Source organism: Archocentrus centrarchus, chromosome 12 (assembly GCF_007364275.1).
Source record: "Archocentrus centrarchus isolate MPI-CPG fArcCen1 chromosome 12, fArcCen1, whole genome shotgun sequence".
NCBI classification, from domain to species: domain Eukaryota; kingdom Metazoa; phylum Chordata; class Actinopteri; order Cichliformes; family Cichlidae; genus Archocentrus; species Archocentrus centrarchus.
In genome coordinates this window covers 13,651,407-13,722,122 of record NC_044357.1, presented here as the reverse complement: position 1 = coordinate 13,722,122, position 70,716 = coordinate 13,651,407, and the positions used below count along the sequence as shown (strand labels likewise).

Below are 70,716 nucleotides of genomic sequence, written 5' to 3'. Positions count from 1 at the left end.
AGGATGGGATACAAAGGTGCGATCCTCTAGAGGAACTTGCTCTACTCCTTCATGCATGAGATCCATGCGTTAAACTAGCCGTCCACTCTGAACTGTTGTGTTTTTGTTTTATGTACACCAACAGTATCCTGCTGCAGTGAGCTTAGCATCAAAAATGATCTGTGAAAATGCCACTGTTTTTGTAAAATCTCATACCATTCTTATGAGAGCTAGAATCCTTCTTTTTCAAGTGATCTTGATGAATGCACCGGGGGGAAAAAAGAATATGGACAGTATTCATAATAATACACTTACCAAAGTTCATGTTTGGCACTGTGTTGTGTGTATTTATTAAATGTCAGTGGAGACATTTTTACGCGCTGACGGGATAATAATTCATAACATTCTGTGTCAGTAATGCTGTGTCGTACTTACATGTGCAGCTAACTTTGTCCATATGTAAACCGAATGGCTAATTTCTCTGACAATGGAAATGTGAGGTCATCTGCAGGCTTACTGTCTTGCACCTTTTCTCTCATGGTTTGTCATGGGCACATAGTGTACTGCAGAAATGCTGGAGGGTTATCCTTACTTTTTATTTTAGTTTTTTCTGCATATACTTGGAATGATCAAGGCAGCCTTCTTTAAGTTAACTCGGTCAACGAAACCACTGGCACCATAATAAGGCCGCTGCTACTACTGTGCTACTACGCCCAGCTTTTTCCCCCTTTGCTCATTTTTATCATATATTTAAATGTTTGTTGACGTTCGTCTGCGCCTTTTGTTCTTTTGTATTTGTTACATTGACTCAACCCTAATGTAAATATTTCCTGTCATTCGTCCTTTGTGAAACTGGCTTTTCACAGAAACAATTTTTGTACAATGATTTGTAGATGATATTAGAAACGAATGAGCCCGAGCAGGTCTTAAAAAGCCATGAATATGAGCAGCAGTTAAAAAAGTATTTATGATGTAAGTTGTAAACCTGTAGTAGTCACTGGAATTTCTGTTTATTTTCATATGTGGATTATCAGGTTATGTTATTCAGCAGCGGCCGGACCTTTTTTCTGTCTCATGCCAGCCACAGTGAAAGCTTCAAGTTATAAATAATATTTTTTTTTTTTTAAATGTCCAGTGTGGCAACACATGAACAGCCTGCATGCAGGTTTTTAATCCATGACTGACTGTTTCTAATGTTCAACAGAAGTAAAACATGCCCTGAACTCACAACTAATGCATTATTGATTGGAATTATTTTGTGTGTGCCTCTTATTTGCATCTATCAATAAACTGCATATATTTTCTCACTGCAGGATGTGGTGTGCTGAAGTAATGTTTTTTTTTTTTTTTGTACTTGCCCATTTTAATGATTAGGCTATTAGTAGGTGCTGCTAATGAATATCTGCAAGGTGTTTAGGGTGTTTTCATGACTGGCCACTTTATTAGGTATATTTGTTCAACTACTCTACATGCATTGAGGCATGTAGATGTGTGGTCACCTGCTGAAGTTCAAACCAAGCATCAGAATGGGGAAATAAAGGTGATTTTAGTGACTTTGAATGTGGTGGTTGTGCCAGACGGCCTCGTCTGAGTATTTCAGAAACTGCTGATCTACTGGGATTTTCCCACACAACCATCTCTAGGGTGTAGCAGCAGTTCTCTGGGAGAAAATCCCTTTTTGATGCCAGAGGTCAGAATAGGATAGCCAGACTGCTTCAAGCTCATAGGACGGCAACAGTATCTCTGAACACACACTGTGTCGACTCTTGAAGCAGTTGGGCTACAGTGTCAAGGTTCCACACCGGGTGCACCACACTGGATGCCACTGCTGTCAGCTAAGAACAGGAAACTTGCTGCAATTCACATAAGCTCACCAAAGTTGGACAGTGGAAGATTGGTAAAAATCCTGCCTGATCTGATGAGTCCATATCTGCTGTGACGTTTGGATGGTTGGGTCAGAATTTGGTGTAAACCGCATGAAAACATGGATCAGGCTGCTGCACAACTTGCTTTGTTTTTATGTGCTTTGTTTTTTTTTTTTTTGTTTTTTTTTTAATGGACCTGACAGGATGTCTTGTCACACAGGAAGTAGGGGGTATTTTTGATGAAAAACCAGGAGCAAACAACTGTTTTTTTTTATGTTGCTCTGTGTATTTTGTGGATTAGAATTCCTATTACTCCAAAGTATGTTATGCAAGACTGTGGAATAAGTGCAAAATTAACACTGTTATGAGCAAAATCCCCAGGGGGAAAGGATGTCACTGATAAATGCTCCTATTGTTCCTAGCCTTTCTGTCGCTGGGTGTAAATATTGTGCATAACCATAATACAGATGACAAATTCATTTTTGATGTTGATTTATTTATGAAAATACTTTTTATGGTACATAAACTTAATCTTTTTTTTTGCAGTGACTAAAGGATCATAAGTAAATTAAAACTAAAATTTTAAAAAAAGATAAAGTAAAACAATTATGGGATAAAAGGAGCCAAAAACTCCAGTCAGACAAAAGAGAAAACATTTGCTGCTCTGGAAGACAGAGTGCGCTGCACCAATCAACACAACAGGTTGGTCGTGTGGTGGAATCTCAATTTCAGTTTGAAGCCTCAGGCCAAAACAGACCCCAGACTTTCCCCCCCTTCAACCCAATACCTCCCACCTGCTCTCCCTGACACCCCCCCAACCCAACCATGTAGCTTTCTGCTTCACATCACTCCTTCAAAACCACTGGCTGCTGCCTTGTCATAGGTGGAACTATGTTGCTATGGTGTTTTGACCAATGGAATGGCATTTCCAGGAACGCAGTCAGTCTCTGTCTTCCTCTGCCTTTCACTAGCTCACTAGTGCACACACACACACACACACACACACACCCGCACGCACACTGTGAAGCAGCCTGTTGAGCAAGAATCTAAATAACCCCTTGGTAACAACAGCAAGGCCCCCTTCTTTGTTTGTCCTGTGAACACCGGTCAAGAGGTTGAATTCTTTAAGAAAAAAAGGCATGCTGCCTTTAGCAGAAGACATTAGAAAGCAAACATAAATAAAGTGACCCTGCTCAGCTAAAATATGACTTAGGTAAAAAGTAACTGTTGTTATCTTGTGGTGATCTGGACTAGATGTTTAAACTGGAATCTGGTTATGCTGACTTTGAAAATTATTACACGACTGTCTTTCTGGTCTTTATCTTCTGTCTAGCATTTATCCACCTAGACGATACTTTGAATGGTGGGGAAAAAAGTACTCTCGAATACTCTCAAAACACCTAATATGAAAGCAAGAAATATATTTGAGTACAGCATGCTTTATGTGTATCATAGCATAACAACATGTAGGTATGTGCACTGATGTGGTTGTGCAAGGTGCAGAACACTGGTTTAACATATGGAGCAGATATTGACCATCATCCTACTGAATGGATGACTATTTAATGCGCATTGGTGGCAGCTTACCTGGCCTTTAGAAAGAAATGTTTCCAGGCAAAAATCCATTCATAATGTTATATCCCAGAGCGCTTACAGTATTAGAATATGTTCTCTTAACACTGAGGAGGATTTCCAAATACAGGTCAGTGGAAATGTGGGGCAGCTAACATTGCCTGCTAGTTAATTCCATTTCTCTATAGCCAAGAACCAGCCTCAAGTCTGTAGGCCCATAGGGCTTTTTCACAGGACACATCTGACATACCATAGTAGGAAAAATATAAAAGGTATAAATAATATCAACATGTATGGTTTACAGGGACTTTAAATGAACAGAAACATTATCATTTGTGAAACACCTATTCTCTTCCCATTAAGTATCTAACAGTAACGTTACTGATGGCATTGGTCTCTAATTAGCTACAAAGATATCAGGAACACTTCATGTCACCCAGCGTCTCCTTTGGGCCATCTATCCCAGATAAGTCATGTACACAGCTGCAGCTTCCTTCAGGTGTTTCCTGCTGAGCAGTTGAAGGACTTGCAGCCTGCCGTTTCCAGCACAACACTGATTTAAGCTGGAGCTAAATAGGAAGCTGGAGTAACGTTTGTCCTTGCCCACTTTAAGTTCTCACACTGACTAACTCTTCATCCACCCTCAGTCCTTCCCCTTCTACAAGTCCTTGAATGCAATTTGTCCCACTTGCACTTCCCCTTCCATGATGCCTTTGCTGTTCTGCAACAAAAAGTCCATGAATCATTAATATATAAAAAAAAAAAGCATAAGGCAGCCTTTACGGCTTCAAAAAAATTCCCTTAAATTAACAACCAATAATGGAAAACGGGTTATTACAAAGAAATGCAAATCACAATTTCACCAGGACTACTCTTTATAAACTAGACAGATGTGTCTCAATTAACTTCTATCCATCCATTTTATTCCACTAATCCTTTTTAGGGTTGTCCGTTCATTCTTTACACATTTGAACTGTTTCTAGTGTGTCTTCCTTTTAGACTCGTAGGTCCAAATATCAGTTCCCAGTCGAGATAGATTTATTGAAGTATTCTGACATCTAGTGGCTGTATATTGGTATTACATTCACATTCTATGATATATTGTTTCTTTTTCAACATAATCCTTTTAGATGATAATAAAGGGAAGGAAGCTAATGAGTTTTTAAAATTCAAACACTACTTCTAGAACATACATCAGCTCCTGGAGCATGGAGTTCCTCATGGCAGACATGTTACGACAAAAAAAATACGGCACGTTAATGGAAAGCTTTGACAGAATTCCCCAAGATACCAAACTTTTAAAGCATTTTGAAAAATTAGATTTAACTGGTGATTCTTTACGTGACGTTTTCATGTCTTTGTACCACTGAAATTACAGCACGCTTCTACATAACTTCCCCTGGCATTTCAAAGGTAGTTGCCAATATTTACTTCTAGAAAGACTTTGCTACCAGATTAAGCATTAGCATGGTTTTTAAAAGGGAAACACAAAGTCACTGGTTACTTTATAACCAGTACAGTAGCTTTAAATGCACATCAAGAAAAAGTCATGAACTGCCAAACTTTATTTATTGATCAAAACAAAGCACAGCATTAAAACATTTCAACACTGTAATGACATCCACCTACTGTCTGAAAAGATGCAATCAAGCACTTTTGGTTTAACATCATGCTCAGAATTAACGTTACTCAAACTAGTCTGAAGATGAAGAATTCATCTTTCAAAAAATCTGACTTTTATCATGTCAAAGCCTAAGCAGACGTAGGTGAAAAGAATTTCACTTTTTTTTTTTTTGTGATGCTTTAAAACGCATTCAATCATTCATTTATTTGTGTGTTGGAGAGAGTGTTTCAGATGACTTATTATGCAGCCTGCATTGCAGTGGAACACCAGGTCCTGAGAAAGGACACAGGTGGGATCAGCCCAGAGGGAGGATGGGATGGGCAGGGAATAAAAAGGGAGAGTTTTTCAGGGTTCTCACAGGTGGGAATGGGGTTCAGGTTTCAGTTACAGATGGCAGAAGGGGTCGGGGAGGGCTGATTTCGAGGCTTTGTGTTCATTTCGTTTTGGATTTTGGCTCTAGGGGTTGGCCAATATCTTTCCCACGCAGCTTCAGACCTGTTCACGGTAGAAGATAAACATGTGGTTCACAGAGTCGAGATAATAATAATAATAATAATAATAATTTTTGTTTTGGAAAAAATAACACTCTTACCAATTGCTCTCTCTATTTTCCCCATGACCTGGTTGTTGGGGATTGCTCTCCCGCACTCATAGTCAGCAATGACTTGAGGCTTCTCATTAATTTTCTGAGGAAAAAGTGTGCAATACATAATTTATAACTTCTGTAAATCACAAGGCCAAAAAAGCCAGAAAAAGTACTCCTGTAGCTGAAAAAGAGATTTACTGAAAAGCTATATTGTTCATTGTTGGTTGCACACTTCAAGTCACTCCAAGGCTACACTAAACACTGACAGTAAGGTTTGTAATGGAAACTGTTTTGGTAGCAAATGCTAAAAAAATAAACCAACAGCCAAAGTACCGTCATGGCCAAAAGTTATAACAGTCTAACAAATTTGTACACTTTGCTGTTTCATTTTTTATTTTTACAAGTTTCTATGATACAGTGAGGAACAATCACCATAGATTCTCTACTGGATTAAGACCTAGGGAGTTTCCTGGCCATAGATTCAAAATGTTAATATCTCTGAGCCACTTAGCTATCATTTTTGTCTTGCGACACAGTAGATCACCAAATTGTTCTGGGATTGCTGGAAGAAGTTGATGATATTCTCAGTATGGTCATTCCATAAAACGCAGGCAGATGAGCAGAAGCCTGGAAACTGTGCTCGACTATAAGGCAGGAATGGATCGCCATCAGTCAGGATTTGGCCTTGAAGCCGATATCCCAGCATGCCACGGAGAATTGCAGCAGTTATGAAGAAGAAGGGTCAACACTGTAAATACTGACTCTTTGCATAAATTTGATTTATTTGCCAATAAAACTCTTTGAAACTTGTGAAATGCTCATGACTGTCCTTCACTATATCCTAAAAGCATGCAATAACTAATCTAAATAAAATCTGACGTGGCCAAGTGTATTAAACACAAAATCCGTGCCACTAAGTAAAACTTTTGCTCATCACTGTAATCATGTTAAAACTTTGGATCACTTCAATTTCACACTATGTGTCACTTACTTGGTTTGCTTTCTCCAATCAATTTTCCACTTTTACATTTATTTTTAATATGTCCAAGTCACTCTCTCACAGGGCACATTTTCCAGCAGTCTCTGAGCCTGTATGCTGGAAAGCATAATATGTTTGTTTACTCACAGTGGCCAGATCTTTCTGGGTCAGGCCTTTTTCCTGTCTGCCTTGTTGAATGACCTTGCCCACCTCCAGGGGAACCCTATCATGGTGTAGCTCCTCTGTCTCCCTGTCCAGTTTGGCTGTATTTTTTGTCACAAGGTGCTGTTTGTTCTGCCCTGCAGCCCCTGCATGAAATGGCGTGGATAAAAGTAAACCATCACTGGGCAATGAGCAGGGTGGCGAGCAAATACTGGAGTAAACACAACACAGGTAAGTATGCTGACTTCGTTCTTATAGTATCAAACTAACAATCAAGAATTTACATTTCTTGGTTGTTTGAACTTCCTCCCCGCGTCTCTGAGCAGCCGTGATCGCCTGGAAAAAAAAAGATGAGACACATACAGGTCACAATATTTCAGAACATATTCCAGCTCACTGACTCATTGGCACCCGGTTGCACTGTGGCCAGACTCTCTACACTCTGGTTACAACATGTCATTTGGTTAATAAGTAACAAATCTGTTTATCCAAGAAAACTGACTGTGTAAAAAAAACCTAAGCACACAAACTGAGCCTGAGCACAAACAATCTTTCAGCTTTCACATACACAGAGACCTAACATTAAAGTCCAGTCTTTTACGACACCCCACACCACAACCAACCCACACAAGTCTATAATCTGAAATCTTGAACCGTCCTTTCAATATACTTTAAAAACGTTAGTCACAATGGCCTCACGGAGGAGACGTGTTATGGTCAATGGTTCAACTTAAGAAATTAAAGATTTTTGCACTCATTTACACAAATTTTCCGGTCATTTTAATGATTCCTAACATCTACCTGGACGACATTAAAAATAAAAGTACTGCTTTATATAAGTTACAGTTTAAACTAACCTTGTTTGTAGCATTTAAAGATGTTAGCCAAACGTCTACACACAAGCATGCCTATCAATTGGCATAAATGAGCACAAAATTGTTTGTTTAGAAAAGCCTTTGTTTTAACCATCAAACACTGATATTAGAGAAGCTACCCCGGACTCAGTGGAACCGTTCTCTGTCCCAGGTTTGGTTTGTTGAGGAGTCCATGTGTTACAAGAACCAGTGGCAAATCGAAAACATGCTTTAAGTTTGTACCGGAAGGCTGGTTAGTTAGCTAGCGTTGCAGTAGTTTGTTTGGGTAAAAACACTCACAGAGACGGCTCAAGTCTCTCTAAAACGGCCCTTTGGCAGTTCGTTTTGCTAGCTAACGTTATGGGAAACGTTACGTACATATCTCTCATTATTGAACTAAACCAGAACGATGGGCGACGGCTCCTAGCAGTTCAACAAGCAACCGCGTACAGAAATAGCTTTTACTTATAGACTTCACATGATTGTTTCACTCGGTAAAGCAGATATCCGAAAAGGAAAAATGTGTGCCAGTACAAGCACGAAAACACAAACGAAGTGAGCCATTCGCACTAACCTGCTTGGATTTGGCCTGAGCAGCAGTCGGCCCCTTCTTCCTCAAGACAGTTACCGTGTCCCAGTCGCTTTCTGCCATGTTTCTCCGGGGTTTACACAATACCCGTAACGTTGAATAAAGATATAAAAATAAGTTTAGCTGAGTATATTGACAGTTTTTCTTCGGGGAAAGGTGTTTCTACTTTATCAAACCAAGCGCTCCTTCCAGAATTATCAACCACGCGTTCTGCCAAAGCTTTATTTACAACAGTTCGGTTAACAATGACCTAATGCAGGCCAGACAGCAGCGCCCTCTGCCGGCCAATGCGCAACGGTGATTTCACGCCTAACAACCAAACTGTAGTTGTTACTAAATACCAGTTTATATGAGGTTTGTGTGAAGTCATCACACAAGCCAGTGTGCTCCTAGTGCAGGTCCTAAGCCCGGATGAATGAGGAGGGCTGCGTCAGGAAGGGTATCCAGCATAAAATCTGCCAAATCAAACATGCAAATAATCAAGAATGAGATTTTCATAAGGAATTGAAGTCAGTAGAAGCAAGTGTGTGTGAATGAGAAAACAGGTGTCGCAGTGATGCTGCAAGAAGCAGAGGAAGTGAATGTGGATAAGCTTAAATACTTGAGGTCAACTATCCAAAGCAATGGGTGGTGCACAAGAAAGGTGAAGAAGAGAGTGCATGCAGGGTCGAGTGAGTGGAGAGCAGTGTCAGGGGTGATTTGTGCCAGAAGGATTGCACCAAGAGTGAAAGGAAAGGTTTATAAGATGGTAGTGAGACCTGGTGTGAGCTGAAGTTGCTCAGATTTTCATTGGGAGTGACCAGAATAGACAGGATTAGAAATTAGCACATCAGAGAAGCAACTCAGGTTTAGCATTTTGGAGACAAAGATGGAGAAACAAGACTAAGATGGTTTTGACTTGTGCAGAGGAGGCTATAGTGGATATATTGGACAATGGAGGTTCACGGATGTAGTGAAGGAGGACATGCAGAGGGTTGGTGTGACAGAGGAGGATAGTGTGAGATGGAGGCAGACAATCTGCTGCAATGACCCTTAAAGGGATCAGCTGAAAGAAGAAGAGTGAAGTAATCACACCATTTGCAGTTTTTGAAGCAAAACATATAAACTTAAAGTAACAAATCTCCTACTTAGCAATTTCTCAAAAAATGTTCAGACATTACTGTTTTACCGATTGCACCAATAATATTTTTATGTGTGAAGTTGCTAAAAAGAGCTGAGGCTAGAGAATTTTACACAAAGGCAAACAAAATTATAAAGCCATAGTTTTATTAAAAATACAGGATGTTCAGCAATGTGGTACACTGCAGAGAAAAATGTAGTAAAAACATTAAATATGTGAAAAATGTAGCTCTAAAAAAAAAAAAAGTCAAACGTATTCATGTGTTATTTTGAAACCTTAGCTGTCATACAGAACTGTTTACATGGTCACCAATTACAGGACATTTCAGAGGCAGCATCGCTGCCGCGTCGCATGCGAATGGGGGACCATCCAAACTCAGAGAGAGCATCATCTGCTTGGTGGAGACGACCCCCGCGGTACCCACATTTGGAACTCTGTTTTCCTGACCATGCGCGAGGTTTTGGATTCATCTGGAAAGCATACAAAGAAATGAAGACCCTTTCATAAACAAAGCCTGTATCAACATTTTAATACTTTCCAATTCAGATTTTAGTTTCACACACACACACACACACCCACCCCCACTGATTAGTCTTGCAACTGTTTGTCACCACAGTAGTGGGTGTTAACAATCAAGTCTTCCTGTCACCCTACTGACATAAAAATAAAGTAGAAGGCTGTCCCACTTTCATCAGTGAAGTCACAGTCTTCATTGATAATGCTGGGAAATAACTGCCATGCCCATTTCAGAAATTCCATCCCTTTCCCACCTGAACAAAAACAGTTGTGTTCATGTGAAGAGTCTCAACTCGCTCAGACAAGTGATTCAGCCACTCCAAATGGTCACTGATTGACTGGCTTAGGTCACTGTTGCTCTGAATTAAAATAAAACGACATAAAAATAGAAGAAAGCTCGATTAAAATACAGTTTTATTAAACAGTTGTTTATGTTACAGATAGGCATTTTAACTAAAGTACCCCAGACAAGTTATCCTTCAGTTCAACAGCAGCAAGACGAACGTGCTCTAGTTTGTCAATCTGCTCTTTCAGGCGGTCGTCAAGCTCCTGCATCATCATCAGACCTTCATCAGGCCTGACAGCAGCCTTGGTGGTCATCCCGGATCAGAGAAGCAAACCTGTTACACAAAGAAAACAGATATCAGACAAATTTCAAATATTACAAAATAGTCCTTTTGTCGACACTTTAATTCTTGCAGCTGGATGAAAACTGCAGCACTGTAGGATTTTTGATGTGAGTCCAAATCTCAGATTTATGGTTTAAAGTGATACTCAGAAAAACAAAAGTGCATCTGGCTCATCAAATTAACAGTCTAAAAGTCGACTAACATTTCCTAATAAAGTGAGAATGACAATAGGCAAATAATATTAATAATGCGAAAAAAAAAATACTGAATGGTGACGCCAGCCAGCCGATTTCCGTGCATCAGTTAATTTTATGCTGCAAAGATGGCTGCTGTATGTTATGTTATGGGTCTTTTGTTTAGTTTTAGTTTTGTTTTTTGCTTCGTTTTTTTGGTTTTTTGTTTTTTTGTTGCTGGGCTGCTGCGTTTAAAAACCAGCAAGGATAGTTTTCAGAGTTTCAGACGTGAGCGGTAGTTTCCCAGTGTTTATCAGTAGTTGCGCGAGTGCAGCACAGCAGCGAAAACATCGAAGATGGCGCACCTTTCTGTCCTCAGACTGTGACAAAAACTTTTAGAAGAAAGAAAAGTTACCTTATTTACGTAGAAATACTCTAAATGCTTCGAGGGAAGTGTGAGAAGTCCCGGCTCCGCAGTCACTCAGGAAGCAGAAACTTTCTTCGTCCAGACTCGCCTCATCTGCGCCGCAAAAATCTCCGGAATCTGACCCGAGTGACGTCACCGTGTCTGAGCCACACAGGTGCGTTGTTGCTATGTTACTACGGACGTTGATTTAAAGTTAAAATAATGTAACGCACAAAATAAATAAAACAACTAAGTCCACGTGTTTTATATATATATATATATATATATATATATATATATATATATATATATATATATATATATATATATATATATATATAAAAATATAAAAAATTAAATCACCTTTTTTTTCCCCCGTTTGGAGAATAGAAAAAACAAATAAATCAAAAAACAGCAAAACAAACAACACCCAAACATTAGCTGTCTTATTTCATTCCTGGGATTTCATTAAAATCAGCATTTTAAACAAATACCACTTACAAATGAGCACCTAAAGAGAAGGGATACTTTGGCATAAGCATGCATGGCAAAAAGGTCCACACAAACTTCTTTTCATTGGCCAGGCCAGTATATCAGCATAAGCATTTATAAAATGAAAATTAAAAAGTAGAGATGAGACAAACACTCTTCAACCATGTTATGAGTGTTGATGTTGCACAGTTTGTCTGCCAGAGGGCACTCTGCAACTTCTTTGCTGGCAACAGGTGTTTGGGACACCAGGAAAACAGCCAGCTGATCCAAGCAGAGTCAGGCAAAGTAATCCACTTTTTCTAACAATAAAATAACATCTTTTATAAACAGCGCTGTCAGATTATCTTAGTAAGGACTAAAATAACTATACATAAGAAATATTAGGGAACTCTGTTCATGTTTTGTATCTATTTCACAGTGCAAAATTTATTTGGGGCTGGTTGAGGCATTGTAGCATTTGTAAAAACAAAAAAAGATACTCTTTGCAACATTTCTGCAAATTTTCAATGCACCGACTGTGACTTCCCATCTGCCATAGCCTCAAACTTTTACATTCTTTTGAAGCTCACTTAGATACAGTGGTGTGAAAAAGTGTTTGCCCCCTGCCTCATTTCCTGTTTTTTTGCATGTTTGTCACACTTAAGTGTTTCGGAACATCAAACCAATTTAAACAATAGTCAAGGACAACATAAGTAAACACAAAATGCAAGTTGTAAATGAAGGTGTTTATTAGTAAAGGTGAAAAAAAATCCAAACCATCATGGCCCTGTGTGAAAAAGTGATTGCCCCCCTTGTTAAAACATACTATAACTGTGGTTTTTCACACCTGAGTTCAATTTCCCTAGCCACACCTAGGCCTGATTATTGCCACACCTGTTCCCAATCAAGACATCACTTAAATAGGAGCTGCCTGACACAGTAAGGTCCACCAGAAGATCCTTGAAAGCTACACATCATGCCGAGATCCAAAGAAATTCAGGAGCAATTGAGAAAGAAAGTAATTGAGATCTATCAGTCTGGAAAGGGTTATAAAGCCATTTCCAAAGCTTTGGGAATCCAGCGAACCACAGTGAGAGCCATTATCCACAAATGGCGAAGACATGGAACAGTGGTGAACCTTCCCAGGAGTGGCCGGCCGCCCAAAATTACCTCAAGGGCGCAGCGACGACTCATCCAAGAGGTCACAAAAGACCCCACAACAACGTCCAAAGAACTGCAGGCCTCACTTGCCTCAGTTAAGGTCAGCGTTCATGCCTCCACCATCAGAAAAAGACTGAGCAAAAATGGCCTGCATGGCAGAGTTCCAAGAAGAAAACCACTGCTGAGCAAAAAGAACATTAAAGCTCGTCTCAATTTTTCCAAAACGCATCTTGATGATCCCCAAGACTTTTGGGACAACATTCTGTGGACCGATGAGACAAAAGTGGAACTCTTTGGAAGGTGTGTGTCCCATTACATCTGGCGTAAAAGGAACACTGCATTTCAGAAAAAGAACATTATACCAACAGTAAAATATGGTGGTGGTAGTGTGATGGTCTGGGGCTGTTTTGCTGCATCAGGACCTGGAAGACTTGCTGTGATAAATGGAACTATGAATTCTGCTGTCTACCAAGAGATACTGAGGGAGAATGTCAGACCATCTGTTCGTGTACTCAAGCTTAAACGTACTTGGGTTCTGCAGCAGGACAATGATCCTAAACACACCAGCAAGTCCACCACTGAATGGCTGAAGAAAAACAAAATGAAGACTTTGGAGTGGCCTAGCCAAAGTCCTGACCTGAATCCTATTGAGATGTTGTGGTATGACCTTAAAAAGGCCGTTCATGCTCTCAAACCCTCTAATGTAACTGAATTAGGACAATTCTGCAAAGATGAGTGGGCCAAAATTCCTCCAGAACGCTGTAAAAGCCTCATTGCAAGTTATCGCAGACGCTTGGTTGCAGTTGTAGCTGCTAAGGGTGGCCCAACCAGTTATTAGGTTTAGGGGGCAATTACTTTTTCACACAGGGCCATGATGGTTTGGATTTTTTTTCACCTTTACTAATAAACACCTTCATTTACAACTTGCATTTTGTGTTTACTTGTGTTGTCCTTGACTATTGTTTAAATTGGTTTGATGTTCCGAAACACTTAAGTGTGACAAACATGCAAAAAAACAGGAAACGAGGCAGGGGGCAAACACTTTTTCACACCACTGTATACTGAATACATAGCTTATCTTACAGCCATCAAGGACGCTGCATATTCCTACAAACTGCAGCTATTCATCCCAATAATTGCTGCCTTTGTAAGAATGTGAGGTGGACGAGTGAGAATACAGAAACAACAGTGCATTTAAGAAATCACAACTGCTTTATTTATTTTCTTTCAATAAGCTCTTTTTCTTTAACAAGGGAGAGTAATGACCAAATACCTGAAAGGATAAAGGTCAGATAGGATAAATAGAATGCTGGATCAGCTGTAGAAAGCACTGGTCCTCTGACAAAAACTGAAATATGCATCTTAAAAGTACAAAAAAAAAAGTCAAAAAAGGGCAACGTTGTGGTGCAGGTACAATGAAGAAGCATCAAGACCTTTTGCAGAAAGGGGTAAGAGGCAAAAACACTCCAAGCCCGACAAACCTATCAACAGGTGAAAGCAGTCCATTCTGAGAACACAGTGACCTTTTTAACATTAAATCCTTTATAGTGCCACGATATCTAAAATGAAATGTAGGTTTAAGCCTCCCCTTGCTCCCAAGGCTCGACTGTACAGTTAAGTATGCGTATACACATATACCAGTGAAACACTGTCATAAAGATAAACATTTGTAGTGTCATGGAGCATTATAGTAAGCAGTAACAGTTATGGCATGGGCATTGTGAGTTTCAAAATGAGTGCCCATTACAAAAAACAGAAACAAAAAATAAATGATTCCATCAGCTTCACATTTTCAAACAGAACAAACACTTTTTAAAATTCCTTCGTAGTCCGCTGGAACCACTGTGCTCAGGCAGAAAAAAAAACAAACCAAAAAAAAAAAAAAAAAAAGCAAAAAGGTTGGATTCAACAAGCAAACACCCCTCATTTGTGATAATTAGCTTCTAACAGAGGGGGGGAAGAAAAAAAAAAAAACTGATTTGGACCCTGATTGTGATTATAGTTAGGCTGCATTTATTGCTAGTGCCACCTCAGATAACAGATTTTGAATTATCAAATCATGATGAGACTGTTTTTCCACAACTCCCCTCAGTGCTTTTGAAGTGGGATCTGAACTAAAATAGTCTTTCAGGAGCCGTAAAGGGAAAAAAAGAAAAGAAAAAAGACCACCACCCACATTGCATTAAAAAAAAAAAAAAAAAGTAACTTACATCACATGATCACATGTTCATTAACAGAGTGTTTGATTCATTACAACCCAAGCAAAGCCATAAGAAAGCAAACATTTCAATCAGCTGTTTGAGTGTCCTTTACAGCAACTGTGAATGCCCACCTTCCCCTCCCCTCCAAACTACACGATGAGCCCAAAAATTGTTTCCAGCGTGGTTGATCAAAATCCACACACACACACACACACACACACACACACACACACAGTACATGTCGGCATAATAAATGCTGAGTTCAGGTACAGTCTTTTATGAAATGTTGCTTGCTTTTAGGTAGGTGTCCTGCAAGTTTACACACATTCAACACATCACATGCACACGCCGTCAATGCCAGTGAAGTTCCCATGGAAGCAACATGATTTTGGGAAAACGTCCATCTTTTGTTTTTTTGGGTTTTTTTTGTTTTTTTTCCTTTCAATTTACATACAGAATAGCAACAGAATCTAAAAGCAAAGAGCAGTTTAAAGAAAAGAAAGTAAAGGGTTTCTACCAATCTAAGCAGTTTTGCCACAGTTCATGTGTTGGGTTACGTAGCCCAGAAAAGATGCATTTCTGAGGTGATCCACTTGACTTCTGCTATGCTGACATGCAGTGATGTCCAACAATTTTATTTTATTTTTTTCCTGGGTTAATGAAATAAGTCTTTTACCATTAGTATGGATGTGTGGGTCATGACGTATTTACCGGCAAAATACCAAAAATAACAAAAGTGCCCCACTGCATTTCAAATTTGCTTTAAAAAAAAAAAGTTTTAACAGACTTTGCTTCTCAGTTGTATCAAGTTTCTTTCTGGTCTTTAAGGGATACAGTTCATAAACAGGGAGTAAATACAGTTTGGCAAAACGGTATGGAAAACTAACCATCTGTGTTGGCCATTTTCCTTTTCCCCACTTCAGAGAAAACACGCACCAAAGAAAAAAAAAAAAAACCTGTCTTTTCTCTTTACCAACATCCCCTTAAAAGTGACTAATAATAAATTAAAGAGGACCTTGAAGAGATCTGTTTAAAAGACTGTGTTTATGCATATATTTATATATATTTATATATCTCTATAAGTGATGTGAAATAATAGTGTCCAGTTCTGAAAGTTCAAGAGGGGGCAATTCATTATGCTGTCTGCCTGCATGCCCCTTGCCTTGGTGCCTTCGGATAAGGTGGGTTTTAAAAAGGCTCAGACACTGGTCAAAGAGCTTTGTGTTGGCAGGCTCGGTGGTGACGAGGATTTTAAGGTCCATTATTATGCCTTGCCCTCTTCTACTTTAACAGCCTGGGGTTTGATGGCTCCAGTGCGTGCTGGTTTGGCTTGGCCTGTGGAAGGTAGGGGCTCCTGGAGTTTGCTGGTCATGCCCCCGGACGGTGTTTTGCCCTCTCCCACCGCCTTGCGTACTTCTCTTATAGTTTTATTCTGCACACACACAAAAAAAGAGCACTTATTAAAGCTACAGCAGTGCCTAGCAAGCCATACATACATATATATGCACCAACAAGTGTTTAGATTTTGACACTACTGTATAAAACTCTCATATCACTAAAAAAAAGATTCAACATTAATCCAAAACGTTGCATTTTTAAGTTAAATCACACAGCAGCAAATGCAAAGAGCAATTCAAATAGAGAAAAAGAAAATTGATTAAATTAAATTACCTATATTTACAGTGGGTGGCTCACCTTCATGCCATCCTCTGGGCCTTTTACTGGGGGCTCAGGAGCAGAAGGAGGGGTGGAGTGGGAAGGGTCACGACCAGGATTGGGGTAAGGGGGGGAGCGGATGATGACAGACTTGTTGACCTGCATAACAGGTCTCTGAATGGGGTTAGGGAAAGGGCCTGTGGTGGGGGGCCGCATGTGCATCACCATGCTGCCTTGAGCAGGAGTGACCTGTTGGTCACAGGGGAAACAACAAGAGGAAAAGCAGGTGAAGGGAAATGAATGAAATACAAAGAATTAGCAAGTACTGAATTCACATTTTCACACTTGACTTTTAGACTCCAAACAGACCTGATATTGGCAGTAGCATGCAGCAAAGACACTGAGACCAGTCAGTGACATAAATATGTTGTCATTTATTTGAATAATAAATACCAATTCAGTGACTGTATATTCTATACTGTATTGACATTTTATTTTATTTTAAGTTAGAAAAGTAATGTTCAAGTCCAGCTTCTTCAGAATGAAGATTAGAGCTTACTAACACTGTATCGAATCAGGTAATGGTATCACTGCTGAAAATTTAGACTGGTACTTCCCATGTTAAGTCAATGGCTTTTCTTGTTAATAAAATGTATACTGTATTCTAATTGCATAATGGCGCATTTACACTCCCCTCCAAAAGAGAGCTTCTGTAATCAGCTGCTGTTGTTTTCCTTGGTCTGCCTGTTCAACATCTGTTAGTTAGCACACCAGTGACAGCTTTCTTCTTCAGGACAGTCCAAACAGGTATTTGTGCAATGCCTCTGATTTGCCATCTTCTCTCAGCTTCACAATTGCTTGTTTTTCACCCACAGACAGCTTTCTGGGTTTCATGTTAGTTACTCCTCTATCTATAAATGCACAGTCTGCACATGCAAAACCAAATCTGAAACTGAGTGTAGACATTCAGCGCTATATATTTGTTTGAACAATCAATGTAACAGGACACACCTGGGCAACAAAACAGTCAAAAGAAAAATGGGTGGCTATCTTGTGAACTGTGTATCAGATCCAGATGCAAATACCTGGAAATAAAAGCTGAGTTGTTGATTTTTTGTCTGACATTCATATTTTAATGTCAAACCTAAATGTTTTCAGTCTACAGCAAAAATAAAGGGATTGGTCTCACTGTTCAAATAGTTTTGGAGGGGAGTGCAACTAATTATGTTATTAAGACTTTAATTTGGAGACAACATGCCTATTAAATCAAACAGCTGTAGGAAAAATCTATAGTGCCTGCCCCCCCGCCCCCCAAAAAGTCAATAAATATATTTTATTAACAAATAAATGTCAATATGTGAAAAATTCATACCTGCTGAGCAAAATGTGTGGGCAGAGGGCCTACAGGCCCCCCAGGACCAGAGGGCTTCCCACTGGGGCTTGCAGAGCCAGGTCTGATATTAAAAGAAATACAACTGAATTAGTCAAATGTGCACTGTGACACAGCGCAGTACATTTAGGGTGTTAGCAGGTCCACATAATTAACTTCTACTTTCTCAAATCATTTCCACTCACCTGTAGGAACCTCCAGATATGCCTGGGGAATGATTGGGCTTCTCAGAGAACTGAAAACCTTTCATTTCCATCTGTGAGCCCTGAGAACACACACAGACACACTGTCAATGTGTATAGACAACTGCAGCGCATTTTTATTATGGGTCAGTGGTGTAACATGTAAAAACCAGTGGTGAGATATACAGATTTAGCTTTGAAGGATAAAATGGAAGTCAGTAACACTCACCTCTCTGCTGCCAGTCATGACAGCTGCCTGGGACCCCGGTGGCAGCATTCGGCGTGGGGCTCCCACTGACAGGTTCTGTCCCTGCTGGAGCTGGATGGACTGTGGGAGGATGAGATGCTGTTGAGCTGATCCATAACGCAGCTGGGAGCCAGGCAGGGGCATAGTCACCTGGTGAGAATGAAGAATTTATTTTAAGTTTTAAAATATAAGGAAACTGTTCAATTATGCTCTGTTTATATGAAGGGTTATTCTTTTCAAGGCCTCTTACGCACAAGATCATAAACTGCAGCAACCCACAAACCTGGATGAGCTGAGAGTCCATTAACTGTGAAGAGCCCATACCAGGGCCTTGGTTCATCTGGCTATCATAGACGAGCTGCTGGCTGCCATTCATAGGCTGGTAGTGTGAGCCCGACTGTGGTTTAACCATGTCTGATGGCTGCATCCCAGGGAAAGCTGAGTAAGGGCCCTTGAGAGGGGTTCCGCCTGACAGTACCATGGGGCTGGGCTGTGACAGGTTGGGGTGCATGTAAACCTGGGACCTGAAAGAGGTAACACACAGCAGGGCAACATAATGATTGAACTCTCAAAAAGACTGTTCACTGAATACAAGAAATAGGACTCAAATGAAGCTAATTAATGTGTCCAGTGGAAATTCTTTAAGCTAACAGTACCTGAAGGGAGGAATGGAATTGAACATTTCTTGGGACTGAGAGACAGGCAGACCTCCCCGAAGCCCCAACTGAGCCTGAGCCTGAAGAGATGTGTGTAAAGAAATGGGAATCTGCTGGGCTGCAGCCGCCTGAATGGGTGAGCACATGCAGCATCATGACAATTTGCTGGTACACAAGCAAGCCTGTGTTTGTATGCATGTTTTTTTTTTCCCTACCTGTTGATAAGTCTGCTGCTGAGTCATGGTGGGAGGTACGAGGCGTGGCTGGCTTTGAAAGACATGACCATCCAGATACAGTGGGGGAATATGATTACCTGCATCAGGGACAGAACCCAAACAAGCTTTAATTTACTCCTCAAAAATAAGGCGCTCATCAAACCAGGAAACGAAAATGCCCTTTTACCTTGCATGGACATGGAAGGTGCTACTGATGCAACAGGCATTGGTGGCATAGAAACACCTCCAAAAGAACTGTAACTGACACCAGTGGATGAGCCAGCACTGCAGGGAGGCTGAGCACCTGAAGCACTGCCACCAGGAGAACCCTGCTCAGGGAGAGACTGGGAGTTCTCCCACGCCTTGCGTGCTGACTCCATCTGCAGAGAGAGAAACATTTACATCTAAATTGCACATTTCAAGTCACAGTTTTTTCATGTTCCCCATTAAATGTACCTCATACAAGCAGTATATTACTCATAAGTTTAAGATAAACATGAGATTGTAATTACAATACCTTGAGAGTGAGGTCAGCACTGGGAAAGGTAATAGGATTGAGGGTGATGCCAGGCTGCAGGTGGTTGGAACGCAGCATAGGGATACTCTGATTCAGAGCCGTCTGTTTGAAAACAAGGACAAAAAAAGATCAACATAATACATATACATCAACATATCTTATTTTTAAATCAGATACTATTCCATTAATGGTTACAGTTTTATTAAGATGTCTCAAAAGTCTCCAAAATCTCACTTACATCCTGAAGCTTGTTTACAGGATTGGACACGGGCACTGGGGTAGAACCTGGTGGCAGGCTGAAATCTGAATCTTTGGCACTGACGCCAAACTCAATAGGCGGCACAGGCAGCACAGTGTCCACATGGAGGTCCACACCATTGACTGGTGTGATGGGGCCACCTTCCAGTCTATCAACACCTTCTGAGCCCTTCCGGTGTTTCAGGGAGCGTTCATTTCCGATGGGCCCTGGTTTGTGTTGCTCTTTACTCTGTTCTGGGCCAGCATCGGAGTCCTGTCCAAAAACAAAGTTACAGGACTGTTTAGGTTTCTCAAAGTAATACAATACCGCTACAATGATTATGTGACTTGACAATCATAAGGCAAAAAGAAAAAAACTGCAGTTCTGTTAGCAGCTGCATCACACTACCTCAGAGTTGGGCTCACTCCCAGTATAAGACACCTGTTTAGTCCACGAGTCTCCCCCTGAAGACTGCACTGAAAGAGCTTAAACAGATACATAAATGTCACTAATGTTATTTATGAAGAATGCAATTATCTGAAAAACACAATGATCATACAAAACTAAAACAAAAGCTTTCACTGGGGTTGCTCATTTTAATAACATCTGATATTTTTGGCTGTTTCAAAGAAATGTCAATTTTTATCTCTGGTTATATCTGGTTAAATTGTTAGATTTTAAATACTGTGAATAATAATAATAATAATAATAATAATAATAAATTGTTGCTTTTCAATATTTCTTCTATTTGTACATTGGACTATATGTAGATCTTTTATTTGTTTCATTTGTTATAGAATAACAACCAAGCGTCACCACTAGCTATGATACTACTCGTCTGTTAACTGTCCAGTTATTTTTCAGCCTCAGAAAATGGGACAGTGGCTGTCATGCCTAAACAGTTAATGCAAAACTTTTGTTGAACCCCCTAAATTAAAACACAAAGTCTGCACTTCAATCGTGTCATCATTGTTTAGTTTAAAATTCATTGTGATGGTGTACAGAGGCAAAATTTTAAAAATTCTAATTGCCTAAAAACTCATGGCTCTGACTGTATGCACTGTGTGTGTGTGTGTGTGTGTGTGTGTGTTGAGGCTTATGTATTTCTAAGGTTTCTGTTTAATGCAGGAACAAGTAAATCAATAAAGCATTAACCAAAAAATACCTGAGCTGTTGGTCTCCCAGATTTCAGTTCCCAGGTTGTTAGAAGAAATTCCTTCCTCAGGTTGCTCAATGCTCATGCTTCCCTGCTTTTTGGTAAAGCGTGGCGGTATCTTGGAAGTGATTGTACGGTTTTTCCCTGGTACCTAACATGAGTGACAGGAAAAGCTTTAAGGTTCTCTGTGTAAAAATGTCAGGCAACTGAATGCATTAAACACTTTGGTGTAAACAAAAAATGTCTGATGTAATTTGTTAAAAGCTGTCAAAATTCTTTAAAGTGTAATTAAGGGATCAGTGTAGCCACCTTCCCTTCCCAGAGAATACAATGTAGTGTCCAGGCATCCCTGCCAGCTCTTACTTAGCTAGCTATCATCTGGCTAATAGAAAAAGATGCCAGAGTCATGAGGCAACAATAGGACACTTGACTGCAGTTCACACAATGGCCAACAGTGTCATAATAACAGCTTTGAGAATTTAACATATTTAATTTGGAAAGCTAGTTTATCTACCTTTTTTTAATTATATATTTTTTTAAATGTTCATAATTACTGAGCTTTGGATTCACTATATGTTTAACTTACAGCTGCCCCTTGTTCTTTCCTCCTCCTCTCATCTTCCTGTGGGCGCCTTTGCTTTTTGGACAAGGCATCCTGGTATCCATCTGGATTTGAACCCGGTCCTCCTGTGTCTCCTTCAACTACAAAAAAAAGAATCTTGTCAGATTGAATTTTATCTGTATTTGTGTCAGTAAATACATTATCGCATATTATCATATTTTACATTTACAGTAGACAACAACTACTACAGACTTTGACCCAACAGTTTAAAACTTAGAATCATTTGAAAGGTCCCATATTTTATCATATTAAAACAAATTAATGGTGCACCCAACACCTTACAGGAAGAGATCTGTAATGGATAGAGAGAACCATCCATAGGAACACACACTGTTGATTACACAGCTGCCAGTACCTGAATATACCTGAATGTTAAATCCTGTAGTTGTGGATTCTTTGTTGATCACTTTACAAATAAATACAGCTGAATAATCATAAGCGTCATAATTTTTAAACATGCACCATATTGCCAGAAGTATTCACTCACCCATTCAAATCATTGAATTCAGGTGTTCCAATCACTTCCGTTGCCACAGGTACATACAATCAAGCACCAAGGCATATACAGGTATCATAACAAAGAGAAAGCAATTGCAAACGACAGCAACTCAGCCATGGAGTGGTAGGCCACGTAAAATGGCAGAGCGAGGTCAGCCGATACTGATGGGTAGTACACATGGTCACCAACTTTCTGTACAGTCAGTCGCTACAGAGTTCCAAACTTCATGTGGCTTTCAGCTTAGCTCAAGAACAGTAAGTGGAGAGCTTCATGGAATGGTTTTCCACAGCTGAGCAGCTGCATCCAAGCCTTACATCAATGCTTTGCATTGGATGCAGTGATGTAAAGCACACCACCGCTGTACTCTAGAACAGTGGAGACGTGGCAATCCGATGGACAAGTCTGGATTTGGCGGTTGCCAGGAGAATGGTACATGTCTGACTGCATTGTGCCAAATGTAAAGTTTGGTGGAGGGGGGGTTATGGTGTGCGGTTGTTTTTCAGGAGTTGGGCTTAGCTCCAGTAAAAAAAGAACTCTTAATGCTTCAGCATACCAAGACATTTTGGACAATTTCATGCTCCCAACTTTGTGGGAACAGTTTGGGGATGGTTCCATCCTGTTCCAACATGACTCCGCACCAGTGCACAAACAAAGGCCATAAAGACATGGATGAGCGAATTCGGTGTGGAAAAACTTGACTGGCCTGCACAGCCTCCTGACCTCAACCTGATAGAACACCTTTGAATTAGAGCAGAGACTGTGAGCCTTCTCACCCAGCATCAGTGTCTGACCTCACAAATTTCGTTCTGGAAGAATTCCCATAAATTCCCATAACCACACTCCTAAACCTTGTGGAAAACCTTCCCAGAAGATTTGAGGCTGTTGTAGCTGCAAAGGGTGGGCTGATGTCATATAAACCATATGGATTAAGAATGGGATGTCACTTAAGTTCATATGTGTATGAAGGCAGACAAGTGAATAATTTTTGATTTTTGCCAGACATTGCTGTGGCTATAAAATCAAAATTTGATAGTGCAGAAAACGTGCTCATATAATGGCTCAAGTTTATAGGCCATGTTAAAGTCAACATTTCATAATCTTTCTGTTGTCTGAAAAACACAAAAATGCTAAATGCAGTAAATGTGAGCACAGAGAATAAGAGAGAAACAAACCGATGTCAATATAAAACAGAAAGGCAGCTCGGTTTAACTTGCACTGAAGTGAAATGAAAAAGTAACCCCCACCCAAAACTTCTTTCTTGCTTGCAAATCTGTTTCCACCACTTATGGTTATCCCTCAGCACTAGAATTTCCACATAGCTTTGGCCTACAGGAATGGCATTAAAGTTAATCATCATGTTAGCCACATTAGCTGTGTTGTGTGCTAACAGGTTTGTACTACTGCTGTGGGGACACTGGCATAAAAAGTAATTCACTATTTTCTCAGCTTGTCAGGGGACAAGAGTTCTTCAAAGTGTTTCATTATTTATAGGCCTTACGAGCCTTTCTAACATGTTACCAGGGTGCTTATTTCTCTGTTAATGCCAACAAACTCCATTAACAAACACAAATTTTACTTTGCAGAACATGGGGGTTGCTGCTCTGCAGCTGTGACACTTTATTGTTTAAACTAGTTTACAAACAAAATCACTAACAAAATTTAAGTTGGTTAAAGAATATATGCTTTGTGGAATATAAAAATCTCACAAAAAACTAAAAATGAATGATTTCCAACATTTTAGTTTTTTATCAAGGTGCAATTTCAATTGGTCCCATAGAGATGTGAAAAAGTTGGACTTACTTGGGTAGCTGCTGAGCTCATACGGGGACAGAGGTTCAGTAATATCTGTTTTGACAGGTCCTGGCTTCAGCTCTTTGTCTAATTTCTTCCCAGTGGGCTCAATGGGCTCCCTCTCTTCTGGCAGCTGCTCTATGCTGTATACAGAGCCTGACTCATCTGGACTCCTGCTGTAAACGGGGAGTAGAAAAAGTGATCAAATTCGGTGTGTGTTTTATCAAAACAAAATTTATGTCACTGAAAATGGTGTCATAATTATAAAATAATAGTCATTATCATAATAACAAAGGACATACTCTGTTGTTGGTTTCTAAGTAATTTAAACAGACTACTGGTAGAAGCATGTTATTCAGCTCACCTCTTACAAGAAGGCCCTCCATTCTGCCAATTGTCACTCCTGTTAGAAGAGGAGCTGGGGGGATTATCAGGTGCACGGACCATCTTGCTTGCTTCCAGCAGTGATGGCTCTCCTTTCCTATTCTGCCGCTCTACCAATGGTCTCTGACTAGAGAAGCTTCTCTTGGAAAGCTCCCTCTTCTCACCAGAGCCTGGTTCCTGGCCAGAGTCAGAGGGAATATCGCCATGGCCCTGTGTCGCAATGCCTCCACTTCCACCCCGTTTCTCTCTCCAGTCACCAAAGTCACTGTTTTCTGATCCTGTCTCCCATTCCTCTGTTTGGCCATGCTGGCTAGAACGTCCAGAGTAGTGGCCACTGGGCCAGTTATCATCCCCAGTGCTTTTAGAGCGACCTGGCCAGGGATTTGCAAAGTCTCCATTTAGGTACTCATCACTTGTCCACTGATTTGACCCGGGTTCACGCTCCTGTCGTAGACGACGAAAGCGCGGAGGCTTGTCTTGACGTGGAGGACGCCTTCTCCTTAAAATCTGCCTGTCAGGGTTCTCACTGTCAAAGAAGTATTCTCCTTCACGCTCCTCCGTTCCATTTTCCATGAAGGAGCCAGCAAATTTAGGAGTGTACTTAAGAGCTTCACGTTCAACTGGGGGTCTGCGGGAGTAAGTAGTCTCTGCTCCAGGGCCATAACCATTTTCTTGCATGGAGCCACTACTGCTGCTGCCAAACTGGGGCCCACGGCCCCTCCATGTAGAAATATCTCTAGATCCTCCAAAGCTACGACTGTAACTACCAGCAGTGTTCAGTCGTGGAGGCAGCACTCGACTTCCAAAGCCTCTGGTGACCTTGGTCTTCTCTCTGAAATCTGGTGCTGTCTGATCATCTGTGTACACCTTGTTGGATCTCCAAGAGTCTCTATCAGCTTTTCGGACGTCCCCAGACTCTGTATGACCTTCTCCATTTTCAGATCCTTTCTGGCGGCGCCTCTTCGGAAGCTCCTCATACTCTGAGGCTTCACTCAAAGTTTCACTGACATTTCGCCTGCGAGGCTTGCCCCTCTGAAACTCCTCAACCTTGATTAGATCCCTGGGTGCTGCTCGACCTCTGCCTGCTCGCTGAGTGTTGTTGCCACTGCTGTTGTTATTGTTGTTATAAACACCTCTGAGATTATCTCCACCTCGGCCACCGCGGGTTCCACCTCTGGAGCCAAATTCCCGGAAGCCTCGACTGCGGCCTCTGCCTGTCCCCCTCACTGCACCAAACGCCTGCTCTTCATTGATGAAGATCCAGTTATTGCGCCGCGGTGCCTGGGGCTCTCGGTTCTCCTGACAATCTCTAGGTGCCTGGTTCTTACCACTGCTCCAGGTGTTCTCCTTGGGAGAGTCATCACTGTGGGTGCTCAGAGGTCTGTCGGCTTTGATGGGAGCTGGAGACTGGCGCTGCCTCTCTTCAGGTTGTTTTTCAACAACAGGTGATACTGAACGCCTGTTGCTGGCTGGCTGGTTGTCTTTCTTCAAGTCATAAACATTAGTAAGGACTTCCTTCTCCAGTCTGTATGGCACAGGCTTCTCCTCAGGCTCAGGTTTAGGCTTTTCATTCTCCTTGTCTTCCACTTTGAGAGCCTTAAGAACTGGTTTCTTGATGGGCCCGGTTCTGCGTATCAAGGTCCGTCCACTAGCCTCAGATGGCTGGCTGACACTACTAGAACTGGAACTGGCTTCAGACCACTGATTTTGGGCATTGTTAAGCCCTCCATCTTGTTTCTGTCTTCCATCTCTTTTCCAGTTGTCTGTGGAGCCATCTAAGGCCTCGTCGTGAGATTCAAGGCCATCTTTCAGATGCTTGTCTCTAGACTCTTCCTTTGGGTATTCACTCTCTGAATGATCCTGAGAGATGCTCTGAGCAGTGGTGAGCAAGCCTTGGTCATGATGTTCCCTATCTGAACCTCGGCTCGGATAAGTGTGATGTGAAAGATCATCTTGAGTGTGGGTCAAACAATCGCTGGTCCTCTCTTCATACGAGTCCTGTTGGGAAGAGGCCATATCACCTCTGTGGATATGAGAAGAGAGGAGAAGAAAAAAAAAAAAGGTTATGAATGACCCCACACAGCCCAGCTCAACAGAGGCACCTTTAAAAAAGACAGACCTTACAGTTTTAAATCCTCTCTATACACTTAAAAATAATGCCAATCTTTTAGTTCTACAATAATCAATGAATGTAGAAGACTAAATTATTTATTGAAGTGACAGTTTCACAGATCAAAACAGAATAGATCCTTAATTTAAGGACTGCAGAATTCAAACACAATAACCAACCTGTCATCAGGATGTCTGCTTTCTGAGCTTTCGCGCTGTCTCTGGTAAGGTGGAGTGAAGCTACGCAAAGAGTAGCCATCTTGATTCCACATTGGGTAAGGCTCAGTGGAAGGAGCTCGTCTCTCCTGGGGCAAGTTGGGATGGCATCCTTCATCAGAACCAGGACTGTTCAAGTGATCTTGGTGCATCATAGGTTTTACCATTCCTGGTAAAATTCAATCAATCACACATATCAAACTTCAAAAAACCCTGATGTCCAGTGTGCCTGTGCTTACTTACTGAAGCTGTAACCTCTCTATCCTGAAACAAATTTCAGTTGTCTCACATTTGTCTGACCAGTTTTTTTTTTTGTTTTTTTTTTAATACAATACTTCTAAGTAGATACAGATTTAATGCTTACCTGAAGAATGGACAGCACCAGGGTAATAGTCAACAGGAGACCGTCCCTGGGCCATGCGTGGATCCATAAAAGGCGGCATCATCATCCAGCGGGGATCAAAACCAAGGACATGTGGAGGATAGTAGCCCCGCTGGGCGTGGCTCGACCCTGATGGATTAGGGTGACCTGACTGCTGCCAATGCTGCATCTTGAACACTTGTTCCTTTAAAATACATACAACAAACACATTCAATAAACGGCAGGCAAAATCCACAGTCCCTATTCTGTGTAATAAAAATGAAATGAAAACCAATATGAGATTTTGGCAGTCTAAGGTAACCGAGTCAGCAGGATACTGGTCAGTGTTTTAACATTACAAGTATGCCATTACTCCTTTAAAGTTGAATAAAGTGCATTTATTCAACTCATACATTTCAGACTGAACCAAGAAAATGTTAAAGCTTCTCTTCTCAAAAAATAACATATTATGTAAGGTTGAAAATTTAGACTAATCTCAGCTTCCTTGTTTCAGCTCTGTAGCACAATCCCATCATGGTCAATATCAAAGTGGCTGTTCTCTGTAAAGGAGACCGATTCCCACACACAGACTGCACTTGCGTGGGCTGCCCAGGTATATTAGAAGCCTAATGCAGCATAATAAGGTCAGCAAGCAAGCTGTCTCTGGGAGATCCCTAATGCAGTAACACTAGCTGTTCCAGATGGCTATTTTGTGCCTCTATGAAGCTGCAGGGAGTTTGCAATTTTTACCCCAATATATGCCCATGGTTATTGTCACACATTTGTTTTAGTGCAGCTCCTCATTTCACAAATCTCTACAACCAAGGTGGACAGTGCATTGCTAATATGACTCATAGTGACACAAGGGTCACTTTATTAAGAAATACACCACAGTGAAATTAAACCAAAATTATCTTTAACAATGAGCAGTCCAAGCAATTAATTTCTGCAAAATGTTTTCACAATGAAATGTTAATGCATTAGTCCAAGACAAGCAGTGCATAGGTGAGTGGTATCAGCTGGTTCTCACCTGCTGCTGGTGGTGTTGTGGTTGCTTTTGAAAGCGGGGTGGCACTGGTTTGGAGGGATGACGTCCGCTGTAGTCTCCTGATGGTGAGGAGGGCTCTGGGCCATCATCTTCACTGCCACGATAGGTAGAGAAGCCAGACTCTTCACGGTAACTATGGCCAGGTGAGTTGTCTGAGGGACACTCACTTCCATCTGGAAATCAAGTGATCACAACACACACTTGTAATTTGAGCAAATTATTTTTATATATAGGTCATGTTTGTAAATGAGAACTGGTTCTCAAACATTTTACCTGGCAAAATAAAGGATTTATATATATATATATATATATATATATATAAATAGGTATGCCTAAGAAGTCTATTGACACATTTCTTTCTCATACCTTTTGTGTTGTACTGCCAGTTATCATGGTGGCCTCTACTCGGTTCCCTGTTTGGGGACAGTGGAACTTCTTTTCCCTCTACTTCCTTCTGGCCATCCTCCGTCCTTGATGTCTGCCTTTCAGTCTTCCCAAACTTTTCATCCAGCCTTTTGAGTTTTTCAGCACATGCAGCCAGCCGTTCCTCACGAGCCCTTCTCTCTTCCTCCTCCCGCCGTCTTCGGGCTCGCTCGACAGCCTCAGACAGCTCAGGTAACACATATTTGGCCCTAGCTGGTGCCTGAGTCTGAGACTGCCGCTGGTGATCATCCTGGTCAGCAGGTGGCTCTCCTTGGTTTCTCTGTTGGACCTAGAGGAGGAACAGAGGTAGTTAAAGGAGGAGACCTTCAGTAATCAATGTTAATGATATACTTGGAGATTGACATCCCTAATTTTTTTAGTATTGCCATCATTCAATTCATGTCAACCTTTTTAAAAAGGGGTTTATTAGCTGTTATTTGACTCAATTTTAAAAAAGAAAAAAAGAAGATGCATTACAAGTAACTGTTTATCCCAGATTACATTCAAACCCACTGTTACCAGTGGGTCACAGGACACTTGATCTGTTTCTTTAAAGTGCGTATCGTATAATGTGTCTGGCTACAATACTCCAATCACACTGAGAACAAACTTCATTTTTATTGAAGAGAGAATTAAATACTGCAGTGTTAGTTTGTTTTAGGCAAGTGGTTTGACAGATTTTCTACAATAAACTACAACCAAAAAACACGAAAAAAGACTTGGCAAGTACAAAGTGGTCAGACATATCACTATGGTTACTGCAAGGTCATATTCTCCTAATTCATAATGACAGACTCACTCGAGGGTATGTGAAGGCAGACAGCTATTCATATGCTCTATAATAGTGTCTCTATAATGTTCCACAGTTACAAAGGGATTAAAGAAAAAGGTGTATTTTAACTGTGAACATCATAACGTAATCACAGATCAGTAATCTCAAAACAGCCAAAGAGGGCTGAAATGGAAAAACACTGCCCTGTGCATAGTTACCTGACTGTCCATGGAGAGATATTTGCTGTTGGTCTTCCTCGGAGGCTCGTGGTGGTGATGCTGGTAAGAATAACTCTCCTCCGGGCCCTCCTGCGGATAAGATGCCTCCCCTGAACTAAGGGAGGAATGGCAGTCCCGCTGGTTCTCTCTCTCCCTCTCCCACTCAGCCCTATTAAGTAAGATTAAGCCAGAAACCCTTTAAATAAAGACAAAACTGCAGTGTTTAGAGCAATAACCAGCCTTTAGGGACACACTCTTACCAGATCTTGCTTTTGTCACTGGAAGAGTGTTCTTCTTCATCATCACTGAACTTCAGCTTTTCACTGTAATCAACTTCCTCATGAAGTCCTGTGGGCAGGGGAAAAAAAAAAACAACCAGTCGTGAATTAGGGTGAGACTTGAACTATATTCTTTTGGCTGCATTTATACAGAGTGGAGTAATATTAGTTGTGAGGTTGAGCAGGGGAAAATTTGTTCTCTTGGGTTTTTATCATAAAGAACAGCACCTCTGTTCTTTTGAATCACAGTTTATCGAAATATACTGTACCCGTCTGATTCTGTTCAGTTTGGCCTTGCTTTGAAGATAAACACAACTGTTTGTAGTTTGTGTGAGGAAGCTTAGCTTCACCCTGAAGCACACAGTACTTCACACATAAAATAGCAAAAGATATTCATAAGCTAGAGAAGAAACTGAAAAGGTGTCGCAGAACAATTAACATGTCTAAGATATACTGACCAGCCCATCCATCTTCACAGTCATTGTCAAGCTCATCCAGATCCTTCAAATCCTCTGGATTAATAATGGCTGGGCGAAGTGGTCGGTCACCAGGTCTACGGATTGGCTGTGAAGAAAGTCGAGGTGGAGCACGGACAAAGCGATTCTCTCTCCTTACATCGCCGCTGCAATCACAGAGTGTAGCAAATTAACAACTGCCAGGTATCCCAGATCTCTGTGTCAAACTGCTGAATAATGGGTAACTACCTGGATATTCAAAATGAACTTACTTTGCAAGTTCAGGTTTGGCGTAGCTCTGCCTAAAAGTTGGTTTGCTGTCAAATCGGGCTGGGGCTGCTACGGTGGTGGAAACTTGGTCTGTACCTGTGGCTTCACGCGTCTCTTTAGAGCACATCTGAAAACAGCAGGACCACACAGGATGTTTAGATTAGGCATGCAACTGTCGAATACAGCATTTTAGACTTTAATCTAAAAGCAGACTGCTATTTTCCTTCACACAATGACCTGTAACGTTATGAGTCATACAATACTTACAAATGCAGGCAACATGTCATGGTAGACAGCAGTTGAAGTGTGATGAAGCTGGTACTGAAGTGCAGTAGGGACGGCTGTTCTGCGGACAGGCTGGGCGGGTCGCAGGGAAGGCTCCTTGGGGTCAAGGCCTGGTGACGGAGCCGTCACCGTACTAGAAGAGGTGGTGACTGTGGCAGAGGAGGGGTGAGATGAGGCTGGAGGGGTACCAGTCTCAGCCAGGGCAGTGAGCTTACCCTCAGGATCTGCTGGCAAGCTGAGGGTCAGGGATGAGGGCTGAAGGTTCCTGCCACCACCTTCCCTCCAGCTTGTCACATCTTCAAGCGGGAAAAAAGGAGGGAAAAAGGTTTAGAGGACTAGACCAAGCTGAACTGATAAAATGTCAAAGTGCACCCAAAGTACAAATAACATCTCTATACATCATTATTACTCAATACTGACACTGCTTTTTCATCTTATCTCAATGTGTTAATTTGAAGAATTTATTGAATGTGAAATAGTCGAATAATACTCTTTGTATCAGAAATATCCAATCAATAATCAGTCCCCACCCTGTATAGAGGGGCCATGGCCTGGGGGTGGTGGGTCGTGAGTCAGTAGTTGTTTCGTGAGAAAGTTGTCAAAATTTCTGCTCTGGAAGATCACTTGCTTGGAAATTATGCAAGTAAATGACACCAAGAGGCATGCAGTGTCGGTCAAAGGAATTCTGAATAAAATGCCCTCTTCCCTTTATTTCTTAAAGAGCTATTAAACTGCATTTTTAGCTTAAAAATAAAACAAAAATAATGTCTGCCAGTTTAATACTTTGCCTTCAAGGAGGCGTTTTTATCTATAATCCTGCCAGGTTCTAAATGATGGGAAGCAAGAACAGAAATTACTCTGGGGGCGGAGGCTTGGTCCGGGCCCATACGACGGATCGAAGCCGCTTCTTTCCTTGCCAGCCCTGTCCTGTTCTCCAGCTGCCTTCAGCGTGGGAAATTCCTCGTGAGAGAAGGGCTGAAGTCGGTTTGAGGCCCTTGAACCTGACGTATACATCCAAAGACATGGCATAAAGAAAAATGCTTGTCTGAGCCAAGCAAACAGAAAAGCATTTTATCAACTGGGATTAAAATCTGAAAAGTATATTAATCACAAATCGCACGTCATTTGATGTTAAACACCTTATTCTGAATTACTGAATGACTCACCATCTTGCTCTACTGCCTTTCCATTTAGCTGGGCCCATTGCTTTGGTCCACTTGTGTTTGTGTTCTGTAAAAATTAAGAAAACCAAAGTCACCATCCAACAGTCTGAGTTCTCTGACTTTTGAGACACATAAGACTTTCTCCTGAATCTAAATAGTAACAACCTCTTTTGTCCAATTTGGAGTGTGAGTTTTCCTGCATAGAGTAAGTATAATTCTTTACCTGTTTGGGATTATTAATCCATATTAGAATATTTACTAGACACTCAAGCACAAATAACTAAAAACATTGAGAAATAAATTGATATGCTGGTGAAAATCAGCAAGAACTATATCAAGCAGATTTATAACCATAAGTATATGCATATACACCTCCTGGTTGGCTACCGGTGAGGACTTCTGAAGATTGGAGACAGATTTCTGCAAAGCCAGCGGCGGCTGCAACTCCGGCAGCTGTGGTATTGATGCAACAGAACTACAAAAAAAGAAATTAACAATCGTGACCATTCAGGACAAAAGAAAAGAAACACTCTAAAAGCCTCATGGCTGCCTCTCTCTCATAGACTGGACCTGTTGAAGAGCTGACTTGTATCATTAAGGATTTAACTTATTTTATCCTGACACTGATCCCTGAAAAATATGTGAGTTTAAGGTCGATGCTGGTGTTCAAGGAAGGACATTTCAGCTACAGTAATCAACTATAAAAGCATTTAGACCCCCACTGTAAGGCTACTGTCATGTATAAAACTATAAAAAAATATAGCATAATTCATTTACCTGACCACCAATATATTTATTAGAGAGCGAATCTGTAGAACATCTTACTTCTTTTGATCGGGTTGTTCCTGCTTGTTCGCCCATCCTGTACCGTCTTTGGGCACTATAATCACGTTGGGATCGTTTCCTTTGTTTTCAGACTTCAAGCTCGGCAGGTGAGCTGGTGGGGGCATACGCCGGGCTGCGGCCACTTTGCCAAGACTCTGCAAGCCATGTCGCGGAACTACTGGGAAACCAAACACGTGTAGATAACGGCGGAGGACCAAGATTAGTATAGGGGCTTAAACAAGATGAACAAAAAGTACTGAGTGGAGGAACAAAATGCCCCTTACCTGTGTTTTTCTGAGTTTCTATTGATTTTCCCTTGTACTTATCAAATAGGCTGAGTGAGGAATACTTGCTTTTCCCATCCTTGGACTTGGTTATTTGCCCCAAACGATCGGACATTGCGATGTAATGTCATCGAGTATGGAAATTTTTCTTTGCGCCTCTTCCCAGTGCCTTCTAATTCTACAAAGAGGAGAAGAAATGCCTATCTTCAGTACACACATCACCCAAAGAAAAAAAAACCATCTTTGGGAATCAATAATGTTAATCTGCCATCTTTGGGAATATTCAGTGTTAATATGCCAATACAGACCAAGCAACAAACAACTATAAAAGACAGCCAATTGTAAGTGAGATATTGTACATGTACAGGTTTACCAAAAAAGAAAAAGCTCTAAATAAAATATGAGTGAAATAATTACAAGCTTAACAATAAATAATATATAATTTGATATACTTCAAGCCAGTACGGTACTGGGCCAAAAACATAACACAAAAACAGCCTTAAAGTGCCTTGACATTGATTGTACAAGTTTCTGAAAACACATTTTTTCAAAAGATATTCCATCATTTGAAGCTTTGATGATTGTGGTAGAGAGTCACATCAATTACATATGTCCCAATATCTCCCACAAGTGTCTGATTTATTTAAGACCTGGTGACAGCATATGTTTCATCCAACCACTTAATGATTTGCACTGACCCTTCTCACTGAGGGAAGAAATAGATCCAAAATGCCTTCAACATCACACTGAAACAAGGCCACCATATTCCCTCACTATAGGCACCAAGGGTCAAGGTTTTATTTTAATGTGTCTCTATATACCACATATAATGCATTTCTATAAATTAAAACCCACCAAGAATCAAAATAAAAATAACATTTTATATGAATTTGTGTATATTAACAAATAAATCCAAGGAAGTATTCTGTAATACCCATATGGTGATTGTGTTAACCAACAGTTTAACATGAAACAGCTGCAGATGATGATCCCTTTATTTAAAAGTGATGGAAGTAAATATTCTCTTCCTTACACACACAAGTTGACTAATTGGGATTTTATACTTTCCAGCTAGATTTATGCAAGCATTAGTGACTTGTGCATACACCTGAACAGAAATATTTTTGGCCAATGCTTGTTTACAGGTATCATTATCCACATAAAAAAAATATCTTTAAAGTGGGGGTAAATGTGATATAAATAAAATTATTTTGAAACCATTATGTCCTACAATACGATCTGCTGTGGGCATTCACTTCAACTGAAGTTAGGTTTTTACCCTCTACACCTGACCTCTGAGCACAGATGCTGGCAGCTTTTCCGAGGCAGGGACAACAACAACAGTTATTTACAGAATTTGCTGCACAAATCAATTTAACAGCACCTCAGAAGCAATGCAGTAGACATGCTCCAAAAGCCATGGAAACAAGTTTGAGCAAGATTAAAAGTTGATGATACATTGTTCACTGCTACATAATTTCATAAAGCAAATTTCAATTTCACATATCATCACACTCTGTGCATATGCCATTTTTTAATGAAAATTTTATTTTTGCCTAAATCAATTTTTTTATATATATTTGGTTCAGTTTTTTTTTTTTTTTGCCTTTTCTGAAAAATCTGAAAAAAATTACTTAGGCATTACTTTAAGAGGGTGACAATATTATACCGGCAAATTTTAAGCTAACCCCTTAGTTACCACATGCATTGCAAAGAAAGAGTATTCGGGTGATAGGAAACCCTCATACACCTGTCCTATTAGGATCATTTTCTTGAGATACTATTAATCTAAGGAGAAGAAAGTGATCATTATTTAAGTAATTACTCCCATATGCTTGAACCATAACACATTTGCCTAACATGTGAAATCCCTGGTTTAAGACCGGAAGGAGACACAAATCCCTGGGTAGTAGCTGCATGTGTGGATCCATCTGCTGTGGTGAACTCTAGTGAATAAGGGAACAGCTGAAAGGAGCTTTTACTTGAACCACAATATACAATATAAAACATGAAGCCCATATTTGTGGAGTTTTTCTGTGATGTATTCATTTTTCTCTGAAGCAGTCCAAATCTGTTTTACAGACTGGCTTTTGGAGCCCTGTCAGACCACATGACTTGATAATTGACTTTTCAAATACATTTTCTTTCTGGTAAATTTCTGCACTTTTTTTTTTTTTTTTTTTTAAAGACCATTCATTCATCTCCTCTGTAGCAACAAAATGTGTTCAGGCTATGGCTTTCAAGAAACATGATGTAAAACATATCCAAAAAATATTTGCCGTGACACATACAGACCTTAGTTTTAACATCTTTATGTAGCACCAACAATCTTCAATTGGAGTCTTCAAAAATACCTTTGAAGGTTAACCTCGGCCAGCAAAACATTTAAAGGCTGACTAACTGTGTGACACTACAAACAAACTTCAAAAACATTAATTGTCCTCACAACAATTAAGCTTTAAAAAAAAAAAAAAAAAAAAAAAAAAAAAAAAAAAGCATACCTTAGGAGTTTTTAGAAGACACTTTCTCAATCCAAAATTAATATCTGATACTGTGAACAGGCCATATTTTTTTACCCTCTAACTTTCAAGAAAAATGTCATGTTAAGGCCAATACTTTCACAAACTTTCCTACTGCTGTTTCATGAATCACTGGTGTGAAACAGTCAAACCAGACACCAATTACTCAGCACACCCTTAGTTTTCTTTTTTTTTTTTAATGCACTTATTTAGGGCAGCACTGTCACCACAACAAGGACCTGGGTTCAAATCTGGAGCCTGTGTGGATGCGTGGGCTCTCTCTGGGTACTCCAGCTTCTTCCCACAGCCCAAAGACAAGCATGTTAGGTTAACTGGTGATTTTAAATTGGCTGCAGGTTTAATTATAAGCATGAATGGTTATCTGCCTCTATGTTTTAGCCCTTTGATAGACTGGTGACTCAATTAAAGTTGGGATAGGCTCAAGCACCATCCCCACAACCCATACAACCAATACATTGAGAACTGTGTCCCAAAATCTGATCTTAACTCCTAATTTCAATTACCTATTTTTCTACATATCTCTATGGGCAATGGGAAAATGTTTTATGCAATCTGATCTGTGAAAAATAATCTGGCACATTAAATTCAAATCAAACTCAAGCATGTACTTATTGACAGGAAGTGTCATGATGTCTCCATGCCAAGAATTCCTTCTCTTTCCTGGCTAGTTGAAACTCCATTTCCATCTATTCTTTAGTCAATGTTGAGCTATTCTCTAGAAATGATGGACATTTACAGACATTGTTTTAACTTGATGTAGATTTTAGTGAGAAACATCACATTTAGCTTACAGAAGCTATGAGTAAGAAACTAGAGTTGGTTATTCAAACCCCATTATGGTGACTTACTTATTCAATGAGATTAAGCAACACAAAGCCTTAGTAACATACTTAGTAACATAGTAACAGTTACTTATCTCTACTCCGCTTTCTTTTAAACTGTTTCAATAAATAGTTTAAAACAAGACGTTTTTCTGTTTGACACTTGCTGTTATACTTGGCCAAAAATTTTTAGGATGGCTACCTGAGCTGATATTTCAGTGTCAAAACAGTACCAAAACAAAATGCACATTCATAGATTTGTAGACGGACACAAGCACTACAATGGGAGTATTTTCATGTGTACACTGGGTGAAGCAGACTCCAAACACCCACGACTGGTGGACTATTGGATTTACAAATACAAATAATGGTAAATATCCTCATTTGAAGCCAATACACGTCAATCCATAGCATAGGCCAATCGGTTAAAAGCTCTGCATAGGCGTTTTAGTCTTGTAATCAAAAATATGTGCATCAAGTTGAATTTAGTTATGCAGTAATACACTTGGTTATGGTCGCTCATACTACTGCAAAAACAGAATGCCGATGACCACTAATTAAAGAATTTAGTGAGATGTACAAGCTAACGCGTTGACAGCTAACGTATCAACCCCCGACTTTGTCTGAATTTTAACAGCCACATCTACCAGAAAGCCACAAGAAACTACCATAATCAATGAAAGTGGCTGCAATCTAATCATAAAGTAAAATTTTGGACTCAAGAATTGCGTCTGACCTCTCGTTAGTTTTCTCAAGTTAGCCTAAATGCTAACTCCAGCACAAAACTGACACCAGTCGGCGAGTGCTGCACGAAAACAAAAATCATTAGATAGATTACAAAACAATCATCTCGGTGTTTTTTTTTTTCTTTTTGAAAATCCCAAAGACGACCTAACACTATATTAAACCGTAACAGAGCCACACAAACGTTAGTAAAGATCTAAGATGCAGCTGCTAGTGCTCGGTGGCAAAATATGCTAACTGCTGGCTAAACCAAAATGGCTATGTATACACAAAATGTTCGTAGTGAGGGTCCTGCAGAGTCGTTTATCTTCACAGTTAAACGACGAGGACACAGAAAACTGCTGTTTTCCTTTTTTTGTTTTTTCCAACAACCGCTCTAACTTAGCTTTAGCTAACTGCCTCGGCTCTCGCAGCTTGTTGGAAAATTAGCGAAACGGCAATCTCGTTAAACTTCCAGTGGAAGATGACAAAACACAACTGGTGGATTTTCAGTGCTTCTACAATAGTGCTTGTATTACTGAGCACCTATTTTTGTGAGGAAATTCTCTATAAAACACTCTAACTTGTGTTTATTTTTTTTCCAAGCCCGCTTGGCTTTCTGAACGGCCTGAGCACAGCGATGGGAATGTAGGACAAGACGATTAAAAATGGCTGCTGCCAGGAACAAAGCAACAATAAAACTGGGCAGCGGAGAAGACGAGCGAAACGGGAGCTTGACACAGCTAACTGCACTTATGACTCACCGATTCAACAACTTGGGGTGTCTTCTGATCAGTGGCGGTGATAAATTTCCACAAAATGTTTTCTACTCAAAGGATGGCTTGCGATTTTACAGCCCAATCTTCCTAGGTTAAACCGATTGCAATGTTGTTGCTGGGGTCCTACCCGGCCTGAGAATGAACAGGGGAGAGTGGAGGCTGGATCGGCTCGGCTCACTACGTCATACGTCGCCGAAGGACGTGGGCAGCACAATATCGCACTCTGTCGGTTGATTTAAAAATTACACAAACACTTCACTTGATTTTTCCAGGCGCTTTACCCTAAACAAAAGTCCTCTTGATATAAGGTATAAGGTAGAACAAAGCACAGCAGTGTTTTTAAAAGTATTTATTTTCCAATGTGTCCTATATACAATATAAATATTTTACTGTGAAAGTGGTTAAATAGACATTAAAGTGCAAAATTAAACGAAGCTGACTGGGAGATGCTACACCTGAACTCATTCAATTTTATAATAGAAGCTCTGAATCATCCCAAATTGAGTGTAACAATGGGCAGGTGGTTACTTTATATGTCAAAAAGACATAATGTTAATGTCTTTTTGCACTGAAGAAATACAGCACGTCTTCTTCTTTTGGCTGCTCCCTTTCATATCCTATGGATCAACCTTTTATTGTGACTTCTGCTGCATCTGTGTGCCTATTTTATCTGTAAAAGGTGCTACTGGAACTTTAATTTCCCTGACGGAATCTTCCTAAAGGGATTAATAAAGCTAATCTAATCTTTAGGGGTCGCCACAAGAGATTATCTGCCACCCTATCCCTAGCATCCTCCTCAGTCACACCAGCCCACTGCATGTCCTCCTTCACTGCATCCATCAATTTTCTCTGTGTTCTTTCTCTTTTCCTCCTGCCTGGCAGCTCCATCTTTGACATCTTTTGTCCAATATATCCACTTTCCCTCCACTCCACCTGAGCTGTCCCTCTGATGTACTCATGATGTACTCATGTACTCAGCCTCTTCAGCTCTGCCACCTCCACCTTGTCCTCCTGTTTTTTTGTCAGTGCCACCATCTCCAAACCATACATCATAGCAGACAGATTGCCTGTGTTCCTCGATCCTTGGTCATGTCCCTGAACGGGCCTGCCTGCTGCATTGCCGGACCATCACTCCCATCAGCGTCAGCCTCTTTGAGCTGCCATAGGATGAGAGGCAGGGTACAGCCTGGACAGGTCACCAGTGTTTCACAGGGCTAACACAGAGAGAACATGACTTTCAGATACCGTTCATCTGCTGTAGATAGTGCTTTAGGCCTGCCACTTCTTTTTCCTCCACTTGTCCAGTTTCCTCAAATTATTTTAAGGACACACTGCAGAGCATGCTGAGATATGGCAAGTTTTTTTTTGGCAGAAAGCTATTTAAGAATCATCTCGGTGCAAAAATATAATTTTTTATGCATGTCAAACTGTCTTATTGTTGCCATTTTTCATAGCTTCAACTACAAGTCGGAACAAATTATGTGTTATTGCAACAGGCTGCTAGTAACAAAGTGCCTAAAGATACGATATAAAATTTAAAGTTGTCCGTTATGTGTAGACACAACACTGGTTCATTCCTTTATTTAGGTGCCTTTTTTATGCTTGAATGATTCATAGGTCAGTGTTAAGTGGCTTAACAAACAATAATCATTCCTCTGAAAATGGTCAGGTACAAGGACTGGACTGAAAATGAGTAAAAAGCCTAGAGAACTACTGTTCAAAGCCACTTTAAAAAATGACCAGAAAGTCTGGCTTCTTGGAGGCAAAATATAAAGAAATGCTGAAGACCTCTGCATAATACTGTATATTAATATTGAAATATTGATATCAAATGTTTTTTACTCCTTACACATCCGTACAAAGGCCAATATATGGCACAAATAATGTTAAAAAAAGTTATTATTTGAAATGAATGAATATGTTTTGTTTGTTGTTTACCTGGCTGGTTATAATTTTACCCTGCTTTTGGTATATAATACAAAATATTGTACTGCAGAGGATACAGCAGGTGCACATTGAGACTTAAGAGAGACTCTTCATTGTTAACTTAAACTTAAAAAAAACTGCAAGTCAACATCAGAGGATGAATGAAACAAGGATGCAAACTAATCTTATCTGTTATATCCATCCATCCATCCATCGAAGCGATCAAAGTGAAGTAACTCAGTTTCCATTAGTTGGCCTACTGTATCAGAAATAAGGGTACAGTGAAAGTCAAGTAAAATCTACACATGTATATGAAGGGTAATTTCTGATCCCTGTTGTTTTTTTTTCATATTTGTCACAATTACATATTTTAGATCATCAAACAAATTTTAATATTAGATAAAGATAACCCAAGTAATTACAAAATGCAGTTTTGAAATGATGATTTTATTTATTAAGAGAAAAAAATGCTATCCAAACCTATTTGGTCCTGTGTGAAAACTTGGAGCAGTGGGGAATCTCTCTTTTGGTCTCATGTGTCAGTTAAGGTCATTGTTCATGATTCATCTACAAGAACGAGACTGGGCAAAAATGGCATCCATGGGAGAGTCCCAAGGCAAAACCATTGCTTATTGAGAAGAACACATGTGCCAAAAAAACATCTTGATTATCTCCAAGACTTTTAAGAAAATATTCTATGGACTGATGAGACAAAAGTTGAACTTTTTGGAAGGTTTAAGTCCTGTTACATCTGGTGTAAAACTAGCACAGCATTTCCTAAAAAGCACTCAAACATGGTGGTGGTAGTGTGATGGTCTGGGGCTGCTTTGCTGCTTCAGGACTTGGACAACTTGCTGTAATTGACTGATGGAGCCATGACTTCTGCTCTCTAACAGAAAATCCTGAAGGAGAATGTCAGGCCATCAGTTCATGCCCTGAAGCTCAAGCACACTTGGGTTAGGCAGCAGGACAATGATCCAAAACACACTAGCAAGTCTACCTCTAAATGGCTGAACAAAACAAAATTTCCTTCTGTATCTATCATACACATTGCTGTTAGGGTGCAGTGGTTGCAAGAAAGTTGCCAGAAGGTTGCTGAACCTCCGTAGGGCCTTCTTCCTGAGTCTGGTGGGTTTTCTCTGTGTGCTCACTTCTCCTCCAAAGACATGCATGTTAACTGATGATTCAGAGTTGGTCACTGGTGCAGATGTGAGATCGATAAAGCTGTGAGTGGTCAGTAAAACTAGTAAGTACTAGCTCATTTCCAAGCTTGTGAATTAATATTACAAATATGTAAAAAAGTTAATATAGCATTAAGGTTCAGGACAGGCATGAGGGGTACAAACCACAAAGATAATATGGATGCCTTCACCATGTTGTCCTTGTTTATATAGCTTGCATGAAACAACATGGTAAGAACTCCTGGGGTGAAATCTAAGGCGTGATTTTTCCATCTTTCTGTTTCAACACAACAGTGTTCAACAAAGTGCAGCGAGATTCTCTGAGCTCCCCAAGTGTCGTTTCCCTTAATCTCATGACCTTTTCCCATGGAGGTCAAAGAAAGGTGATAAGGAATTAGGAATAGGTCATTCTTTTTGCACTTTATTCCACCACAGCCCACTGTGTATTTGGATGCTATTTACGGCAGTGCAGTCAAGCAGATTCCTCTAGAGGGAGCACCAGCCTAACCTGTTACTTTTTTATTAAAGCCACAAATGACCCAATAGCTTCTTTTCAACCAGATATTTTGATCCATCCATCCATCCATCCATCCATCCATCCATCATCTTGCAAAAGTATTTTCATGGCCTATGGCGCAGCACTGTTTTAATCCTCATCAAATGACATTCACAGTCATACACTGAAGGATAACAACATTTTACTCACAATCAACAGAATTACTCTTTACTGAATAAACAGAGGCTTACATTGACCACTAGATATTCAAATAGAATATATAGTTGCACAATAGTTCCTCAGTTCCAAAACTTTAGAAGAAGAGGGTAAAAATCTGATTCTCTGCCTGAACAGTTTGAAACCAGTTTCTGTTCCTGCTTTTCTGTTTCACAGCACTTTCCAGTGCATTGGTGCGGTTTCCTGTAAGAACAGTGTGACAGGAGAGCTACAGAAAGATTTATACAGTATTAACAACAGGGTGAATCAGCACATTAAAGCTGATTTCTGGATAATTCTAATGTTAGTTACTGCAATTTGTTTTAGCTGCCATTTAATTAGTGTTGATTTTGTAATTAATTTATGCTGGGTATTAGGTTTTGCCCTGTGATAGACTGGCAACTTGTCCAGGGTGTACCCTGCCTCTCGCCCTATGGGGGGCAGCTGGGCTAGGCTCCAACGTCAGAAACTGTAGCCTGTCGTAGACCCACCAGTCAGTTACATAAGCATTTTAGTCTAAATTATAATAATACAGGAAAAATTCATACAGATTAATAATCTCTTTTTTTCTTTCTTTAGGTTGGACCCCCATTTGCATTCAAAGCTGCCTTAATTCTCACGGCATAGCTTCGATAAGGTGCCAGAAATATTCCTCAGAGTTTTTGTTCCATGTTGACATGATAGCATCACATGTTTGCTGCTTATTTGCTGGCTGCACATCCATGATGCAAATCTGCCATTCCACCACATACCAAAGATACACTACTGGAAAGAGATCTGGTGACTGTGGAGAATATTTGAGTACAGTGAACTCACTGTCATGTTCAAGGAACCAGTTTGACATGCTTGAGTTTTGTGGCTCCCATCTGAATTGTAGCCTCTGTTTCTGTTCTGAGTTGACAAGAGTGACACCTGGCGCGGTCTTCTTCTGTTCCAAGATGTGTTTCTGTGGTGAGTGGTTATTTGGGTTATTTTGCCTTCCCATCAGCTCTGAGCAGTTTGGCCATTCTCCTCTGACCTTTGGCATCAAAAAGGTATTTTCCCCCAGATATTTTCTCTTTTTCAGTCATTCTCTGTAAACCTTAGAGATGGTTGTGTGGGAAAATCCCAATCGATCAGCAGTTTCTATAATACTCAGACCAGCCCGTCTGGCACCAACAACCATGCTGTGTTCAAAGTCACTCAAATCACCTTTCTTCCCCATTCTGATGCTCACTTTGAACTTCAACAAGTCACCTTTACCATGTCTATACGTATAAATACATTGAGTTGCTGCCATGGGACGGAATGATTAGATATTAGGGTTAACGAGCAGTTGAACAGGCATACCTAAAGAAGAGGCCAGTGAGTGTGCATTATGTACCCATGCAATGTGTAGGATTTACTGTTTGATAATGGAATCCAGAGAGCGTTTGTTGTTAATGGAGGGAATGTACAAAATATGTGATAAATAGGTCTGTGGGTACTTGTGCTTGTGCTGTTGTTGGTGCAACCAGCCAGCCATGGAGAACAGTGAAATTATGTGATACAAAGAGCTGAAGTGAAACCAAGTGTTTAAAAACAATGAAAAGTGTCCACTCCAGTCCCTGTCTGTACTTTTCATACTATATTTTTTTATATTAATCTTTGTTTTTTTTTTTTGCTGTTTTTTTTTAAATTCACGCATCTCCCACTCCCAGTGAACTCAGCTGATGCTCCCTTTCCGGTTCTGGCCCACTTGTCAGGGGGTCAGCATCTATAGAAAGCCGTTAGGGCTAAATATTGCCACAAGAAATTATGTAAAAATGAGGCAGTGCACCATAAAATGTGGCTAAAATTCTGCCAGAACTCCTGGCGATATTTGCCCCTAATGGCTTTCCATATAAGAAAGCCTTTCCTTACACTGTCCCTATGGAAATCCATGCAAAAATGGACATATTTGTGATATCTTAACTTATATATTTTTTCTTGAGCATGCTGTCCACGTGTGGACTGTGAGGCATTTTACAATCCTCATTCAGCTTGCCACAGATCTGCCTAAATCTTTAATCTCAGAGCAGCAATCTCAAACACCCACAGAAAAAAAAACTACATGAAAGTGAATATATAAACAACAAATTCTGTTACTGGCATTCTCGTGCCGCTGATAAATTAAACATATTCACATTTCCCTGACAGTCCACTGCATTTTATTGAGATAGAACAACATTATAAAAACATCATATACAGATCCCTGTACAGCACAAATTCATGTACATGTTTAACCTTACTAAACCAATCAAATCATAGCAGAGTTCATCCTAAGGCTCCATAAAAAAACAGAAAAAAGGCATAACATGTCCACAGCTGATATTTCAAACATATATTCCTATTCTTGCACCCATACACTTCATCTTTTTTTTAGTGAGGCATCAATCGGAATCACTGAAAACCCATACACATATGTTTGGTTGTTGTGGAGACTTTAACGAACCATTAAAGACCTTTAATGAAAGCGCTGCAGAGAAGTATCAGCTTTAAAAACAATTTCAACTCATTAAATCACAAATGGCACATTGATAGAAATTATATTTTATAGTATAAGAAAAAATATTAGATTTTGGGTGATAACTGTTGTACAGAAACAGCTTAATAAAAAAAAAAGTTCAAATATGATAAACATACAGCAAAACAAATACACAAATATAACAGTCATGCCACTTATAAACAATGTGCACTTTCCAAACTGCCATAACTTTATATACTTGAATGCTGCATCCAATAATACAGCCTAACAGTAAACTCCAGTGTTCAACATGGTTTTACTCTCCTAAAATATAAGGAAAAACTTGACATAGCATGGAAGTTAGTGTCCTTGATAGAGGCTAAATTATAAATGAACTGTAAAGGTTAAAAGATTCAAAGATTTCAAAAATCTTTTAAAAAAAAATCCAAACTATTATTCATTCAAGTACACGTTCAAGAAAACCTGCAGTCAGTCTGCAGTTATTTTATTTTGCTTGTGGCTGTTAGTGTTTTGTTAACACTATGAAGCAGTGTGATACTTGAATTTGTGAAGCGTTATGAAGGTCTTGCGACCTTCTTGTTTGGGGAATTGCATGCAAGTCAGCATCTGGATCCAAACATTAGTGCTTTCCTGCTCGCGCCCTGCAATAAAAACAAAAAAAAAAAAAATCTTTTGACTGCTGCAAAACCTGTTTCACAAATCCTGCTAACATATAGGTGACAATCTGAAGGAAAAACCTAAAAACCTGAGCTTCATGGTTACAGGTTATAGGGAAAAAAAGACTTGTTGAGTCAATGCCAAGGTGCGTTAAGGCTATACTGGTAGCAAGTGTTGGCCCATCACCTTACTAAGACACGGTTTCTTGTTTTTCCTTTAATTTGTCACCCATCGGTAAGTATTTGATATTGCAAGGTTAAAGTACCAAATAAGCCTTGTATGCTAGCAAAAGCTCAGAAAAAGGGGCTCCAGCTCAGTGTGCTTATGGAAATAAGAGTCTGACAGGTGTTTGACGAGAGCCACACCGTCTCCATCAAACTAAAATGGAGCATGCCCAGTGCAAAGCCGCACACCATATCGGTTAGATGATGTTTGCCCAACAGTACCCGGGACATGCCCACCAGGAAGGCCCACAGCACCAACAGGATGCGAAGCGGCACAGCCAGCACCAAGTGGGACAGCAAGAACTTGGAGACCATGGCGGCCCGGCTGGCGTGCGCAGCGGGGAAAGAGTACAAGTCCATGGCGACGCAGTCCAGGAAGCTCGGCGTCATCTCCCAGGGTCCTCTGCGTTTCACCAGTCTCTGGACTCCAGCCACAGTCATCACGTCAAGGATGAGGGCTATCATGAAATAAAGAAAGCCATCAACCCAGATAGTATAAATATGTAGTGACAGATAAAGACAGTGGTTGAATAAGTGAATGTTTAACTTGTATAATAGTACAAGTTAAGGTCCTCATTTAAAACCATAATTAAAGAAGTATCGATTTGTTATTGGCAATATGTAAAAGGAGTTTCAAGGTAAAAGTGATCATTCTGCAGAAAAATGGCCACTGTGAGTGATATTACTGTATCTCCTTTAACTCCTTGGATACATCGGTGAGGCTGTGAGATGATTAACGGGGCTGGGTGTATATTCAAAAATCCTCAATACAAGTACAATCAAATGAAGCTCAACTCAATCATGGATTTTTAAAAGCTTCTGGCCCATTTGGCAGTCTTCACATAAAACAGAACAACTGGAGTAAATATGTAAGTAGATATCCTGGTGACCAGTACTAACCAATGAGCAGCATTTGCTCTGAGTCCACATACCAGACATTTGTAGAAGCCTTTTTATAACTCCACAGCACTCCCCAAAATATCTCTGCTGTGGCCATCTTTAAATCTGCTTCAAGTCAGCCATCTTCACACTGACTTAACTGAGCCTGAGCTAAATATCAGTCCAGTGTCTGACGTATTGGCTGTAGTGCCCTACTACTTGCTATCCTAAAGGGACCATTGTTTCAGGGTCAATACCAGCTCTTTAAAGGCAGTACAATGGGTCATTCTATACAAAATCAACTCAATCTGAAAAAGTTCCCTTCTGACTCCCTTAGAAGCAGCTGATTTTCTTTGCACAGTGACTTTAGTCTATTTAAGGAGGGCATACAAAATTTTACCCTCATACTATGATTTTTTTTTCTGCGTTACAGGCCCTACAGGGTCTCAGGATCACTGGACGCTCTATTTGCAATTTGTTGCTTCATTGCTTTTTGGGTTTGTTACAGCTTCGTTTTGGCATAAGATGACAGGTCCCTTTTCCTCAATTTACAAAACTTCAGAGGGGAAATTCCAGCAGCTAGGACCTCATCTGCTGGCTCATCCACTGATGAGACGCTGTGTATCAGGCCCCTCAAAGGATTTGGAAAAACTTATTTTTTAGGACTTAAAGTTGTTTGATCAGTGTGACATATCCCAGCTGTTATATAGAACATGTGACATCACATGTCAGTCAGCGCTGTGGTTAGTTTTCAGAAGTATAGCTTCTGAGATTTGAGATGATGAACTCAGATATGCCGTTCAAGGCGAACCTCCTATCCCAAGGACGAAAACTCTAGTTCTAAGAAGTGTAGCAGACACCAGGTCAGGGTGCCAGACATTAACTTGGTCATGGGAAGAACCAACAATGCCCAGCTAAGAAAAAGAAGGAGTCTTTGTGTTTTTCGGGGCAGCATGCAGGTGGTTTTTGTGTGTGTGTGTGTGTGTGTCATTTTTGCCTTTATTGGGAAAGCACAATTGGAGACAGATGTGAAACACAAGAAAAAAAAGAGCAAGTGCAGTACAGTACATACAGTACATGCAGTAAAGGTCAAGCTGGTAATCAGACTGAGAATTTACTGCTGATGGCATCCGCACCTTTGGGGAATCCACCCTGACAGCTAAAAGGGGGAAAATATTTCAAATTTCCCTTGTGAAAACCAGTAATAGCTGATATTTTAATCTCAAACGGATATTCCCTGCCCCAAACCGAGACCCTTCACAAATGTTTTGTCTCTATGCATGTAGCACACACACAAACAAACAAATAAACAAAAAATTCACTGTCAGGTTAATCCTTGAAGTAGCTGAATTCGCAAAGCCACTAGAAGGGTAAGGCTACACAGGTGAGCCCCTTGAAACATAATGCTAAATACTGAGCTATCTGTTCCAACAAGCATAATGAAAAATTAATTAGAGACAACAGCTGGGTGAGCATGACCTAATCCTGTCTGTTTGTTACTGTCACCCTGCATACAGGGCTCCACCTCAGCACGCAGAGATGGTCATTCTGAGCACACTGAACTGTGCCTCATTCATCCTCGTAGAAATGCTGAAAGGGATGTTAAAAATAGTGTTGCAGTCATTTCTGTATCCTTAACAGGACCTTTTTTCTTTTTTTTTGGACAATGTATTGCTGATAATGTAACATGAAATAAAGCTGGCCGCTTTAAAAGGAGTTCTCTTTTTTTTTGAGACAAACTGTCTGACTAGGAAACAAAAAAAGCCATGCCACACCATACTTGATAAAAATAGGAACATCCTCTGCACAGTTAAGACCTGCTTTTGGCATTTCTGACATGTTTCATAGTCTTTTAGACAGTCCCAGATTGCGTGTGACTAAAGTGACTTTTCATAACACTAAAGGAGAAACATTTCTACACTGCACAGCCCGCTTGTTTGTAACAGCGGGCTGAATCAAACTAACCCTGACAGACCAGTCACGGCTGATTAGTTTCCTGATAAATAAAAACAAAACATGCTTAAAGTAAGTATTTAACATTAATTCCCCTGCCCACTGTTGACTGGGTTGGATATTTTCTCCTGAAAAACCTCAATAGACCAGAAATTACACCAGACCAACAAATATTGAGCAAGCACTTGGGGCAAAAAAAGAAAAAAAAAAAGTCACAAACACAATTCACCAGTGTCCCAAATCCAGAGATTTACTAGCTTCCACTCAGAGCTCAATGCAGCTTCAGCCACAAGATTTGTATTTCTTTCTGGTGTATAATCTGTTTGGGGCTGAGTTCATGTGAGCGTGCCTGCACATGAACAAGCAAACACACAGGTCCCCCAGATACTCCGAACAATCTGATCTCATGTAGAGAGATCACATTTTTGCTGCTGTAGTGCTGCTTTATGTCATTAATGTTAATGGAGACAATAACCCAATACTGAACTTTTTTTTTTTTTTTAATGTGAGGACCCATATCTGTTACCAAGTAGTTTTTGTGGCTCCGGAGCCAAGATAAGGAAAGACCCACATAAGGAAAGGTCCATATTCTTCTAAGGAGTCCACTGTACCATGGCAGGGCTGATTAGAGAGGATGATAAACTGCTCATGAAAGCATATAAAAAGATTGTTGACATTTGGCAACTCTGACAAACTGAAGATGAAGGACTCGCTGTTTTCCAGCTTCATAGATGTGGTGCATGGCCAGCCTAAAACTTTAGTGCCACTCAGCTCAGCCTGCCAGGACACAGTGGTGTGGGACTCTCTCATGTGCCCTCCTCCTGCTTGCCACCTACCCATCAGCCATCCTGGGCCGAAGTGGTGGTCCACGGTGGCAAGAGGGATTTGAATGGTGCTGTTTCTCCACCCTGCCTGAACCTCTCCAGCTGCTACGTGGCCATGTCTGATGACAAATTATTCCATGTCCCTTTGGGTCTGGACAGGAAAACAAAGCCTGTTGACGCTGCACGTTTTCCACCACTGGTAGCTGAGAGCACCGGAGTGACTGACCACATCGCCATGAAGCAGAATAAACGGGACCTATTCCAGTCCTCAACTTCCTCATCCCAGTGTAGGATGCTGAAGGAGACTGTTCTGCGACGGTCACAGCGTTCTTCTCTCCTCACGCACAGTAAGGACCGTGCTCTTCTCTTGCATAAGAACTGCCAGGCGCTTCCTATAGACTTCCTGCTCCATCATTTTTTACGAATGCAGATAAATTGAAGAAAGCTAATAAAAAGCCAAATTATCACCAATTTCCAGATTATGTTTCAGCAGATGTATTCCCTCTTTTGCTCTCGCCACGCACAGTTTATTTATATGCAACCAGAGGCATCTCATATGTGATCGGTCACTTCTACTTGAGCTACAAGCAGACTACAAATGGAAACCAGAAAATTTGCAGCGGAAAATTCTTGTATCTTGCCTACTGATTTTCATATTCATATATTTTAATAAAGATGAGATTCTGAGCAATCGTTGAATGATGCAATTCAACAGAAAAGTACAGCAAAACACAGTTTTTGCAAGAGTGATTCAGTCCTTTGACTTTGGCAGCATTAGATTGCACTGCATTTTGTACTGGCACAAACACATACAGCAACCATACCACTTTGATTAGAAAATACTCTTAAGTAAGAAAGCTGTGTGAAGCAATTTCAATCAAAACTGAACATCACCTACATGAGAAAATGATGTAATATAACCTGTAAAAGGACCTCAATAAAACTGAGACTAATATTTAGTCCTTTTGTTTCTGAATCTGCAGGTTGAGATTACATTCCCATCCAATCTCCTATAAAAGCAACACTTCAATCATATGTCTTAAAGTCTATAAACACTCATGAAATTTGCCTTCATAAAATCACACCGGCCCTCTTGTTTGTGAATAAACCCCTACACTGGCAGGCTAAACACAATAAAACTGTAGTATACTCATTTGGCGCAGCTGGCTGGTTTCAAGGGTGAAGAGGAATAAAGTGACAAAAACATTGTGTCACTGTGGGTGCAGGTACAGCTGCGTGGTGCATTCTGGGTACTAAAGGACAGAGGTTGGTGAGTGTGGTGTGGCATTTACCCAGCAGCAGGTTGACTAGGACCTCTTGCCCAGCCAGAGTGTTACTCCGTGTGAGACACACGATAGTGCCAATGATCCACGTGATACCGTGCCCTGTAAGAGCCAACAGGGCAACCATGGAGCGGCAGCCTCCCCAGGAGGACGACGTATAGGCGCACACCCCCATGCGCTTGGACAGGCAGATGTCAATGGCGAGGAGGGAATTCATTGCTATTCCCTTGAAGGAAGGGTTCAGCTGCATGCAGTCTTCCTCTGGCATTTTGTTGGACTCTCTTCTGTCCTTGCTGCCTCTGTCGGTAGGTTCTTCGCTCTGCTGGCTTGTTTGGTGCTTGAGTTGACCCAGTCGCCTTGAGCTGCCTCGGCTCTCGGTGGGGCCACCGCCACAGAGAGGCTGATGGTTGAGTGACATAAACTCAGGTCTGCTCAGGACGCTGTTTCTCTCCCGCGCCCTGGATCTTACATTGGAGGGCATATTGGAATACGGGGCCAAGTTCTCGTCAGTGGGTATAATAACCGATTGTCAATCTCCAGAAGACAATGCAGGTGGTGCGAGACAGTGAAATGTCCCAGGATAAACCCCCTACACCACTCCTCCCCCCTCCCGTGGCCTAATAGATATATTTAGACTCTCTGGAATGCACGTTGTCCATGGTGTTTATACCATGCGGGGAGGAAGCGTGTATTGAATAGCAGTTGCTTCGTCCAATCCAGAGAAACCCGATCTAAAGCACGGAGATAAAATATCAACATGAGCATTTCGTTACGCACAGCTACACTCCTAACAGGTGCTCCACTGCTTTGGTGAAAAACAAGCTCGGTGCAAAAAGAATATTGTGCAAAGAGACTACGCAAGGCACGGTGTTGTTATCTTACCAAGCGAAGAAGAGACATGGGGCACACACTACATCTCTCTAAATCCTCCCTGATATACAGAGGGCGAAGATTCGAGTATAAAGCAATGCAGGCGAAATCAGAAGAAAGTTAACAGTCACAAAGCCGTCGACAATAAAAGATAAAGACAAGGTAGCGCAGGCAGTGCAGCGTTTGCTTGTTCCTGGCGGATTTGACGTAGTTTACGCACGATCCCGATTCAGCCTCAGCGCAGCGCTCTGCCGCGGAGCGGAGTTCTCCAAGGTGCTTAAACAGACAGCGCAGAGACTGATAGCAGCACCGTGTTTAACTTTATTATACACACAGGGGCAGGATTTTTCAACAGAGCTACAAAAAGAATTTAAACTGTTAATAAATACTAATAAAATATGATATCATGTTAGCCTGACAAACATATAACCCACATTTTACATAATTATTGAACCAATCCGGATATTTGCTGGCTCCTGCTACACTACATCAAAAATAGTTTAATAATAATTAATTACTATTAAAAGTTGACTGACCCATCGATAAGTCAGTGGACAGACTTCTCTAAAATTACATAGAAACTGGTCAGCCTAGAAGATGATTTCAATTTTCTGTATCCATATTTCAGAACTGTGTGAACCGAATGGACACGCATCTTACATGACCTTTGTCCGCTCAGTCACGCGCTCAAAATCACTTATAATTAACGTATCCAAATGAAGACCATTCTGCCTACATTTCCCAGCAAGCTCGCAAACACCAGGGCGGAAGTGTCGTCAAGAAGACTACTAAAGCTGCTTCCCAGGCAGCTCAAATAGACCAATGCGTGTAGGGGTGAACCTGCTGTGGCAGAGATGGGACGAGCACGGAGAAATGACAGCTTGTGCAGGAATTTAGGCTGAACTGCAACCCATCTCTCCGAGCGCTGCAGCTGTCGGCTGGAACCGCAGTATATATTTTCTATGTATTTTTTTTATTATTATTATTTCAAATCAACACCGGATCCTGTGGAATGGGCGCAAAAGTTGACCCGGCGCTGTCATTTGGATGTTGCGGTGCTCCGTCTCAAACTCGACTAGATTGTCAGCGCTCGTGGAAATGCCACTTCTTTTAACGGGACGGTGAAATTCTTTGCAGTTGCAAGGGGGTGGGTGGGGTGGGGGGTGGGGGGGGAGAAATAAATAACGGGATCGGCCGGGGAAGGAGATAACGGAATTACCTCTCTGACCGGAGAACTGTGAGCTGAATTTCTCCAGGATTTGGCCCCGCCGAGGAGACTGGAGACTTTCCAGTGAATTGTTTTATAGGTAGACTTCTTTTTTTGCATGTTGCTTTTTGTCGGCTTAAAATAAACAAACAAAGACTTCAGTTCATAATTGTACTGTTCATCTGTTCTGTAGATGAATCAAAGCATTCAACAAAAGTGCTCATGAATCGTACACTTTTTCTTCTGGGAAACTGAACCAGATATTTTAGATTTGGCGAAACATTTTATGCCTTTGTTAAACGGACTTGAGGCTGCTCCGCGTTACATGAGAGGCATTTGAAACTGTCGGCATCCACTCTCGAATACCTACAATATTTGTGATTAGGATTCTTGTCACCAGCTGGACGCAGAGCCGTAGCTGCTGGTTCAGAGGTAGTCGGAAGATTATCTTTAGATTGCATAAAGAAACACAAGAGAATCTGATGCCAAGCTGTAACATGAGTAGTTTTTGTTAATTATTTAGCTCATAATTAAACCTGAACCTCTCACACGCACTTTTCCAAATGGATGCATTTTGCCCAAAGGCCATCACTTTGTGTGGTACATTACATTCAGATGGCAGTGGCTGGTAACTTGACAGCATGAAAACATCAGTGCACGGATAAGAACATTTCTCGTGCCAGAGCCGGTTTGGTGAAGTTGCGTTCACGCACCGGAAAGCATGCGCTCTATTGTGAATATTTTCTAGGCCTTTCTTCTTCTTTTGTAGTTTTGGATAATAATAAAAAAAATATATAATTATATATATGCATGGCTTTTCATGAGGCAGACTGCAGCATATAAACACTTTTTGTGCTCATAAACCTTTTTTTTTTTTTTTTTTTTTTTGTCTGTTGGGGAAACATGATGTGGATCCAACTGTGGTGACTGTTTCCATGCGTCTTTCCTCTCCTCCAGACTGCTGGACGTTGTTGTGGACTGTGTTGCTATTTAATGCAATGGGCTGCATCCAGAGTATCAGATGTAAGCCCAAGAGTTTCAGAGACAGTATCGTCATCCTGGAGCTGAACGCTTCCATCGACTCCAACCCCACCAGCATCGACGAGACATCCGGCGTGGTCCTGCGCTACCGGACGCCGCACTTCCGAGCGAACGCTCGTATATTGGTGCCGCCAGTAGCAGCCAAGGAGACATGGACCATCGGGTGGATCCAAGCCTGTAACCACATGGATTTCTTTAATACGTATGGGGACAAAGGGATGTGAGTATCATCGGATCTTATTACTGCTTGATGAGGTGTTGAGCACATTTGGGTGAGATTCGAACGGGAAATAATTAACTTTTGACATAATTTTAGAGTTCCTTAGCACTCTTTGTTTGGAACATGGAGCATCACAGCTGATGAATAAAAACCCTTTGAGTTAGGCTGCTACTGATATTTTTGCTATACACAGTTTCAGTGCTGGCTCTTCTACTTTTAATTCCATTTCTTTTATTCCAGTTAACCAACCGTGAGCATGGTTTACAAAAACGCAGACAATGTTCTGCTAATTCTGACGTTTTATGAAATTTTTATCCAGGACAATCCAAAAAGAAAATGCCTGTCTAATACTCACAAATATTAGGGAACTAAATGGTAGCTGTAATGTTTATTATCAATACTGATTAATGTGGTTTCTAATCTATGAAATGCCCCTAAATGGTGAAACAATCACAGCTTCACAGCTGTCATATTTGGGCATCTTATTTTGTCTGAGCAAAAGCTCAAAATCCAAACCTATTTAGCTTACAGATAAGACAAAGAGAAGCCATACTGTTAACATTTAAAAAGCTGGAAGCTGAGAGTGCTGAGACTATTATAACACATATTTTTTGGAGGTCCATTCATCTAGAAAATGTGGAGAATCCAAGTTGGAACACTTTAATCCAGTCAAAAGATCTGCCAGAACCAATTGCTGATGGGATATGTTGGTAAAAGGTTTAACCAGTTTAACATAAACAAATGAGCTTGACTACATTAAGTACAGGCAAAGAAGAGTAACAGAAAGAGTCAGTGCCAGCCACCAAAGGAGAGCTTTCATTCGTACTGTATGTAATTTATGGGTTAAATTACATACAGTACGAATGTATGTTTGTAATTTATGGGTTAAATTGTGTGAATGGCAGAGTTCCTGTTTTTGAATTGCAAATACTGTTAAAATAACTCCTTAGAGGAAACATTTCACAGTAGTGAAACTAGCCTAAGGTTGCATGTGGTTCTCCCAGTTGAGCAACAGCACAAGCCTATGTCACGTAATCCAAACATTACATATTAGCATCTGTTTTAAAGAACTAAAAAATAAGATCGGTAGAAACGTCAAATAAATGGACTCGACTGTGAGTGTGCTTAAATATTAATCAGTAGCTCAACTGTCCCACAGCACATGAGCTTTAGACACAGGCCTACAGGCTGCAAACTACTTCAAAAGGTAACACATAAGTATGAGCGTGGGACACTATGACAGGAAATAATAATTGCTGTAACCTTTACGATGCCCCCACTTGCCAGTAGAGTTGTTTTCCACCGGTTGTTCTTAATAAAATAAGCATGAACAAATGTTCGTTTAAACCGTGCTCATGACAACTGAGGGACTGTCAACAGGTCTTTCTCTCTCTTTGATTCTGCTATGTCTTTTTTCTCAACACGAGTGTTTAGATACGTAGCATTCGTCTTACATCGTGCGATGGGCAAACACAAGTTGATCCATATGCTTTATCTGTAGACACTGCTACAAGACGATGTTTGAGTGCTGCACAACTAAGATTAGAGTCCCCTCCCGGATACCCCACACCCCTGTGTGGGCCTGCGTGTGTGTATGTGTGTGTGTGTGTGTGAGAGAGAGAGAGAGAGAGAGAGAAACAGAGCCCAATTACTTTCTAAAAAAATCAGTCTCACAGGGTCTTTGGTATAAACACATTTTTGTGTTTATAGCAACTGCTTCTTTCATTAAAGTTACGATATTTTATTGTAAATCCATGCTATTTTGTCAAGTTATTTTTTTCAGGTAATGTTTACATGTGGAGAAGAAAACCCACATTTAAAAACAGACAGCAAGCTGTTGAACTTGTACCAATACTGACAGTAACTGTAATATTATGAATAATAATAACATGTTATTAATACACATAATTTAAATATCTGTATTGTACTTTGTGCTTGTCAGTATTGGTAATGAAAATCTGGTTTCATGATTATATATAATTCCACTTACCAGCATTTTTTAGCCCTATCAGAAACACACTCACCAGCCACTTCATTAGTTACACCTTACAATTAACAGGTTGACCCCCTTCCTGGTGACTGTTGAGGGCATTTGAGTGCAGTGAACTCATTGGCATGTTTAAGAAACCAGTTTGAGATGATCTGAACTCTGTGACATAATGCATTATCCTGCTGAAAGCAGTCATCAGAAGATGGGTACACTGTGGTGATATAGGGATGGACATGGTCAACAACAATACTCAGGTAGGCTGTGGTCTTTAAATGATGCTCAGTTGGTACTCAGGGGCCCAAAGTGTGCCAGGAAATTGAGACTCATCAGTCCAGGCAACCTTTTTCCAATCTTCTTTTGTACAATTTTGGTGCGCCTCAGTTTCATATTATAAGCTTACAGGAGTTGCCCCCAGTGTGGTCTTCTGCTGTTGTAGCCCACCTGCTTCCATGTTCAACGTGTTGTGTGTTCAGAGATGTTTTTCTGCATACCTTGGATTTAGCGAATGTTACTGTTGCTTTCCTATCATCTGAAGCAGTCTGGCCATTCTCCCCTGACCTCTGGCAAGTCATTTTCTTCCAGAGATCTGCTGCTCACTGGATATTTCCTGTAAACCCTCATACGTGGCCATCTGGCACCAGCAGCCATGCCACATTCAGAGTCACTTAAATCACCTTTCTTCCAAATTCTGATGTTCAGTTTGAACTTCAGCCGGCCATCCTGACCATGTCTACGTCCCTAAATGCACTGAGTTGCTGCCGTGTGATTGGCTGATTAGATATTTTAGTTAATGAGCAGTTGAACGGGTGTACCTAATGAAGTGGCCAGTGAGTGTGTACTAAATGTGCCCGGACTTAAATTACCCAACATGACTGTAACAGATATGGTATATGTATATATAGAGCTCTGCTGTATATAGGGGTGTTAGAATGTGTATACCCAGCTCTGCAGCAGCGTTTACAGACGGCAAATCCTTGAATCTCATGCACTCGAATATTTACTTTGTATCATTTTCCAGTGTTAGAATCATTAAGCATTTCTTTTCAGCAAACACAATCAATGATAGAAAAGGCTGCCTATTCCTTATGCACATTTTTAAAGTCACACTTAGGTTGTAAGAGATGAGTCTGCTATCACCGCTGAGCCTCTCATACTAAGTAGTGCCTTTGATCCTAATAAAACTTCAGTGTGCTGTAATTGGACAGAACAGTTGAGGATGGTAATGCGGGTGATTTCTCTGCTGGCTTTGGATGATGTGCTCAGGATTCTGTTCACTTCTTCTCCCATGTGCACCCATGGGCTTTTAGCGAGGCGCAGTTTAGTGGGTTCGGACAGCTTGTGTGTATTTAAGAAAACAGACATGCACAAAGAAAACAAAAATCCAATTTGTTATAGCTATGTCTTGAAAGAAAATGTATCCCTTTTGCAGACAGAGTCAATAGTCACGGGAGGCATTTTAAACATTTATTTGCAAAATGGTGAATCTTAGTGATGATGCAATTATCTCATTGATTGCACTGGCACCCTGTTTCTTTACTTTTGTTTCTAGTGTTCACCCTCTGTGGGTGGGGAAAAAAAAAAACATTTCCTGGGCATCTTTATGGTTTATTTTTTTAATCAAACTGAATGTTTTCCAAACTATTTGCCCGCAACATGCAAATGAGTGTGGGAGCAAAGGTGCAAAAACAGGAAATAAGCAATTTCACTGTTGCCTTTGTTCGCAGTTGTGATGAGACCTTTTCAGTGCACGCCCAAATCGTCAAAAAGCTTATTTCAAATTGTTTCATCAGGTCCAAAGCCTTAAGTTTTCATCTATAATTCTGGTTTAAATTGATGCTGAATTGGACAGAATTTGCTAGGCAGCTTTCAGTTTTTATATGTAGCGTACATGGACTTATGATCAGCAGAATCATAGGTAACAGGAAATTACAGCTATCTTTATAACAGCAGTGGTTTTGAGTCTTTTTTTCAAGCCTAGCCACATCAGCTAAGCTACATTTTCTTCAACACCACAGAATGCATTCATTACAAGTGAATAAACCAGGTGTTGTTTAATTAGAGGACGCTTAAAAGTGGGTGCTGTTGCAAGAATTTGTCATACAATTAAGTTGCTCAAGTTTCCATTGATCCATTTCTTTGAACTTTTTTCTTTTTTTTTTACTCTATCTTTTACATCAAGCTATTTCCCCGTGTATCCAATATTTCAGTGATACTTTTAGCTGTTTAAACTCTTTCATCCAGTTTCTCAGACTTGGATTAGGCCTAATGCTAGATAGAAAGGAAAATCCAATGAGCTTCTCCTTTGAAAAAAGTCTAAGTCTAAGCTCAATCTACGTCTGGGAAACTGAGTCTTTATTTATTCATGGTAACTTTTAGATACATGCTGAAACTTCTCTGCGTTTCAACTGCTTTTCATGCATGTAAATAAAGATGTTAATATAGCTATATCTACACACATAACATTTACAAAAACATGCCCACAAGTCATGCTGTAAAAAGATTGAGAAGCTTTTTTAGAAGAAAAAAAAAACAAGTGGGGTGAATCATTTTAGTGCGTCTGCGGTTCTGTCACTAACACCACCTCTCACAGACCATTTGGTTGTGACAAAGCAGGCAGTTAAGACACAAACAGGAAGTGAGCTGTGCAAAGCTTTGCCCAGGCGTGATCAAAGTTCCTGAGCGTGTAGATAAATCCAGATTTGTAGGTTAATCCTCCCCTGATTGTGATGTGCTTTTTACACCTGAAGAAAGATGAGCTTGAAATTTACATTAAATCATGCAATCATAAATAATGAATTGGAAGAGGGCTCAAATCATTTGATTTTAGGAATTGTTTGAAATAGTGACAAAATGGAGAATTGCTGCAAATTGTTTGGGGAGGCATCGGATCAGAGGATTGAGGGATCCTTCAGAATAGAAATGTACATTTACACACATGCACACATGTGGGCCTGCTATTAGCATGCCTGCCTGCTATTAGCATGCCTGACATGCTAATCCCCCCCCCCCAAAAAAAAAAAAAAAAAACCCTGGGTGAATTCATAAATCACAATGTGAGGCCAGGCGGAGCAGGCAGTAACTCATGTGGCTGGTGATCGCACTGTTATCTCTGTTCTGCTGAGCCTTGGTTTCTTTGAATGAAAGGTAATCTTTTTCCTCCTGTGGGCAGAAAATCGATAGGTGGACAGAGCAGAGGTACCGGGTCACTTAAGCCGTTCAGTGTCACCTGCTGTGCATGTCAAAATATTTCATCATTGTATTGGGTTCTAGCTCAGTGGGATGTAACTGCTGGAAGCATCCAGCTGTGAGGCTTTGATCCAATTTGTTGTTTCTGCCCCGAGTCGGTAGATACACAGAAATATCTATCAACTCAGGAGGCTTGTCACACTCGTGATTTCATTTATTGTATATTTCTGGTTGAATACAATTTACATCTTTTTTTTTTTTTTTATCTTCACCAGCTCTATCAGTGTTTTAAAGCCATCAAATGACCCAGGAAACATATTTAGAAAAGAAAATCATATCAAACAAACATATGAAATGACTGCCTGGGTCATCATCTTTTTACTGTACTGCAGCTTTCTTGCCCAATTCAGCATTATCACATGAAAAAAGAAATGGTTTCTGAGTGAATTTTCATCTATGCCTCCTTTTGACTTCCAGGTCAAGTTGGGAACTCCCTGACCTGCGTGACGGCAAGATCCAGGCCATCAGCGACTCAGACGGTGTCAACTATCCGTGGTATGGAAACACTACTGAAACCTGCACCGTCATAGGCCCCACCAAGAAGGACAGCAAATTCACTGTCAGCATGAATGACAATTTTTACCCCAGCGTGACCTGGGGAGTGCCCGTCAGTGACAGCAACGTGCCTCAGCTCAGCAGCATCTTCCGCGACCAGAGCTTTACAACTTGGCTTGTGGCCATCAATCAGGCCACCTCAGAGACACTGGTCCTGCAGACGATCCGCTGGAGGATGCGGCTCCACATACAAGTGGAACCAGAGAAGCCACTGGGTCAAAGGGCTGTTCTCAAGGAGCCCGTGGCCCAGGAACAGCCACAGATCCTGGGCAAGAATGAGTCCATCCCCTCCAGCGCCATGGTCAAGCCCAATGCCAACGACGCCCAGGTGCTGATGTGGCGGCCAAAGAATGGTGACCCCGTGGTTGTCATCCCACCCAAATACTGACCTGTTTCCCTGACGTTCACTGACTGGCCTTGGATACCTTAACAGTATCATCTCTTTATTTCTTTCTTTTAGTCCTGCTCCTCACCAGCTCTCACTGCTTTAACCCTTCTTTAATATTTGTTTACCTACATTATTTTTGGCCTCTATATTCTCTCATGTTTTAAAATGAAACCAGCTCTGAGAAGAAAAAAATCAAAACAAAAGACCAGCTGTTGCTTTGAGGTGCGGGCTTGATCGTTTTCTAAAGGTACTTTTAAAACTGGAGCGATAAAATGCAACTATTCTACCTTCAGACTTGGTCGGGTCTCACTGTGCTAAATTGCAAAAATGAAAGAGAGCATTTTATTGATTTTTTTTTTTTTTTTTACTGTACTGTATAGTTGTCTGAGCCAAGTGATGTAAGGTTTGGGAGTTGGGGCGGATTTAAGTATTTACATGACAGTGCGTGTGCACATGCACAGATGTCATGTATGAGCCCCAGCTGTGTTTTTATTTATGGGCTGGAAGAGAAGCACATTTAATTGTATTTGATGTTATTGCAGTGTTCTCTACATGACAAATTGCATTGGGTGACATGCTAGATTTTAGTACTTTTTACGAAAAAAAAAAAAAACCCCATGCAAGACATTCAATCCATGCTGCCTTACATTGACATTGCTTTCCACTGCAAACTTCTTAGCCTTAAACAAAGTGCAATGCAGTATGTGGCAACTCATTCTGTTCCTTCCGGACTGTTGGCACTGGCACGTGTGGGTTTAGGACAGGAACAATAGCACAGAAGGAAAAACCCCGGGTCCCAAATCTAGGCTTGTGTGTTTCATTAACCTGACAAAACTATTGTCCTAACAAGTGCAACCAGTATCATGTGCAGATGCAGTTACACAACCGAGCGAGCTAGCTAGCTGAGGTGTGTTTCAAGTGCTTTATGCAACAGAGGAGATGCTCTGTGCGGATGGACATACAGAGAGGCCAGTCTCATCAACAGCCCTCAGCACGCACGCACGCACACCCACACACACACACACACACAAAACTAAACATGCAGTAACAACTTGAGCATAAAAAAAATCCACAGCTGACCTCATTTCACTCATTTTACTCTGTTATTAGAGCTCAATAGCAGAAAGCAACTTCTCCTTTCTTAGTATCACTCCATCTCAGGGCCCCTTTTTACTTCCTTCCCTTCTCTCTCTTTTTTCACCCATCCTGTTGTTGCCTCCTCCTTATTGCCACAGTGAATAAGCATTCGCATTGCTCACACTGAGCAATCAATAATTATATAAATAAGAGGGGAAATAACTTTTAATAAGTGGACGGTGAAAAACAATAGTCGGTCTTTTTGTGCAATCTTTTTGTCTTTTCTCTTATTGTATTTATTGTTGCCCCCTTTCTTTAATACGCCGGCATCAATTTTCCTTCCATATAATTGAATCCAATCATTTGTCTTCTATGTTAACAGACTTTTCTAATTTTTTTTGTCCCTCCCCCTCAATCACCTCTAATCTTTATCTACACTAGTACTCCTCCTCCCACTCGCTCACTTATTCACTTCCTCTCCTCTGCCTCACTTTTATTTTTTTTTATGTGCTGTTGAGGCTGCAAAGCCAAGCAGGAGGCATGCGAGTTTGATGCTCAGTTGGCATATAGATGACCCACTTCTCCATAGCTCTCACTGCAGAAATGTGGGGCCTGTCTTTCTTCTTTTCTCCACTGGCACGCACACACACACACACACACACACACACACAAACAAGCAGCTCTGGTCAGCTAAAGATCAACACTCAATGAAACGATGCGTATTTAACTCCTAATCTTTGAGAAGCGCTTCAGCTGCAAACTGAAACCTCTTGCAAAAACATGGAGATGCAGGCTGAATTTGGCATTGGTGGGGTGGGGTTATTTGCTTATCAAGGGTATCCCAAAAGAAAAAAAGAAAAAAAAAATATATATATAGGTTGTGTAGACACTTTTTCACTTTTAGATGTTTGAAACATCTTGCAGTTTCATTCCGCCCACCCAGTCTGTGCATTTGGCACCAACTAAAGAAATCATCTGCATTCAGGTCTGATCTGCTCATGTTTTTCACAAAGGTCAGTAGGCTGCTGCTGCTTTGGAGTCTGAGCATCATACGGTGTGTACCACAAGACTTGGTCGAGGCCTTCTGTAGCTGTATTTGAAATCAACCACTTTGACCTAAGAAAGTAGGTAAACACAAATGCAAATAATGACGTTGATGACAATCTGTTCTACTTAGGAGCAGAGCCTTAATTAATGTGACGAGTAACATCTGTGTTTACCTAAAGCAAAGAGCAGGCAGCTGGGTGGGGGGTGCTGAATATGAAGGTGACAACAAATTGGATCCATTTAGATCTTAATGGCAGCTTAAAATAACGCTGACATTTTAGATGTCAAGTTGATTCAACTTGTGGCTTGTAGGGAAGGTGATGCTGCTCATGTTATGAACTCACCGACCTCTCTCAATATGCAGCCCCTCTGCTCCGTGGACTGCCCCGTAAAGCTGTTTGATGACCAATGGACACCGTGGATGGTACTCAAGCTGGACTACGTGTAATTTAATTAAACACTGACACGCAGAGGGGCCCTTACTTTCAGTGTGTATGTGTGTGTGTGTGTGTGTGTGTGTGCTTTAAATCCCACTGGAAGGATTTAGGTGGGATGAGGAGTTTCACTCATGTGCTTCTGCTGTTGTTGAATCATGACCCTCTCTCGCTCTCTCTTCCCATTCTCGCTCACACAAATTTAAGCAGAGGGCAGGGAAGGTTGTGTCCTTGTCATAAAAAGAGCTCACCCTCTCTCACACACACACACACACACACACACTATTTCACCCCGAGGCGAAGGAACCAGCCTGGCGTGGTATCTGTTTGTCACAGCAGTGTCACATTGGCAGTGAGAACTCATTTATCAGCCTGGCACGTGGACCGTCTGAACACATGCACAAGCCATATTCAGCAACACGCCTGTTTACTAGTAAACAGGAAGTGCTTTGCAGCATGTAAACATTGTGATAGCTGTACTGGTATCATGAGAAATTAAAGTACTGAGGTCACTGAGTGGGTGCCTGTCAACTATCAACAGCATTTTATGTAATAATGTAGGCAAAGGGCACTAATTGTCTTCTCTGTGTGTCTCAATCTATGAACATTGTGTAGATGAAAATTTGTAACTTCATAATTGCTGTATGTGCTTCCTTGACTAAGCCACAGAAAAACAAAACTACACATTGTTGTATTTTTGCTGTACAAATGAGGAAACAAGTGCCAAAAAAAATTGGATAAAGCCAAAACTATGCATTGTTTTTAGAGACACGTGAACTCAAAAACCTCTTGGCACTTAAAAACAGATGTTTTTTGTTTGTTTGTTTGTTTTTTTGGTTGCTTTTAATTAAATGCATGTAGCACATTTGTGTTTCCAGTGAAACATTACAAATATAGCCATGCTAGTAGGGCTGTGCCAAGTCAGTGTTTCCTCTCCTAAACCCACACTTATAGTTCCTGTGAAGGCTGCTAGCTTTGTTTCATTTCCTTATTTAGTTGTTCAGTGAACCGTCATCCCTTTATTGAAATTACGTTCACACTCAGGACCACCTGCCTTCATTTTCTGGCTTTTACTATTGGTTGTGTCCCATGAAAGTGAGTATTCCATAGGTGCTGTTCCATCGTGCTGTTCTCCTTGTGTCAGCGATTATGAGTCGTTTTTAAATGTGACCCCCACTTGTAGCACAAAAGATAACAGGAGCAACTGTGTCTCTCCTTTTCTTTAGGTGTGTTTTCTGGAAATACAGCACTGAAATAGTTCAAGCCGAATGTGTTTTCTGTTCAGCTTTGACTTTTACACCAATACTTGAAAATGGATCAGTTCTGGCAAAATATTTAAAACTGTGAAAATGCACAACACTGGGGAAACAACCCCCAGAAAAAAAACAAACAAAAAAAAACAATATATATATATATAATATATATATATATATAATATAATATAAAGAGGTCTTTTTCATGACTTAATAAAATGTATAAATACTATTCATGGTCTTTCATTTTCTTTTCAGTTTACATGTGTAGATATTCTTTACCCACAGAGATATTGCTACCCTAGATGCAAATTATAAACATCACCTCTCCATCACAGTGTTTGACAGATGGTATGAGGTCTTTGTGCTGATATGCTGTGTTTGGTTTTTGGCAAATGTGGCACTGTGCATTAATGCCAGACATCTGCATCTGCACTTTGGTCTCATCTGTCTGTTCTAGAGTTCTTCTGGTTTGTTCAGATGCTACTTTGCAAACCTAAGCAGTGTTGCCATGTTCTTTTTAGAGAGTGAGCTTTTCTCCTGGAAACTGTTCCAAACAAGCCATAATTGTTCAGTCTTTTTCTAATTGTACTGTCATGAATTTTAACTAACTGAGGCCTGTCGAGTCTGAGATGTAGCTCTTGGGGTTTCTGGAGTTTCTCTTTGGTCATTGCACTGTCTGACCTTAAGGTGATTTTACTGGGACATTCACACTTGGGAAAACTGGCAGCTGTCCTGAATGTTTTCCAGTTGTGAATAATCTTTCTCACTGTAGAATGATGGACTTCAAATTGTTTGGAAATGGCCTTATAACCCTTTCAAGTTTGATGGGCAGCAACAATTGCTTCTCTAAGATCATTACCGATGTCTTTCCTCCTCTGCATTGTGTTCACACACTCCTGAATGCCGCAGGCCCAAACTGCCACAATGCCGGCTTTTCAGCTTTTCTATGAAAGTGCACTTGATTTGCAGCACCTGGCTGCTACTTGCCCCGTAAGTCCTACAGAAGCAGTAAGACTGTACTTACTTTTTTACAGGACTGCTTCTGAATGGTTTAATTTTACTTAAATAAATAATGACACAGTATGTCCTGTTTTGTAGCTCAGCTCAGGTTGTATTTACATGATCCCTGCTAGGTAAAATATTATTCTTATTATGTCCTGACATGTAAAAACCTTAGAATTCAAAGAGGGTGTACTTTCTTTTTACCATGACTGCAAAAACCAGTGTCCCAAGAAAGTATATACATTATGGTTATTATATACTATTAATTAACACTTCACAAACCTATTAAAGAAGCTGATTATATCTATTTATGTAATGTAACTATTTTATTACTAGATCATTGAACTGGTGTTTCTTTGTTACCCAGCAGTAACGCATGGCATTTTCTATGTTGCTACTACTTTCATCCATACATGTGTCACTTTAGGGTGGTTTTCTCTCTGCTGGATGCTGTGTTCTTTCAGTGTGTGCAAATCAAAGGACCAAACATCCTCTGAACCAGAACAAAGACGGGCAGAACTTAAGAGCTGAACTGAAAAACATCTTGAAAGCCTGCATGCATATGAACAAATCCCCCAGGCTGCACATATACAGTAGCACACAGTAGATTCTTGTAAGATGGGTATGGATATTACTACTCTATGTACACAATTATGTCACATTTTGCTGATGGCAATAAAGCAAAGTAAAGATGGGACACTTAAAAAATGGCAAAGAGGCTATAAAAAGAAAAGAAAAAAGACGTGTGTTCAGGCAGTATGTTGTTTTTAGTTGAATTTGATTTTTTTTTAATCAGCAAACACATGTTTTCTGTACTTTTCTTTGCAGTCAGTAGATTTGTAACAACTGAACACCTGAGGCCAGATGTATAAACAACATGAATACACACAAAAACACTGTGTATGCCTTTTTCCACACATAAATTGGTATTTAGAGGAAAAATGTGAGAAGAGAATGTGCTTAACTACCTCATGGATACTTCTTTGTTTACACAGAATCATCCATATTAATTTGTAGACTTTTCAAATCGCAAACTGCGTTGTAAATAATTGAGTGTGTACTGAATTCTCTCCAGCCATTCGTTATTTTACTGTTGTTTACTGCATAATGCCCATGCCTAAGGATGACTAGAGTCATTTCTTTTTTAACCTCTAGCAGGGTGTTTTGTCCTCAGCCTACAGAGTTCAGAGCTCTTCCTACAAAGGGCTCAATAAATCTTAGAAAAAAATAAAATAAAATAATCAGTATGCACAATTCTCCCTTTGTGTATACACACAAATTTAGTTGAAAATGGATTTTGGAAACACTGGGAATCACCATAAAAAAACACTTCCATTGTGCTATAAGTTGTTGTGTCAGTTTGGAAATTTGTGATGCAAGTTTCAGTCATTACAATTTAAGAAATACTGTAAAGTATTCAGCATTTTTATTTTTGTCAGGAAATCCCATTTTTAATTCCTGTTTACCTCCCTCCTCTCTCTACATTAAAAAAAAATCTTAAAAAATGGGTTACTGTCAAAAAGTAGCATTTTTTAAAAAAGATGTTATTCAAACAGGAGGAAATGATGTGCTGGTAACAGACTAGTTTCAGTTGCAGATTAATACACATTTGGTGTGCGTGAGGATTTTGCAGCATGGGGGATGGACTATAGTGTCCAAGGACAGAATGAATGCAACAATAGAGTTCACTCAAGTGCTTTTACTGGGACTGGGCTTTCAGCTACTTTGGCTACTCAGGTAATAGTTTCAGGTAGACCATTTGACCCATTTACCCATTCATCAAAACTGGTGGTACAAATGGAATTTTTCTTCTATAGTAATTTATATGCAAGAGGACACATATGCTGAACAGTATGGATTTTTACCATTCACACCTCCACTACAAGCCTCACAGGAATTCTTAGAGCCCTTTGTTAGGGTCTTTTAATTCTCCAGTCATCACTCGATATCTCAGAGAATCACTGCTGCAATGGTAGCAAATACTATATCTCCAGTTTTAAAAGAACAAAATGTATCCATTTACAAAACACGTGGCCTCAGGAGACTGAAGAAATGCCACAGTGATGTGCAGAAAGCCATGTGCAACAACGGTTTTGTCCAGCAGCCTCTGTGTGTTCAGTTGCTTGAGTCAGTTCGAGCCTTGACTGTCAATGCTATCCTGGTCACATTCCTGAACTGCACATTCACAGCTATATTTACACGGCTCAGGATCTGTGAGGGTGTTGCAGTGTCTCCCTGCATACGTCCACCACCTGTCCCTATTTGTAATACCAAATAATCACTGCGTCACTATATCTTTGGAACCAGACATTTCTATTAATAGTCCTATGTTACTAGTGATTAAACATGCACACATGGTCAAGTCAACCTGCTGAAGTTCAAACCGAGCATCAGGAATGGGTAAGAAAGGTGACTGAAGTGACTCTGAATGTTGCATGGTTGTTGGTGCCAGATGGGCTAGTCCGAGTATTTCAGAAACTGCTGATTTGCTGGGATTTTCCTGTGGCTCTGGATGAAAAAAATGCCTTGTTGATGCCAGAGGTCACAGAAGAATGGTCAAACTGCTTTGAGCTGTAACAATCAAGGTATGCAGAAGAGCATCTCTGAATGCACGACATGACAAACCTTCAAGCAGATGGTCTACAGCAGCTCCTGTGAGCGAAGAGCAGGAAACTAAGGTTAAAATGTGCATGGGCTCTCCAAATTTGAACAATAGAAGACTGGAAAAACATTGCCTAGTCTGATGAGTCTCAATTTCTGCTGTGACATTTGAATGGTAGGGTCTGAATTAACAACATGAAAGCATGGATCCATCCTTATGTCAGGCTAGTGGTGGTGTAATGGTGTGGGGAATATTTTCTTGGCACACTTTGGGCTCCTTATGAGTATCAACTGCAACTGAGCATCATTTAAATGCCATAGTATTGCTTCTAATCATTTCCATCCCTTTATGACTACAGTGTACCAACTTCTGATGGCTGCTTCCAGCTCAGATCATGTCAAACATGTCAAACACGGAGTTCACTGTACCCCACAGTCACCAGCTCTCATTCCAACAGAGCACCTTTGGTGTGCAGTGGAAAAGGAGATTCTCATCATCCCTGTTAAATCTAGAATAGATCCAGAATAGAATTTAAAATCCTTCTCCTCACATACAAGGTCTTGAATAATCAGGCCCCATCTTATCTTAAAGACCTCATAGTACTATATCACCCCAATAGAGCACTTTGCTCTCAGACTGCTGACTTACTTGTCGTTCCTAGGATACTCAAGAGTAGAATGGGAGGCAGAGCCTTCAGCTTTCAGGTCCCTCTTCTGTGGAACCAGCTCCCAGCTTGGATTCAGGAGACAGACAGCCTCTCTGTTTTTAAGATTAGGCTTAAAACTTTCCTTTATGATAAAGCTTATAGTTAGGGCTGGATCAGGTGACCCTAAACCCTCCCTTAGTTATTCTGCTATAGGTCTAGGCTGCTGGGGGGTTCCCATGATGCACTGAGTGTTTCTTCTTATTCACCTCTTTTTACTCTGTTTAAACTCCACTTTGCACTTAATCACTTGTTATTATTAATCTCTGTCTCTCTTCCACAGCATGTTTTTTGTCCTGTTTCTCTCCCCTCAGCCCCAACCTGTTGAGGCTGACTGCCCCTCCCTGAGCCTGGTCCTGCTGGAGGTTTCTTCCTGTTAAAAGGGAGTTTTTCCTTCCCACTGTTGCCAGATGCTTTCTCACAGGGGCTCGTTTTGTTGGGTTTTCTGTGTAATTATTGTAGGGTCTTTACCTTACAATATAAAGCGCCTTGAGGCAACTGTTTGTTGTGATTTGGCACTATACAAATAAAACTGATTTGAATTGAATCACGGATGTGCAGCTGACAAATCTGCAGCAACTGTGTGATGCCATCATGTCAAAATGGACCAACATCTCTGAGGAAAGTTTCCAGCACCTTGTTGAATCTGTGCCATTAAGAATGAAGGCAGTTTTGAAAGCAAAAGGGGGTCCAACCCAACACTAGCACAGCACACCTGATAAAGTGGTGTTATAATGACACCATCTTGATTGTCACTGCTACAGCACTTCCAAACATGAACTTATGCATTTGGCATACTACACTATTATAAATAGTGTAATATAGGAATGGGGTGTAGTCATGGTTTTAATCTGTCACTGAGATTTTACAACATTTTTTTACTGCATATTTATGGGGTAGTGTGTTTAGCAACCTGTTATCTTGTATAATAAAAAAAAAAAAGCATGATTCCAGTACTATTAGGCTTGGTGTAGACGTTTTGCACTCCAGAATTTAATATATAATTAAAGAAAAATCCAAATAAAAATGTAATAACCTTTTTATATGATAGATGGCAGGAGACTTGGGAAGTTCTGCCTGGAGCTCTGGCTTTACACAACAATGGGGAATGGTTGGAAATAAACCTAATATTTCAAAAAGCTCCAGGGCAAGGAGACTGTGAGCTGAGATACAACAAGGATGCAGATATACCCAGAATTCCAAGACATGTTTGAGGGCATGAATTAACATCAGCACATCTTTAATCTATCAGTTCCAGATCTGGGGGTCTACTAGCTGCTACCAGCAACATTAAAGTATATAACTGACCTTTACTGAGGAAGCTGAATCTAGTACTTTTTAAAGACTTTTCAGTGCCTGCAGGAACCATCCAGACAATATTACATAACCTCTATTTGAAAAAAAAAAATGCTGCAACAAAGCAGATAAATCACTGTTAAGCTTTAGCCTAACAAACACACTGCAATCCCTACAATTATGTAAGAGATTGATTTATAAACATGTACATCTGGGCTGTCCAGCTGAGCCTTGGATGAGGACAATTACTGCTTAGCATACAGCATAGTGGAATTTTCCATCTAGATTAATGATGTTCTTTGAGCACTGAACATTGCAAAAAGAAAAAAAAAAAACTGGGGCAGGGATACTTAAGCACAGGGTAACCTTTAACTCTCTTCGGTGTAATTACAGCATGTGATCCCCACACCTTTGTAATGAACTCAAAAATCGCAAGCATCACTGCACCCAGATCTTTTGTGCAATTATGAGTGCGACGACTTTGTGAGATGTTCATCTAAACACCTCATCTGACCTATGACTGCTGTGCCCATAATTAACGTCTATGAATATGAAAACCTATGCTCACATTAATTTCACTGGCCTCACAAAAGAGCTGGAATTCCAGTAGGTAGGTGATATAAACAACTATAAACAACAGCACAGTGTGAGCTGTGAGTTTTGGGTTTTTTTTGCTTTGTTTTGTAATGATGGCTGGTGTTAATAATGAAATTAAAATGTTCTAATGAATCAGTTAATGAATGAAGCATGGATAATGATAAATAAATAGAGTTTACTCAACAAGGTACATGGTTAACTGGTCAAAGGAATGGTTCTCAACCTGGTAACTCAAAAGAGATCTAATTATAGGACTATTGAATTAATGACCAGTAAAGCAATAACGCATTATTTAATATAAAAACCTGGTTGTTAGAATAGATAAACGCTTAACTGTTTTTCTATGTATCACAATGTGTTTATCATAAACATGCACATGGAAAGCAGGTAACGCCTGTTTCCTGAGGACACACACACACACACCCACATACACACACATGATTACATCATGTGACGTGAGTGATGTTGTTACCTGAGCTTTGTGTAAACTCACGTGATGCTAAAATAAAAGAGCCAAGCAGGAAGAAGGTTCAGACTCTCCCTCAGACAGACACACACGCGTGTTGGCTGACTGAGACTCTCCCTGCAGGTAAAAGATCAACTACGGGTTTCTGTGTCTTTCTTTATTTAACGGTGGTCCGAACCTAACACTGGTGCATCTCAACATGGTGTGCAGTGTGTCCTTGGAAAACAAAAGTAAACAAGTGGAGGACTAAAGAAGAAGTTCACTGAAGTTCACCAACCTTCTGCAGAGTCAATCGTGACAGACCTCCAAAATTCATGTGGCCTTCAGCTCAAGAACAGTGTGTAGAGAGCTTCATGGAATGGGTTGAATTAGCATGGAGACTGTGAGCCAGGCCTCCTCATCCAACATCAGTGTCTGACCTCACGACACTGAGGGAGGTCATGAGAGGCACATTTGAAGCACATTTTGAATGTGCTTCACATTCGAAGCACATTTTAGGAAGTTTAGGAAAACCTTGTGGAAAACCTTCCCAGAAGAGCTGAAGCTGTTATAGCTGTAAAGGATGGGCTGACATCATATTAAACC

At 40.6% G+C, this 70,716-nt stretch overlaps 5 protein-coding genes across 9 annotated transcripts in view; 2 read left to right on the top strand and 3 right to left on the bottom strand.

Annotated features, from left to right (window-relative positions):
• prag1 (PEAK1 related, kinase-activating pseudokinase 1) overlaps positions 1-1,308 on the top strand; it is an 18,532-nt gene extending 17,224 nt beyond the window's left edge. The window contains exon 6 of the mRNA XM_030742964.1: positions 1-1,308. This exon is cut by the window's left edge and continues 1,206 nt beyond it. The gene's annotated coding sequence lies outside the window, so the exon portion shown is untranslated.
• A 3,842-nt stretch (positions 1,309-5,150) lies between these two features.
• On the bottom strand, positions 5,151-8,449 carry edf1 (endothelial differentiation-related factor 1). The gene is made up of 5 exons (XM_030743150.1): positions 8,196-8,449; positions 7,052-7,103; positions 6,753-6,913; positions 5,633-5,726; positions 5,151-5,535 (listed from the first exon to the last, which is right to left on the bottom strand). Exons 1-5 carry the CDS (start codon positions 8,271-8,273, stop codon positions 5,474-5,476), a joined length of 447 nt encoding a protein of 148 aa, XP_030599010.1. The 5' UTR covers positions 8,274-8,449; the 3' UTR covers positions 5,151-5,473.
• A 5,430-nt stretch (positions 8,450-13,879) lies between these two features.
• prrc2b (proline-rich coiled-coil 2B) lies at positions 13,880-38,163 on the bottom strand. Of its 3 annotated transcripts, none has more exons than XM_030742303.1 (31): positions 37,996-38,163; positions 33,148-33,325; positions 32,864-33,041; positions 32,411-32,513; positions 32,042-32,105; positions 31,733-31,876; positions 30,858-31,171; positions 30,593-30,717; positions 30,324-30,487; positions 29,848-29,935; positions 29,588-29,756; positions 28,541-28,886; positions 28,157-28,347; positions 27,130-27,331; positions 26,730-26,934; positions 24,421-26,463; positions 24,066-24,232; positions 21,731-21,846; positions 21,154-21,295; positions 20,397-20,473; positions 19,989-20,261; positions 19,751-19,852; positions 19,421-19,613; positions 19,234-19,331; positions 19,019-19,146; positions 18,646-18,886; positions 18,345-18,512; positions 18,119-18,198; positions 17,916-17,997; positions 16,583-16,792; positions 13,880-16,319 (listed from the first exon to the last, which is right to left on the bottom strand). In XM_030742303.1, exons 2-31 carry the CDS (start codon positions 33,260-33,262, stop codon positions 16,152-16,154), a joined length of 6,696 nt encoding a protein of 2,231 aa, XP_030598163.1. In that variant the 5' UTR covers positions 33,263-33,325; positions 37,996-38,163; the 3' UTR covers positions 13,880-16,151. The 3 variants fall into 3 exon arrangements, with proteins under 3 accessions (XP_030598163.1, XP_030598164.1, XP_030598165.1); XM_030742304.1 differs by having other exon boundaries at positions 32,864-33,038; XM_030742305.1 differs by having other exon boundaries at positions 16,178-16,319; positions 16,559-16,792.
• Positions 38,164-44,013: 5,850 nt separating this feature from the next.
• Positions 44,014-51,229, bottom strand: LOC115789138 (inactive phospholipid phosphatase 7-like). Of its 2 annotated transcripts, XM_030742375.1 has the most exons (3): positions 51,017-51,229; positions 50,144-50,865; positions 44,014-45,653 (listed from the first exon to the last, which is right to left on the bottom strand). In XM_030742375.1, the coding sequence occupies exons 2-3, from the start codon at positions 50,613-50,615 to the stop codon at positions 45,265-45,267; spliced, it is 861 nt and encodes a 286-aa protein (XP_030598235.1). In that variant the 5' UTR covers positions 50,616-50,865; positions 51,017-51,229; the 3' UTR covers positions 44,014-45,264. The 2 variants fall into 2 exon arrangements, with proteins under 2 accessions (XP_030598235.1, XP_030598234.1); XM_030742374.1 differs by having other exon boundaries at positions 50,144-51,229.
• Positions 50,307-63,074, top strand: fam78ab (family with sequence similarity 78 member Ab). Of its 2 annotated transcripts, none has more exons than XM_030742378.1 (3): positions 50,307-50,439; positions 53,169-53,472; positions 59,126-63,074. In XM_030742378.1, exons 2-3 carry the CDS (start codon positions 53,210-53,212, stop codon positions 59,649-59,651), a joined length of 789 nt encoding a protein of 262 aa, XP_030598238.1. In that variant the 5' UTR covers positions 50,307-50,439; positions 53,169-53,209; the 3' UTR covers positions 59,652-63,074. The 2 variants fall into 2 exon arrangements, with proteins under 2 accessions (XP_030598238.1, XP_030598237.1); XM_030742377.1 differs by lacking the exon at positions 50,307-50,439 and adding an exon at positions 52,190-52,311.
• Positions 63,075-70,716: the final 7,642 nt, after the last annotated feature.

Coding starts and splice junctions, on each gene's coding strand:
- fam78ab (XM_030742378.1), top strand. CDS start 53,210: ATGGGCTGCATCCAGAGTATCAGATGTAAGCCCAAGAGTTTCAGAGAC. Junction 53,473..59,125: donor ACGTATGGGGACAAAGGGAT/GTGAGTATCATC, acceptor TTTGACTTCCAG/GTCAAGTTGGGAACTCCCTG.
- prrc2b (XM_030742303.1), bottom strand. CDS start 33,262: ATGTCCGATCGTTTGGGGCAAATAACCAAGTCCAAGGATGGGAAAAGC. Junction 20,262..20,396: donor GGAGTGAGCCCAACTCTGAG/GTAGTGTGATGC, acceptor GTTTTTGGACAG/GACTCCGATGCTGGCCCAGA. Junction 19,147..19,233: donor AGCAGCAGACTTATCAACAG/GTAGGGAAAAAA, acceptor TCACCCATTCAG/GCGGCTGCAGCCCAGCAGAT.
- edf1 (XM_030743150.1), bottom strand. CDS start 8,273: ATGGCAGAAAGCGACTGGGACACGGTAACTGTCTTGAGGAAGAAGGGG. Junction 6,914..7,051: donor AGTTCAAACAACCAAGAAAT/GTAAATTCTTGA, acceptor CATTTCATGCAG/GGGCTGCAGGGCAGAACAAA. Junction 5,536..5,632: donor GAAAATAGAGAGAGCAATTG/GTAAGAGTGTTA, acceptor TACCGTGAACAG/GTCTGAAGCTGCGTGGGAAA.
- LOC115789138 (XM_030742374.1), bottom strand. CDS start 50,615: ATGCCCTCCAATGTAAGATCCAGGGCGCGGGAGAGAAACAGCGTCCTG. Junction 45,654..50,143: donor CCTAGTCAACCTGCTGCTGG/GTAAATGCCACA, acceptor ATTTCATGATAG/CCCTCATCCTTGACGTGATG.